General features: G+C 39.3%; 1 protein-coding gene across 2 annotated transcripts; it reads right to left on the bottom strand.

The window, feature by feature from the left end:
- Positions 1 to 14598: 14598 nt before the first annotated feature.
- tent4b (terminal nucleotidyltransferase 4B) lies at positions 14599 to 63313 on the bottom strand. 2 transcript variants are annotated; one of them, XM_039762870.1, is made up of 13 exons: positions 62821 to 63313; positions 39632 to 39755; positions 27247 to 27293; positions 26734 to 26854; positions 26517 to 26624; positions 22771 to 22899; positions 22477 to 22690; positions 18972 to 19098; positions 18494 to 18600; positions 18075 to 18244; positions 17084 to 17140; positions 15709 to 15852; positions 14599 to 15458 (listed from the first exon to the last, which is right to left on the bottom strand). In XM_039762870.1, the coding sequence occupies exons 1-13, from the start codon at positions 63201 to 63203 to the stop codon at positions 15303 to 15305; spliced, it is 1887 nt and encodes a 628-aa protein (XP_039618804.1). In that variant the 5' UTR covers positions 63204 to 63313; the 3' UTR covers positions 14599 to 15302. The 2 variants fall into 2 exon arrangements, with proteins under 2 accessions (XP_039618804.1, XP_039618805.1); XM_039762871.1 differs by lacking the exon at positions 17084 to 17140 and having other exon boundaries at positions 62821 to 63311.
- Between the last annotated feature and the right edge of the window lie 4875 nt (positions 63314 to 68188).

Below are 68188 nucleotides of genomic sequence, written 5' to 3'. Positions count from 1 at the left end.
AGCAAAAACCAAGGCAGAAGAAATCAACTGCAGAGCATAGAGACAGGACTGTATTGAGGCATAGATCTGGGGAAGGCTACAAAAAATGGGCACTAAATGGAAGAGGTTTGCCAGATCTTCTCCTGGAGCTGGCCATCCTGCTAAACTGAGCAATCGTAGGAGAAGGGCCATGGTAACAGAGGCGACCAAGACCCAATGGTCACTCTATCTGAACTGCAGACAACCTCTGTGAAGATGGGAGAAACTTCCAGAAGGACAACCATCACTGCAACACTGCACAGATGTAGGTGTTATTAAAAAGTGGCTAGACAGAAGCCCGTCTTCAGTAAAAGATGCAAGAACCTATTTGGAGTTTGCAAAAAAGGTATGTAAAGTACTCTCAGAATTTGAGAAACAAGATTCCTTCATATTATAAAAATCCAAGATTGAACTGTTTGACCTCAAGAAAATGGCATTGCTCATCACCTGTGCAATACCAGTCCAAAGGTGAACCATGGTGCTGGCGGCATCATACTGTGGTGTTGGGGACTGGGAGACTAGTCAAGGTCAAAGGAAAGGTAAACAGAGCAAAGTACAGAGATATCCTTAATGAAAACATGCTCCAGATTGCTCAGGACTGGGCTGAAGGTTCACCTTTCAACAGGACAATGACCCTACGAACAAAATAAAGATAACACAGGAGGGGCAATTCTAGGAATGTCTTTGAGTTGCTCTGCCAGAGCCCAAACTTGATTCCAATCAAAAATCTCTGGAGAGACCTCCAAATTAAGTGGCCACCAACAAAAGCCCGACAGATCTTGAGAGGATCTGCAGAGAAGAATGGCAGAAAGGTGTGTGAAGCTTGTTGCAATATGCCCAAGAAGACTATGGGCTGGAATTATTGCCATAGTGGCTTCAACTATACTGGGTAAAGGATCTGAAGACTTGTGACAATGTGATAGTTTAAGTTTTTTATTTTTAATAATTTTGCAAAAATGTCCAAAATCCTATTCTCACTTTGTCATTCTGGAATTATGAGAGTTGCTTGAAAAATATCAATTTAAATTATTTTTGTGGAAAAAGTGAATTCAAATTATTTTTGCATAAAGGGATAGGGTTTACTTTCTGAATCCATTATAGAGTACTATATTTGTTCAAAGAACACTTGCCACAGAAGATGAGGTACTATTTCAGAGGCAGGAAGAGTAGAAATTTAAATGTAACTCTTTTTTTTTATAGGAAGGAGTCATGGCATCTTACAAGTAAAATGAAGACCACTTACTGTAGATAAGAAGGGATTCCCCTCACTGAGTATATGAACAACTACTTCTGATACAGCCAAGGTAAGGTAAGCAAGAAAACTTAAGGAACACTCCCCACAAAAAGGAGGTAAGATGCTCTACAGTAAGCTAACACATCATTCATTTTAGACAGGAGGTAATGAAGCACTGCTTCTTACAAACTGAACTTTACACATCTTACTGAGTAGATGAGACACATTGCCTTTTCAGAAAGAGGTTAAATCAACAGAGAGATAAATTAAAGAGTCCTCAATATACTGTAGAAAGAAAGTTATGGTATGTCATCATGGCAATGAGGCGCCAAATGTTTCTATATTTGTGTAATACCTGTGTTATATGTATGTATGCACCCACTGCAAACATACTTTCTCTCTAGATTAATAAAGTATACATACTGTAGAGAGAAAGCAAGTGAAGGCGAGGCACCCAATAAAGATCATTAGGCACTAATGATCATTAACAAGAAGCAGGAAGACAACATACAATGAAATAAGGCCCCTTACAATGAACATGAGGTATATTCCAGTATCTGTGTAGTATCTGTTGTAACAAGAGGCAAAGACAATCGATACTGTACATAAATGGAGTGCCCAATATGGTAACCCTATTTAATCAAGTACTTTATCTTGCAATGAAGAAAAAAATAAAACAAATATGGTAGGACCAATGGTCCAAATACATTGTCTTATTAGGATAAGGTCTATTCTCATTTGGAACAGGGTCCAAACTAAACACTGACTCATGGTGGATGCTTTCTTTAAATAGGGTCTGGAGCAAAAGGGATTGGGCCCAGGGAAGGGACTCAAGTGATGTCATAGATCACCCATGTTTTCTTGCTCTGTTCTAAGAAAAATAAAGGAACAGACGGTTATCAACTGTTTCACCCTTACCAATCTCCATATTTTTATACCTTACTGTGGTCTGTGAAGCAGTCCTGTCATTTGTGTTTGCGACAATGTGTTGTGTAGCAGCACTTGAAGCTATGAAGAGGAGAACAAGCAAGTGCATCTAATTTCGCTGCATTGTTTTGATATGAGGTGTCCAAATGTCATGTGTCCATGGTAGGTGCAATAATAGAAAACACTTTTGTGAATCTGTTTCCCTGCTAGAATTTAAACACACTGTACATTTATGCCATTATTTAGACTTGATCCAACAAAAGAAAATATTCTAGGAACATACAACACTGGACTTAAGGACATGTCCACCTCAGACAGGTTCAGAGAATTGTACTTGTTTAGCTTCAAGCAGAGGAGAATGTGTAGGAACATAATCCAGGTCTTCAAATTTCTAAAAGACATGCATATTAAAATTTAAATATAAAAGTGAATCACATATTCGAAGACACCAATGGAAATTAAGGGGAAATGCATTTAGGAGTGAACCCATGAAGCACGTCTTTACTCAAGAAACCTTGACAACATTTAAGAAGTGTCTGGATGAGACATTGGGCTAGCTTAGTTATTAACAAAACAAACAAGCCTGATGGAATGAATGGCCTTGTCTTGTTTGTCAAATTTCTTATGTATGTACTGTTCATATGCACCTTCTACAAACACATTTTCCTTTAGGATAATAAAGTGCACCTATCATCATTATATTGATTATAGAGTGAAAGCATGGCATAGTACCCAACAAAGAAACCAAGACATTGATGATTGTGAACAAGACGGGAAAAGAAGACACGCAAAGGAACAAGGCACTTTGCAGTGAACATGAGGTATCACTGTTTGTGAGAAGAAGGTATCTTAAAGATAATATCATGTCATTAGGCATATTGAGTAAGAATTAAGAGACAGAGAGAAAATAGAGGCACGCAAGTATGAATTTCATTGTACTATGTACACGTCAGTAACTAACTTAAACAGAGTGAAACGTCACTCGCAGATAAAAGGCCAATCTTATACCTTATAAAAAATGAAGCACAGAATCTCATGCAGAAAAAAATGAGACATATCCTTCTATATAAAAGCAGTCAGGATTGTCCTTCCGTCCCGTGAGTGCTACGCAGGCGCGGAGTTTCACACACGCCCGTCCATTTTGCAATGCACGATGGGATTTGTAGTTTCGTTTTTCCAGGTAAAAGATGATTTTCTACTCCAGACTGTGCGATATCTTCTTCTTCTTTCTTACTATATAAAAGCGGTCGGGATTGTCCTTCCATCACGTGAGTGGAAAGCATAGCGGTATTCCGCTTATCACAGTCTTACTACTTGCAGCTTGCGGTACGAAGCGACATGATGTGAGCAGAGTTCTGGTGCTCCCATCATTCCCTTGGTTTTGTGCACGATGCGCTGGAAAAATAGACAAAATTATGTCTCTGAAAATAATTAATGTTGATGGAGTACAAATGCCTTACTGCGTAGTAAATATCACGGGCGTTCAAAAGGGCGACCTCAATATAGAAAAAAAGTTTACATTTCATCACAAAAATAACAGAAACTACGAGTATTAAAGTAATACCGCTCAAATGCAATATAACCAAATTAATGAGTTTGTATAAAATATCAAATTGATCTACATATTGAATTGCCTTAAGAAGTGGTCAACTTAAAAGGCGGGTCAGCCTAGCTTAAGATAAAATCGGAGATTTCTGCTTTCAGAAAGAGGGTGAAGTAAATAACAAACATAATGTGGAAGCATTTGTTAGAGGGAAGAAGCAAGCAACTATACCATATATACAGTAGAAGAGGTGAGACAAAAGGAAAACTGAAAGGAGGCGAGGCAATGCACCTGACCAATATCTGTCTTATTTTGAGAAATATTATAATGAGTTTCACATATCTTAAACTCATTAGGAGACAGTCCCAAATATTAATGCTGATTGAAATAGTCCATAACCTGTGTTTCATTTTAAAGTAGGCTGTTACTGTAGTTTTTCTTAAATGCACAAGACTCGTATTGTTTTTCTGTTGCTAGTACTGTGCTCTTCATCTTTTATTTTTCTCTTTTGGGGGAAGCCAGTGCTAAACTCGCTTTCTTTCCAACAAATAAATCTATCCGTTTTTTAAATCTTCTTTTTCCAGTACAAGGTCAAGGAGTGCTAGTTGTTATCCCAGTGGCATTTGTCACATCACTTGCAAGTTCACTCCATCCCAAGTCAGGTGTTTATCTCATCTTGAACACTCTTATTTATCTTTCAGTTGGGTATCCAAAAGTGAACACCAAGGACTCCAACGAGCCTGAAGAGATGAAAGCTGTAAGTGGCAAAGTTGAAATGTAGTTTCAATAATATGAGCTTAGACGGCTGGAGGACGTGAAGGCATAATCAGCTATTAAAAGGTCAGTGCACGGGCTGGTTAAAAACAGTAACACGCATAAGCATCAGCAATTCAGGTTTCAGAGCCAAGGTCAATATATGAGAAATCTCAGAGACTAGAAAGTTAAAAAAAAAAAAAAAAGATTAGTAAAGAAAGCCAGTTTATATTCTGCACAAGGACTAAAATGGTCTCCGGTTATTGAGGTATAATTACTGACAGCTCAAAGTGTCACTAAGAGCATGGTTAGGCATGAGTATCACGGAGACACGGCAGGAACTAAATGGGACAAGAACCCAACACAGAATACACTCACACATCAAAACTTTTTCATGCTGGGTCTATATTAGTCTCCTCAATTAGCCAAATAAAATTTTGTGGACCTGCAGGAGGACACTGTGGTCCTTTCGCAAATACAGGAGTTGCATGCAAATTCCACATCTGTGAATTGAAGCATAGCCTCTGAAGCAATATCACTGTGCTCCCTATCAGTAAACCCTGGTATCTGCTGCTTTTTCTACTTCATGACTACACCAATGAAGAATGGGAGAAAAGTGCTACATGTTTTATCAAAAGCCCGCTTAAGTGTACTGAATGGGTTTCTTTTGATGTCTTTTCCTCACTGAAGCAAAGTCTGTCAATGCCATTTAGATTAAGACCTTGACCTAAAAAACATTTACAATCAAACTCAGTTCTTGCGCCTCCCTACATTTGCTCATTTGCATTCCAATCGATGTATTAATCATGCTCCAGCACCTGCCTGTGATTGGACGTTAACGTAGCTGAACATGCTGGCATTGCTATATTTGTACTGTCTGTGGTGCAACCAGAGCAATGCCGCTAAGCAGAATAAAAACGGGTAATGCAGAGTGCAACAAAATCTTACTAGAAAGTTCACACTTTTGTCTTATTCCACCTTGGTGACATATTTTTCCAATTTGGAAGTGGACCTTGACCAAGTCATGAAATTCCTAGTGTGAAGTCTTACCCAAGTCTGCATTCCTGTGTTGTTGATCCCTGTAAAATCGTTATCGTGCTTGATGAATTACGTAATACCATAGGACAGGGGTCGCCAAGTATGGTCCTGGAGGACCACCGTGGCTGCAGGTTTTCATTCTAACCCTTTTTTTTTAATGAGTGCCCTGTTTGTGCTGATAATTAACATCTTGTGAATTCATTTGAATTGAATTGCTTTTTTAAGATTTACTCCTCTGAATTTCTTCATCGTTTCTCTGAATTGCTTCATTTCTTTCCTTAAACGGCACCCAAACAGAAATGAAATGCGAAGTGAGGGAACCAACAGAAGACCAACTAAGTACTGCATCCAATTTCACTCCAAGCAGCTGCTTAATGAGGGGCCAATTCTTGTCGTTAATTAAACCTGTTCTTTAATTTCGTGGCTTTGTTGCTACTCTCATGGTACATTAGTAGACATTTCCAAAATTGTTGAATTTCTCTTTCTAAGAGCACTGTTAAAATGTTTTGGGGTCCTGAGCAGATGAACATTCCTGAGACCTTCATCTTACTTTATTTTCAGATATTGTACTTTGGACACCAGTTGTTTTGGCTCATTTTGTATCTTATTATTGTTTGGCTGCTTATTAAGGAAAAAGAAACAATTAAGGAGTCTGAGTCTTCAAGAACAAGTCAATTAAAATGAATTCAAAAGAAATTAATTAGCAGCAAAAACAGGACACTCATTAAGAAAAGGGTTAGAATGAAAAGCTGCAGCCACGCTGGCGACCCCTGCCACAGGAGACAATCTGTGGCCATGCCTTCCACCTTGTGATACTGATGTGGCCTTTTGTAAAGCAGGCCTTGAGGGTGCCTTTAAAGCACTGGCCCTCCTGGGTTCTTTTACTTTGGCTCAGCTGCACACAGATGTCTTGTAACCCGATGCATTGGCCCATCCAGCAGTAGCCTATAAATATTGTAGTATTCACCCCTTTGAAGTTTTCACATTTTTTTGTTATAAAACATTCAGTCCCAATGATTTGACTTTGGCTTATTTGACAGCACAAAAAGACTCTTTAATGTCAAAAGGACAATCGATCTCTGCAAAGTGGTCTAAATGAATTACAAATATGAAACCCCAAATTATTGAGCACGTAAATATTGATCCCCTTTAATACGACACACCTGGTGCAGCCCATTCATTTTAGAAGTCCCATTATAAATTCAATGGAGGTCACCTGCCGAGGTTTCATGCTCCTGTATGTGGAAGGTCCATCTTGTGGGGAATCAGCATGGTGGCCTAACCTACACAATGAAGACACAAGAACACTCCAAGCAATTCTGTGACAAGCTGAATGAGAACCACGAGTCAGGGGATGGAGACAAGAAAATATCCAAGTCACTGAGTATCTCTTGGAGTCCAGTTAAGTCAGTCATTATTAAATGGAAAGAGTATGGCAGAGCAGTACATCTGCTCACAGCAGGCCGTCCACAAACAGTGAGTGATCATAGAAGAATAAGACTGGTGAGGGAGACCACCAAGAGACCTCTGAGAACTCTGAAGGAGTTACAATCTACAATGGATGCGATTGGAGGAACTGTGCAGACAAATATTGACCAAGTGCTTCAACAGTCATATTTTTGAGTGAGCAGCAAAGAGAAAGCCACTGCTAAAAAAGTAAAAGGCATGAGGAAGACTCTGATGTCAACTAGAAGAAGGTTCTATGGTCTGACAAGATCAAAATTGAACTTCATGTCCTTTAGACTAAATGTCATAGCTTGTGTAACTCAAAATACTACACATTATCCCAAACACACCATCTCTAATATGAACAATGTTGATCACAGCATCATGCAGTGAGGATAATTCTCTGCAACTGCCCCTGGAAGACTTGTGAATGTAAAGTGGAGAATAAATGTAGCAAAATGCAGGCAAATCCTGAAGGAAAACCCAGTGCAGTCTGCAAGAAACCTGCAGCTTAGGAGAAGATCTGCTTCAAGGTAAGACAGCCAGAGGTGCCTTGGGCTGAATACTTATATGATTGATTATTTTGTGCTTTATATTTGTAATTAATTTCAATCAGTTTGCAGAGATCCGCTATCACTTTGACATTAGAGAACCATTTTCTGTGGAACAGTGTCAAAAATCCAGGTAACACTTTAGTTTAGGTATTGTAAACTGCATTTATTTCTCATTTACTCTTATGTAACAAGAGCTAAACAAAGGCTTCTTTTGATCTTTGCAACACATATAAAACATCAGTAAATGAGTTATTCATTGCTGTGCTGTGTGCCATATTGACATGATATTAAAATTACTTGTTAATATGATGGATTCATACATCTTAATATGTAATAGCAAGAGAAATGTGTCTCGGTCAAGTCACCTCAGACCACTCAAAAGTTAAGTAGTAGTAGTTGTGAGCTGAATTAACACTTTACTGAATGCCGTGTGTTATAAAGACCTAAAGAACTGTAAGTTAAAGTCTTCTTGTATATAAACGCCTACACGTGGAAGTGTGTGTGTGTGTGTGTGTCTGTCCAGCCCGGAAGTGAGAGGTGGAGTCGGGCTAAAGTTTCCACCTCCAAGGATACGCAAGCGAGGCCAGCGTGTCGGCAAAGTGAAACATCCGAAGAGAGAGTCACTCACTTATCCGCTATTACAGAAGCAAGGTGAACACATTAGCAAAACGGTATCCCTTTTACTTTTCTTCCCGCCGCTAATACGCAAGTGAGGCGAGCACATCAGCAAAACGAAACCTCCGAAGAAAGAGAGGAGCTTAGCCGCTACTGCACAATTGATGCGAGCACGTCGGCAAAACAAAACCTCGTAGAAGAGAGACGCCCAAAGTAGTTCATTTCAATTACCTGACATCTCTACATTTCAATATTTTTCTGACAATATAGTTTGTAGGACCCCGGGCTTTTTGCAGCACGGGCTAACACAGCTAGTGTAAAATAATAGAAAATTAGAAATAGGTTAATTTTTTTCAAGTGCATAAAGTCAGTCAGTCATTTTCCAACCCACTATATCCTAACACAGTGGGTCACGGGAGTCTACTGGAGCCAATCCCAGCCAACAAAGGGCGCAGGCAGTAACAAATCCACGGGCAGGGCGCACACACACACACAAACTAGGGACAATTTAGGATCGCCAATGCACCCAACCTGTATGTCTTTGGACTGTGGGAGGAAACCCACGCAGAAACGGGGAGAACATGCAAACTCCACGCAGGGAGGACCTGGGAAGCGAACCCGGGTCTCCTTACTGTGCCGCCCAGTACATAAAGTGTCCAAATTAAATCCACTGTGATATGCAAATAAAATGTGAATTCCAGTAGGGTGAATGGTTTTTATAGCCACTAGAGTTGTGGTGGGCAGTGTTTTCAGTGCTGGTCATCTTTGCTTTGGTGAGGGTGCTGGAACTGGTGCAGTAGACAGTTGTGCACAGGAGATGCCCTTGTAACTTAACAGATCTGGTCATTTTTTTTGCAACGAGAATTGGGCAAAAATCACCAAGTCCAGATGTGCCAAACTGATAGACTCTTACCCAAAAAGACTGAGTGATTTAATAAAACCAAAAGGTGCTTCAACTAAGTATTCATTTTGGTGGTGTGCACACTAATGCAACCAGGTTTTTGTATGCTTTTTTTTCCCCTCTTTTTACTGAACCGTTTCAGATTTGTTTACCCCTACTTTGTATGGATTGCAATTTTGCAATAAAGGTGGAATAAGTTAATTTAATTTTTGTATTACACAAAATCTGTGATTTTTCACAGTGTGCAAGACTTTTTATATCCACTGTAAGTATCCTTATTCCACTGGCTCATCTCACTTATGATAATCAATGGTTAGGGTACAAGTTGTGACAGACTGCTGGAGCCAGCCTGGGCCATCATACGCTTTAGCTATAAAGAACAGGATTTTACTCTCATTTTTTTATATATATATATATATATATATATATATATATATATATATATATATATATATATATATATATATATATATATATATACGAATGACAAAGAAAATGCAGTTCTTTGAAAGCTTAGAGGACTGCCATTCAAATCATCTTCTGCTAGTTATACAAATACATAAGGATTGAAGTCTTTAAATTAATACTGCTTACTCTTAAAACTACCAACATCTTGCAAAGTCTCCATCGTTCTGAACGCAGACTTACTATGCGATCTCAACAAATTCTTTTACAACACACAGTCAAAGACTTAATGTCCTTGTACATGTTTACACTTTGCGGCCTAACACACAGTTGAAGATGCATGAACAGTCTTGATTTGATCTTAATGAAATCTTCATAAAATATTCAAAGAGCAATTTCAATCAAATCATTTTGTTCACCAGTCAGATGTTCTAATAAACTAACTATTGTGGTTATTATTAATAAACATACTTCCTGACTTTTGGTTACTTTGTACTGTGTGAATATTTTTTAGTAACAGGCCTAGTATCCCCTCAAACGTGATCAAACAGTCCAACTGAATTTTGAAAAAGTGCCATTTAATTGTGCGGAATAAAAACCTTCAGGCTTCTCTGAATCTAAATCCCTGTTATGTCTCATTTAGGACAATTATAACCTAGTTGTGCCCAGGCTAATGGTGTCAGTTTTGCCCCGTTTTCATGCTGTCATGCAGACTTTGGTTTTAAGGAAGCTTTCAATGCATTTTCTGTTGAATCCTAAGCAGGGTTTTACTCACACCACATCACCTCTGCCTTTGTTCCTCTCCCTATCCAAACCTAATCATCTTCTCCTTCCAGGTCTTCCTATACTTTGCACCATCCATTAAAATCTTTACAAAATTTCCTACTGATACAAATAAACAGCAAACCGTAAAGAGATGTACCACCAAGTTTACTGTGAACAGGGTGTTATTAAAATAACGTGTAGTTTTGGTTATTAATTAGTGTCAGGACCGAAAGGTTCATCAGACTACAAACCAACGTCCCTCTTTTTTGCAAAACGTAAAACCAGCACATCAGTTTTGTTTGTTAAAAAACAAGCATTGCTGTCGTGTTAGCATCATTTGTGACATTTGTGGCATAGTTCTTGAAAACTGTTGATTTGTGTACTTTTTCTACTAAATCGCATTTTGAAGTCTCTCAGATAACCTCCCTCAACATTTCCCATAAGACATAGCTACCGCCATGAGAGGAAAGGCCTAATCAAAGCAGCATCTTGCTGTGCAAAACTGCCTGTTTGACAACGATGGAGCAGATAGCAGCTCAAGGATGTCCAAAAGCGTTCTTACAGTCATCAACCTCTAATCTATTTCAAAACATTTGCTGCTTCATATTCGCTTAAATATATTTAAAAAAAAAAAAAAACAACTGATTGTTCATTTGAAAAATATTTAAATCAGCTAAACCACTGTTAAAAGATGCAACTTCTTTAGATACCAGAAATAAGACAATACTTGAAACCCACGCAAATTTGAATTTGCTATGACAAAAGACATGACAATAGGGATTTGTTACTTCCAGTTGCTAAGTCATTTAAATTGCAGAATGGATATACTGGGAACTAAAGAAAAATGTACCAAGTGGAAACACCTTCACAAAATCCTATATTTAAGGGAATCTGCTGTAAAAACAGAATTAGTACTGTACAGTAAATGTGGCTTTGTGTGATATGATTTGACAGAGTCACCAACACACACAGCGCTGCAGGAGCAGACATCTAAAGATGTTTTGGTAACATTTTTTTTCCTTTTGCTTGCCAAGAGTGAAGAATGTCAGTACCTGACCCCCACAATCACCTGTGTGTTACTGTAGCTTACCACGGCGTTCGGCATAGTGACTTCCGCTTCTTCCCTGACATGAACATTGACAGTTGCTGCATTGTGAATAGTACTTATGAGGCAGACATCTTTCCTATCCTTCCACTTGATCACAATCATTTTGACTTTTTGACACACAACTGCTGTACCAAGCTGCAGCTGGACACATTCACGCAACAAGAGGCATCAGGCATATCACGGCAGTTTGGTCATACAGTGCCATATGCATCAGTTTTCTTTTGAAGCAAAACCTCAGGCAGTTCTGGTTGGGTATGGAAACTGTCCACTGTAACACGTTAACTTTGGTCAAGCAAACAGAATGCCAGTGACAGCACATATGATGCAATGAGGTCGTATTGACTGTACTTACCATCTGACTTGCTCTATTCAGTGTAAAGTATTGAGTCCCAGTGGTACCCAGAGCTTGCTTCACATAGCATGTAAAACTTTACCGAAATGTGCCTGTTTGGATGCAATGTACTCTACCCAAGACAGCCTTCCCTGTGAAAAATGTGATTTCTCAGTTTTTTGTTTTTTTTAATAAATTTGCAAAAACCTCAAGCAAACTTTTTCCACGTTGTCATTATGGGGTGTTGTGTGCAGAATTCTGAGGAAAGAAATTAATTTAATCCATTTTGGAATAAGGCTGTAACATAACCACATGTGGAAAAAGTGATGCGCTGTGAATACTTTCCGGATGAACTGTACATAACAATTACAAAGAGCAGGCTGTTTGCATTTATGTCTACTTTTCACCCTGTCCAGTTTCTAACATGCAATATGAAAGTTGTCATTTAATAGATGTCAACACGGGTCAGTCTTACTAAACTTTCCAAAAATGAAACACCCAAGCAGAGGTATTTTAGAGCACAGAACCAGGTTGGCAGCACGGTGGCGCAGTGCCTTGCAATAAGGAACCTGAGTTCGCTGCCCGGGTCCTCCCTGTGTGGAGTTTGCATGTTCTCCCTGTGTCTGCGTGGGTTTTCTCCCACAATCCAAAGACATGCAGGTTAGGTGCATTGGTGATCCTAAATTGTCCCTAGTATGTGCTTGGCTCCCAAAGGCGATCATCCCCTTTATAATGCAAGCAGCATACCCTATGGGCAGATGTGGCAGAGCTACTCCTGCAGAGAGCAGAAAGGAGTCCTGTCTATCATCTCTGAGGTGTGTGAAGTTTATATATATATATATATATATATATATATATATATACACATAAAATATATATATATATATATATATTTATACACACACACACACACAGTGGCTGAAGTGCCAATCCCGCCACCAACCCCAATGATTTCCCTGCAAGGCTGGAAGACCACATGTAGGGGCAGGATGCAGTTTAACATCATGAGGTCACTGGAAAGTGGTGTGGCACTCACCATATCTATGCAAAAAGGACGAAGGTCCAAGTCTTTAGAGTCCTGGTGCTTCCGGTCTTGCTATGCGATTGTGAGACATAGACGCTATCTAGTGACCCAAGACAAAGACTGGACTCCTTTGGTACTGTGTCTCTCCGGAAAATCCTTGGGCACGGCTGGTTTGACTTTGAGTCCCAAATGAGGTACATGACCTGCATTGTGAGCGAGCGCCAGTTACAGCACTACACCCAAGTAGCAAAATTACCCATGGGTGATCTGGCTCGCAGGAAACTCATTGCTGAGGACCCGAGTGGCTGGACAAGGCCAAGGAGATGTCCACATAACACCTGGCTGTGACAGATAAATGGTCATTTCTGGAGGTTGGGACTGGACCGTATGTATGCCTGTGGGGTTGCCAACCAGGATCCCGAGCTGTTTCAATGTGTGGTGGGTGCGGCAACGTGCTGCAGTAGTGCCTGCTCCCCATCCTGACCTGACATTTAACAGTTATTATCATTAGCCTGATCCGAAGTCTGTTTTTTAAGTTCCTCTGACCACTTTCTTCTATCAAGTTCATATAAAAGAATATATTTCTTGAGACCAGAAACAAAAATCATCCATTATTAAGTACATCATTCACTTCCAACTCCAACCTTCAAAAATGGAGAAAGGCTCTAACTAAATGGAAAATTACTTCATTCCATTTACCGCAAAACCAAATTACATTTTCAATTCTTGTGTTATAGAAAGCCTAAACATTTTTGAAAATAGAAGTAGGTAAACAAATAGTTTTAGTAGAAAGGTTCATTGACTCACTGTAGGTGCAACCTTTTGGGAAAGCCATTTTTTCCGCCAGTGGACTAGATGGCTTGTCAGTAGAACGGGGAATATAACCAGCATGTGCATTTTCCATCATAAAAAAATATATATTTAGAACAAATGAGACCCATATACTCTGCTTTAAGAAAACTGATTAGTATTTAAACATAGCACTGCTTCTAAATAATCAAGACAACAATGTTTAAAGATTTGTTCACAAAAAAAATATATTTTAAGTGTTTTCAAATCCCGACAAAACGTTAAACGTATTATGATGATACACAGAAGTTATGAATGTCTTTAAAAAAAAAAAAAACTGGAACAGTTCAACTGCCCAAGATGCTTAATAAATAGATCTGCGAGAGGTGGTCATAAATGAGGCACATCTACTCCCTCTTTGTTCAAGTTAAGGCTTTTAAGCCTTATGGAAAAATAAAAATATCTTTTTTTTTTAATTTCTAAAATTGTTTTGTACTGCCAAGATGCTACCAAGCTTTCTCAAAAGAATAACATTTTCATGTGCACCCATTTAATTCATTTAAAATACTCATTTTACAATTTTGCAGCGACAAATTTCAGAAATCCTTATAAACTTAATAGCAGCACAAAAGTATTCAGTCAACTCCAGATATCTAAATCAAAACAAAGAATGGGCACAAGGAGACAGTTAGACAGGGGCACTCTAATGCATTCTCTGAAAAAGAGCACAAAGTGAAAAAGCGGACACTTGATTGCCTGATGACTAAACTAAGGACAAAGGCAGTTGGTCTTAGTGCAGTGAAAAAATCATATGGCTGTATTGCCATATTTGATTTTAGTGCACACACTAAAGTGGTATCTTGCATCCAGGTTTGAAGGAGGGAGCTTCAACAGTAAGGGTCAAAAACATATTTCAAAACTGCTGTAGCACTTTGGCAGCATGCTTATCAAAAGGCAATCCCACCTGCTGCCAGTACCCACTGTCATTTCACTGGTTTGGTTGTACATATGGCATAATTGGATATTAAAGGCAAATGGAGCTTTGAGTTTTGGAAGAGAGGAACCATACGAATTACTGTTATTACAAAACCCGAAGGTTACAAGCATCTGTACTGTTAGGCTGCTGTTTGTTTCTAATTTTTTAGTGTTTTTTTTTTTTTTTTTAACGAAACACAGAAATAAATGAGGGATTATGGGCTCATTCTTCTCACCTGAGTAGAAAAATGGTGTTTAAGGTATGACAACATTTTCTGAATGACTGCTGGTCAGCTCAAAGGCTGAACAGTTTTAAGGTGACCTTAGTCAGTAGAGATGAGCTGCACCATTTTATACTGTGCCACAACAGCCAGCTGCTTCTGTGAACTTGGAAACTATCCTGCAGGCATCCCTAAGTGTGAGAAAGTGCACCTTAAATTTTCATTAGAAGTTTATAAACAAATATCATTTGTATAATCTGTATATACATAAAACAGTAAATATGCAAAAAATATTAAAATCTTCATGCACAAATTATATTCCTATTCTTGCGGACTGCAATTTTTTTTTTTAATCTTTTCCTTGTTTTTAAACACCCAGGCAGGCACCGACACATTACATTCAGTCTACAGCCCCTGTTTAGGTCCTTGGTGCATAACAAGTTAACATACAAGCAGCATTTGCAGAAGTCCTTCATTCTTCCTGTGCAAAGCTGCAGTTTTTAAAAAAAAAAAACAAGAACGCATGTGGACAAATATTTCATCCTCCTCTTCTATAAAAGTCTTGGAACTAGGTGTCCAACAGAAGAACTATAAGGAGACCTGTAGCAGTTGTGGGACAGGCAGTCAACAAGTCAGGTATAGTTATAACCCTTCCCTATCTGCAGAGCTCTTCCAAGGCAGCATCAGGTTTGTGTTTCCGTCGCTTGCTGTTGTACTGCTGGTGAGATTTGTTGCTGGCTAGAATGCTGATGTGGCTCAGCGTTTGCTGTTCCTGAATGCTTTTACTTGTTGAACGAAATGGTCTTGGGTGCTAAAGGAAAAGAGAATAAACATTTTTAATGAACACTAAATGGAGTGAAGCAACCATGTTTAGGTCTGCCAAACTGAGTGCTTCATCATGAGCATAAATATTATCTGCAGAGTTAATAGCTATCGTAATAGAAGCTGAACAGTTCAACTTGGAAGCATTTCTCTCATAAATGGGCTCACAATAATGGAATCCTAGAAGTACGCCTGTCCTGATAACCAATGCAGTATAACAAATAATTATCACTACTGACCTGTGATTTATTGTTAGGTGTGCCTTGAGAGCTGCCTTGGGTCTTCCCTGTCAAAGTCTGTGAACTGGATGTGGTATCCCTGCTCAGACTAGAATGTCTGCTACCGAGAGGCTTCTGTGTTTTACAAGGAGTTCCATCAGAGTCCTGGAAATACAAAGAGAAAAAATTAAAGTGTTGAATCAAATAAGGCTCAACTGACAACAAGGTTTTTTTAAACTCTTTTACAGAAATCCTGGCTTGCATTTTTGTTTTAAAATTACATTGAAACACAGCAGTATTGAATATCATTCCTCATGGTGTTAGGCTAGAGTTTGCTTGGGGATATGTCTCGTTGAGACATATGTAAAATTCTGCAGTCCCTTCAAAATTCTAGGTCAGTTTTGAACCGTGATCTATTTTTATGATTATTAATTGTACAGAATCAACTATAAAAAATAATCAAAAATTAATGGGCTACAATTATAGAACACTTAACACAAATTAAAAAAAAAAAAAATCAGTAACTTTAAATTTAAACAAGTGAGCATCTTTTATTCAGTTTCCATAAGGTAATGCTCCATGTGCATTCCAGACATGTTCAAGCTGTCTGCATTGTTTCTTTCTGACACTCCACTGATGATCTGACTGTATTCTGTCAGTTCTAAATTCAATTTCAAATCAGGCAATCCATTTACAGGAGAACGGTAGTAATGGTTCCTATATTATTAAACTTTAATATTAACTTTATGTGATGATCAAAGAAGAACTCTTAAAATATGAGTAACGATAATGCTGTTTGCAAGTTTAGCTTATATAGAGATATATATATACACTCACCTAAAGGATTATTAGGAACACCTGTTCAATTTCTCATTAATGCAATTATCTAATCAACCAATCACATGGCAGTTGCTTCAATGCATTTAGGGGTGTGGTCCTGGTCAAGACAATCTCCTGAACTCCAAACTGAATGTCAGAATGGGAAAGAAAGGTGATTTAAGCAATTTTGAGCGTGGCATGGTTGTTGGTGCCAGACGGGCCGGTCTGAGTATTTCACAATCTGCTCAGTTACTGGGATTTTCATGCACAACCATTTCTAGGGTTTACAAAGAATGGTGTGAAAAGGGAAAAACATCCAGTATGCGGCAGTCCTGTGGGAAAATGCCTTGTTGATGCTAGAGATTAAAGGAGAATGGGCCGACTGATTCAAGCTGATAGAAGAGCAACTTTGACTGAAATAACCACTCGTTACAACCGAGGTATGCAGCAAAGCACTTGTGAAGCCACAACACACACAACCTTGAGGCGGATGGGCTACAACAGCAGAAGACCCCACCGGGTACCACTCATCTCCACTACAAATAGAAAAAAGAGGCTACAATTTGCACGAGCTCACCAAAATTGGACAGTTGAAGACTGGAAAAATGTTGCCTGGTCTGATGAATCTCGATTTCTGTTGAGACATTCAAATGGTAGAGTCAGAATTTGGCGTAAACAGAATGAGAACATGGATCCATCATGCCTTGTTACCACTGTGCAGGCTGGTGGTGGTGGTGTAATGGTGTTGGGGATGTTTTCTTGGCACACTTTAGGCCCCTTAGTGCCAACTGGGCATCGTTTAAATGCCACGGGCTACCTGAGCATGGTTTATGACCATGTCCATCCCTTCATGACCACCATGTACCCATCCTCTGATGGCTACTTCCAGCAGGATAATGCACCATGTCACAAAGCTCGAATCATTTCAAATTGGTTTCTTGAACATGACAATGAGTTCACTGTACTAAAATGGCCCCCACAGTCACCAGATCTCAATCCAATAGAGCATCTTTGGGATGTGGTGGAACGGGAGCTTCGTGACCTGGATGTGCATCCCACAAATCTCCATCAACTGCAAGATGCTATCCTATCAATATGGGCCAACATTTCTAAAGAATGCTTTCAGCACCTTGTTGAATCAATGCCACATAGAATTAAGGCAGTTCTGAAGGCGAAAGGGGGTCAAACACCGTATTAGTATGGTGGTCCTAATAATCCTTTAGGTGAGTGTATATATAACACACATACACACACAGAGTTTGTAAGTAAATTTAATCAGAACCCCCTGCCATATAGGTATGCCAGAAAGGAACACACAGCATTAAGCTAATGGAATGGCTCTGTTTACAAAGTTACAAATCTCTCATTATTATAGTCTTGCTGTTTTATTTAATGTATAAACAGGAAAAGGAAATTAACACATTTAATGTGTTAAAACTCAACACATCTATATATTACAGTCTAAGATGCAAAGAACATGTTGCTCAAGAATCACAAGATAAAAATACTGCCCTATCTACATTTGGAGACAACACTAATAGTTGTTATAAAGGCAGCAAAACACTTACAGCATCACTGGAGCTTGACATTGTGGAGGAAGATGAGGAAGAAGGCAAACCAGAGGAAGAATTGGAGGAGTGCTTGCTTTTTGATTGCCCTGCTAGAACTAGCTCTTCTGAGACATTGTTGTTGCATTTGTCAAGCTGCTGTGGTTCAACTAACAATGTTACATCATTACCTGCACATAAAAAAATAAAAGTATATTCAAGTCTACTGATGTAAAAGCACAACCTCATATGAGTTTTTGCTTGCAATTCTGTTAATTGCATACTGACAAGTATATATTACCATAATCAGTGACTTTATGTCCTTGAATATTTTAGTCATTAAAATTAGCTATGACCCATCTATTAAAAAAAAAAACTCCTGTATCTCTCTCTTTTTTTTTTTTCATAAAACAGGCTGAAACAGGAAGAAAAGAACTTACCATTAAGTGCTGCACCACTCGGCACTGGTGTACCACCCCATGTTTTAGTAATCCAGTCCCGGTACTCTACTACTTCTTGGGTTACTCTTATAATGCGTCCTAAAATGCTTTTCAGACAACAAAATATCAAATTAGTGCTAAACTGACATCAACACACAGCCACAGATGCAAACAACAGGAAAAACGACTGCAGGGCAATTCACTATTTTCAATCAACCAACAAACCTGGATAAAACCACTTTACCCAGTTGGGCCTGAGGAGTACTATGGTATAAGCCTTGGTTTTGGTGGAGTTTTTAACTCTAATCAGAATATTCCCAAATGAGTTCTGAATTAGTAATAATAGGAAAAGTAAACTAGGATTTTATAGGTCAACAATTTATATGAAAGAGACCTACCACAGAAAGCATTTTGAATGCTCTTGTGCGGTTCCAAAAACAGGAAAATAAACATTTGGTGTCTAATCCAAGACTAATACCTTTCAGATTCAGTGTTTGGGTAACATCTGGCAATTGGAGAAACGGCATGACTAAGGACAATGAACGCATAGTCAAAGGCCTGCTTCACCTGCATGGCTCCATAGGAACTTCTTCCAACGTCATTACCTGCAAAAACAAATAACTCAATTTTTTGCTGTAAGCAATAATTACAACAGTAATTACAGTATCTTACATTCAGAATAAACCTTAGAAATTTCACACTCTAAATTGAGTGGGATGTGAAAAACATTTAGAATATCCATCCTCCAACATTTTCTCCTGACACGTGGAAAAGAAGATAAAACATATTTCATAGCAAATGCACCATATTAAGTGGGAATGTCATTTTTATTTCCTTTTCAGTTTATTTTTAATAAATTTAACTTAAAGAAAATGCAAAAGTATAAGGTATTATTATGTAGATGGAAACAGGCTATTGACTAATTATTTTAAATTTTCTTCAGCAAGGCTGTCAGTAGTTGATATCAGTGTGTAGGTAAATAAAATTCTAATTAAAATTACCCTTATGATACAAATCTAATTAAAGGCTAATGTAATATAGTATTTTAATTGCTTTATTCAGATTTACTTACCGTAACAATTTCAATTTTGAAACAGTAAAGCTTATGAATACTTACTATGAAAATCTAAACAGTACATAACAACATCATGTGTCACTTTCATCAGTGTCACTGACATGCCCACATGAGTTATTGGTCATTAAATGCAATTAGCCAAACTCCTATGCCAGTTCATTTCACTCATAGACGCAGGTTTCCACATTAAAAATTCATATGAATGTCTCTTATGGATATATATATATGTTAACCTCAGGTTTTTCCCCACAAAGTTCTTGTGAACCTAATTTCATTTGCTGAATTCTATATAAAGAATACATGTTTTCATCTATTTTAAGTAGTCAGGGGAGGTTGGGGAGCATGCACTGGTACAGTGTGTTGCTGCATTCAACACATGACGAAACAGCTCAGGGATCCTGGTTGCCTCCCCCAACTCCCAACCCGAGGCAGGCAAGTGGTCCAGTCCCTTCTGTGAAATTATTATCTATCTGCCAGAGCCAGGTGTTTCGTGGATGTCCCCTTCGCCTGGTCCTGCCACTCGAGTCCTCAACAATGAGGATCCTGTGAGCCGGATCACCCTCAGGGAATCTCACCAAATGGCCCATCCAGGTAAGCGCTAGGAATGTCTATAAGCCCGAGAAACTTCAAGGTTAGAAAAGATTTCTAAGAATTATCCAGGCTTAAGGATTTGTTAACAAAACATCTGAAATCTTCAGACTAAAGTCCACAAAATGTCTTGGTGTCATTTCAGTGAACCAATCATAAGAGACTTTAGCAAATGACAAGTGAAAATAAGTCTAGTCAGTAGCAGTGGGAGGTATACCGGTTCATACCGAAATTTTTTTTTTATTTTTGTTATGATAGGGATTTTTCTTATACCGCAACACCGGTTTAAATAGCCTAAACAATGTTCGGAAAGTGGTGCAGAGGGAAGCTGTTTAAGGGGGGACCTTTTTCACTTCTACACCGCTAAACAAGCATGCAACGGAGTACATGCGTTAGTGGAGGTACTGAGCGGTGAAAAAGGACACTGAACATTCCAAAACTGAAGCTGTAACAGACAAAGTTGAACGCGATGACACAGAAGAACCTTTGCCGAAAAAAGGAGCCATGTCTGATGTCTTGAGATACTTTGGTTTTAAAAGGTCGGATGAGGACCAAACAACTATTTACTGCAAATGCTGTCAAGCTAAAGTTGTCCAATTCTCGTGACAGTGGGATAGGTTATTCTTAGCCAGTCTACAGCAGTAATTGCAGTGGAAAATGTGGTTAACATCCACTCATGCATGAGAAAAAAATACTGTCGATTACCGTGAAACCGGTATCACGGTATTTTTGAAAAATACCGTGATATAGAATTTTGGTCATACCACCCAGCACTACTAGTAAGATAAGTTCAGATAAGGATTATGTGTCCTTCGTACAAATAGTAAACAGATTTTGAAATAAGGAAGCTACTGGATCCCTGCTGTTTTGCATTTGATTCTACTTTTTATTCCTCTTTGATAAAAAAGTCTGTCTGAAATGCGTGGTTGTGATTCAAATACATTGTACATAATTAAACATACAACTGCATTTATGACTTTTAGATAGGGTGAGATTTTCTTTTGTAAATCCTATTGAACTCATAATTTCCCCCCAAACAAAGCAGGGGTGTGGTATGGTCTTGATGAGGAGCTGTGGCGTTAAACTAAACTGGAAGCATTTTTGGTGAGAAATCAGCTATACTGTACAGCAAGTGTCAGCCACTATAGCAAAAATGTATGAATAAACACACAATATTTCAAAACTGCAACAACGTATCGGTAACTTTTGCTAATCACTAATATGCCCTCACTAATTCATGCAACAAAATTTAATCAAACTGGTTACAAAATAATGCTGTAATTGTTATTTTGCTTAAAACAACCGTTATGATGCAATTCTACCGTGTTTCCCTGAAAATAGGACCTACTCCTAAAATAAGCCCTAAGCGTGACTTTCAGGCTACTCTGTAATATAAGACAGGCCAGGTTTATACTTCACACGATGCGACTCGTGTGCCCAAAACATCCATTAAATTACGAGGACACCTTGCCACAATATCTCTGAAAAGGATGTTTAATGATTACATCCATCAATTCGGGGATGCATCCATTCCAGCAGCATCGGCGCAAGACAGAAACAAAATCCCTGGACAGGGCATCAGCTCATCGCAAGGTGAATACAAGCACACACATATACTGGCATCATTGTAGCTCCACCAAATACCCAAACCTTCATGTCTTTGGATAGAAAACTGAGCCCACTATGGAAACCTCCAGGAAAAACATGCAAACACCAGGCAGGGATCACAAGGGACATGACTTCCTGCGAGACAGCAGCGCTACCCCTCTGCCACCCCATATGTGTAACTATTAACAGTATTCATTATTTAAACAAATTTAACGATTTATCTGTAAAATGTAACATACATATTGTAATGCATTTCATCATGAAACTGATATCAAGTACAAATCTAAGAACTCTAAATGTGCAGAGAGCTGGAATATTATAAATTTAATGCATTCTATGTGGCGATGCTGCTGTCAGGTCAGGAGGAAGCCCCAGAAGCGCGGCTGGAGTAGCAAGAAATTCAGGCTGAAATTCAGGGTTTGAATGTGGAGAGTTATGACGATATTCCAGAAGAAGATGACATGACTGTATTTGGATAAATGTATATTGTTGTACATGAATAAATATAATATATCCCCTAAACATAAGCCCTAGTACATCTTTTGGAGCAAAAATTAATATAAGACCCTGTCTTATTTTTGGGGAAACACGGTATGCCTGATAGACTGCTTTTAATATATTTGAAAAAATATGTTTATACTCCTATACATCATCTTTAGGAAACTAATCATCATACTGGTGAGAAAAGCAAATAAAGAATTCATACACCTACCGGGCTGTAAGGGGTCTTCAATATACAACATTGACGGCCTATACCCGTCTACCATGCTCTTCTGCACCTCATCCTTGGACACATAAGAACCACCATCTTTTATTCGAATGCCAGTTTTCAAGTAATTGAATTGTCTACCATAGAGTTCAAAGAACTCTATTAAAAGAACACCAATGTTGGCTTTGGGGCAGGTGGCATCTTTCCTATAATGCATCTGGAACAAAGAACCCTTTAGATTAGGATGATGTTGAATTGCCAGGTTCTTTAAATTACTAACACAGGCCAAAAACTTACCTGCAAGAAACTGACAGCCATAAGGAAGAGACTATAAGAGCCAATTCCACCAGTGAAGACTTCATTCAGATCTCTTTGTAACAAAAACTGCTTCAGCACCAACACAAGGTATGGAAGAACTGGGTACTTCTATAAATGAAAACATTACAAAGAAAACAGATGTAATCAGACTGCGGTAGAAGGGTGGATCAACCATTAATGCCTTTCTTCACAATCTCTCCCAAACTAACCTACCGACTAAGCAGAAAATACACAAAAACACAGAATAATTAGTCAAATCCCATCAGAGTACACGATAATTAAAGCAACAAAGTCTGTTTTTTATGCAGACCAGGGAGTTGTTAATATATCCTGCACACTTACAGAAACCAATCAATAACATTTTGTTCAACTGTTCGGCATACATGTTACATACAAATGTGTCCCTAACACCTGATCATCTCTGGATAAAACATGAACTATCCTGTAAAGCTTCTCTTGATGAGAATGCACAGATCTGTTCTGCCAAAACTCAATTTAATGCAATAAAGTAATCTCAACTTCCTTGGCAGATGTGGAAATGTCATTACTGCCAGAATGCTTCTTAGAAACCATTTCTCATGCTGAAACTAGGTTCATCTGCTAGGACAGCATGGAATTCACAAATGAATTCCTGTCTCACGAAACAGCCAATTAAGTACAACTAAGCAGTACATGCTTAACTTCCATGAAGTCTGCCATAAAACACTTGTATTTTTCTCTCCCATCTAAAAGTCATCAGGAGTTCATGAGGATAAACAGACACAAGAGTGAATCACATACTTAGCAGTAAGTAAAGTGCCCTAGATATTTGACCCTTTTATAAAAGAAACTGCTCTTTTCAGCTGCATCCTAACAAATGTTTTATTTAAATTGTAACACCACATTTATACAGAATTTAAAAAGGCCTTTTACGTGGCATACTGGTGGGACATACAATAACAGTTTCATTGTATTCTGTACACAACAATGCCACTACTATGACAAATACATGACATAAGAAGTCATAAAAGATGAGAACAGGGCATTTAACATTTTCTGGTTTGAAACCTCAAAATTATCAAAAACACAACTGAACTAACACATACCAAAAATGCACTTATTTCTAGTAGCCAGGAATAACCAAATGATTCAACAGTTTTAAAGAATTAAATAGTTCTTTATGGGAATAGTTTTAGCTACATAAACAGTATGATTTCAATGAAAACTAATACAGTGAGTGTAATGCTAAATTTGTCTCTGAAGAGGTCTCCACAGATTCCTCATCTGTACAGCAGAAGACCAAAGACTACCTTTCGTTCAGAAATTTTTCCCCTTGGGAAACTTTATTTACTTTATTACTGCATCTGCTGGGGTTTTGGTACCCCAAGGAGGCATTTTTGGGACTTGGCACAGGTAGGCGTTGTAGTGCACCATGACGTGTTTACCAAGTGAAATTTGAGTTTGAGGCCAAAATTTCTTCCCCTGGAAAATGTATCTAGTGCATTCTGGAATCTAGTATACTTATTAACTAGTACCCAGTGTTTTTGTGTATAAAAATTACATGCATGGGAATTATATCAGTATGCTGCTGGAGTACGTGAATTTCCCCTTGGGATTAATAAAGTATCTATCTATCTACAATGCATCCGGAAAGTATTCACAGCGCATCCCTTTTTCCACATTTTGTTATGTTACAGCCTTATTCCAAAATTGATTAAATTCATTTTTTTCCCTCAGAATTCTACACACAACACCCCATAATGACAACGTGAAAAAAGTTTACTTGAGGTTTTTGCAAATTTATTAAAAATAAAAAAAAAACTGAGAAATCACATGTACATAAGTATTCACAGCCTTTGCTCAATACTTTGTCGATGTACCTTTGGCAGCAATTACAGCCTCAAGTCTTTTTAAATATGATGCCACAAGCTGGGCACACCTATCCTTGGCCAGTTTTGCCCATTCCTCTTTGCAGCACCTCTCAAGCTCCATCAGGTTGGATGGGAAGATTCGGTGCACAGCCATTTTAAGATCTCTCCAGAGATGTTCAATCGGATTCAAGTCTGGACTCTGGCTGGACCACTCAAGGACATTCACAGAGTTGTCCTGAAGCCACTCCTTTGATATTTTGGCTGTGTGCTTAGGGTTGTTGTCCTGCTGAAAGATGAACCGTCGCCCCAGTCTGACGTCAAGAGCGCTCTGGAGCAGGTTTTCATCCAGGATGTCTCTGTACATTGCTGCAGTCATCTTTCCCTTTCTCCTGAATAGTCTCCCAGTTCCTGCCGCTGAAAAACATCCCCACAGCATGACGCTGCCACCACCATGCTTCACAGTAGGGATGGTATTGGCCTAGTGATGAGCGGTGCCTGGTTTCCTCCAAACGTGACGCCTGGCATTCACACCAAAGAGTTCAATCTTTGTCTCATGGTCTCGTGGTCTGAGAGTCCTTCAGGTGCCTTTTGGCAAACTCCAGGCAGGCTGCCATGTGCCTTTTACTAAGGAGTGGCTTCCGTCTCGCCACTCTACAATACAGGCCTGATTGGTGGATTGCTGCAGAGATGGTTGTCCTTCTGGAAGGTTCTCCCCTCTCCACAGACGACCTCTGGAGCTCTGACAGAGTGACCATCGGGTTCTTGGTCACCTCCCTGACTAAGGCTCTTCTCCCCAGATCGCTCAGTTTAGATGGCCAGCCAGCTCTAGGAAGAGTCCTGATGGTTTCGAACTTCTTCCACTTACGAATGATGGAGACCAATGTGCTCACTGGGACCTTCAAAGCAGCAGAAATTTTTCTGTAACCTTCCCCAGATTTGTGCCTCGAGACAATCCTGTCTCGGAGGTCTACAGACAATTCCTTTGACTTCATGCTTGGTTTGTGCTCTGACATGAACTGTCAACTGTAGGACCTTATATAGACAGGTGTGTGCCTTTCCAAATCATGTCCAGTCAACTGAATTTACCACAGGTGGACTCCAATTAAGCTGCAGAAACATCTCAAGGATGATCAGGAGAAACAGGATGCACCTGAGCTCAATTTGGAGCTTCATGGCAAAGGCTGTGAATACTTATGTGCATGTGATTTCTCAATTTTTTATTTTTAATAAATTTGCAAAAACCTCCAGTAAACTTTTTTCACATTGTCATTATGGGGTGTTGTGTGTAGAATTCTGAAGAAAAAAATATAAATTTAATCCATTTTGGAATAAGGCTGTAACATAACAAAATGTGGAAAAAGTGATGTGCTGTGAATACTTTCCGGATGCACTGTATCTATCTATAGGCAAGCACAGAGCTGCATGCATCATGTGAATTCAATATAATCAAACTATAACGAAATTGTAGCACCCAATAAGTCATTTAATCAGAAAATCAATTGCATCAAGAAAATTGAGGAGTTGACAGATTAACAACTTTTAAGTATAGAAAATCAGCAATAATATATGAATGAGTAAATTAAACCAATTTCAAACTTTAGAGAAATTCTGAAGAATTAAAGAGAGACTGACAGAAAATAAAAGGATAAAAATAAAGTACTACACACTACATTGATCAAAAGGTGTCTCACAAAAATATGGAAATCTAAAAGAATTAGAATTTTCAGGTTAGAACAGCCCAATTTGTCATACAGGAGTTAAAACATCTACAGTGGCCATTTAAATTCTAAAATTCCTCACAAGGTTAACAGTACGCAAATGTCAAATCAAGAAAGACTGTTTTTGTTTTTAAACTATGCACATCTCTGATCTCACCTGTATAAAATCTTTAATAAGTTGTGCAGCTTTTACCCCATTTTGGACATTAAAGCTGATGTCAACCTTGACATCTGTGTAAGAATCTGTAAGCTTGATAATAGGAACCTGTAAAGACACAGATACATTTCTAAATGAAAACCACAGAAAATGAAGAGTAAAAAGATTTAAAAGGGTCTTCACCTTGACTAAAAACACCCACTATCCCTATACACACCGTAGCTTTATCCAGGACTTTAACTGAATTCTCATCAGCTACATTGTGCTTTCGCAGAGCCTCCTCCAATGTCCACAGGGGCAATTTCTCCCATTTTCCAAAAACAACAAGATCAATATCACTAAAATAAAGATAAATGCATTTAAAATAAAAAGCATTTGTCTATACCATCATAAGGTTAGCTGTCAGAGATCAGGACTACAGATAAGATGAATTCAGAAAGAGATACAATCAGCCTTATTTTTGCATTTATGCACCTGAAGAAAAAGCTTATTCAGCTGCCACTTAAATTTATAAAAGAATTAATAAGAGAATTATGTTAACAGTAAAACTGACTGAAAACAGAAGTGTGTGATTCTACAGGAAAATACATGTAAGTCAATAAATAATATCTTGAAAGATGATGTTACTTAAACAAAATCTATTCAGTATTAACAATTGCAAACTTTTGTCATTTATATCTCAAAAAATTTTGATTGAATTATGCCACCTGAATAAAATGCAGCCACCTACCTTGTTGGCAAATAAAGGCCAGTGCTGAAACTTCCAAATATCTGAACCTGAATCACAAGAGAAAAAAAAACATAAATAAATAGCTCATAAATAGCTCCTAAGCAATGACTAAATTAACCCAGAGACAATGTTTTAACTACATGAGCCTTCATACCATAATTGTAACACAAATCGATTACTATTTTTAACATTCTTTTGCATCCAAGTGCTAGTCTTCAATACCAAGTGTTAGTGAAGTGAGCCCTCTACTGGTTGAAACAGAAACCAACTGCAAAGGCCCCATTAAAAAGGAAAAAAAAAACTTCCAAGAGTAGTACTGCATTACAAGTTGTGTTTCATGCTCCTAAAGGATTATATTCATGTTCCTGTCTTTCTCATATGGATATTAATTGCAGCCAACACTATATATAACAGTCACACCATATGTTGTGGATGTTCTTATTACATAAAGATATGTAACATTGGATCATTAGGATACTCCAATAGAGAAACATAAAAGACAAACAGCATCTTGAGGAGGCCCAAACAATAAAATTTCAACAAAATTCTCATCTATTCTACAGAAATCAGTATAATTAGAAAGGACAATCCCGCAAACAGATCTCATTCAGATTCCTAAACTTGGCATACTGTAGTTTAATATGAGGTGCCCATCTGACCATCACCATAGCAGGGGAGTCACATTTAATAAGTTACGAGATCTGGTTGAAAAAAAAAAAATGTTTGTCATCGATAAATTGTACTAAGGTTTTGGAAAATCTGAAATATCTTCCAGATTAATGCTGAAATATCACATTTACTAATTTGCCATTTCCACCAACACCAGAAACCAGAGCCAAATTGATGACCAGCCTCCAAGTATTCTTTTGTTACAAGAATGAATGCAAAAAGACGACTTCGCTAAAACATCGACATCATCAAAATTAAGTAATATTTATGTGCTTGTCGGTATGAAAGACAAGAGGGTAATACTGTTATCCCAAATACTTACACTTTGAATACTTGTCAACCTCAACTACCCCAACATCTAACCCACAACCCGTCCATCTTAATACTACAGTATTTCACACTATACATGGTGCCGTGACAATTTCCTCAAGCTTCTTTGATTGTTACCTACATATTTTCTTATAAATGAGTGACACTTCTTATCCTGTAATGGACTGGTGCTTATTTTATGCACAACTGCTTTTAAGACAGGCACTGTCTCCCTGTGCAAGACCCTGAATGGTATTAAACAGGGTCATAGACAGGACTTTGTATTACTGATTGTTTAACAAGACTTGGAAACATTAATGTTTCCTGCCTATATTGTAATACATGTTTCTACTACACCTATAGTTCAGTGCAATTATGACTAAAATTAGCATTAAAGAGCAAGCGCTGCGCAAAAAAACAGCCTATGATTAATGTTACCGTGAGTCAGAGGTACAGAGCTAAAAGTATATTTACAATGCTGTGGACAATGATATCTGAAATAAATTCTCTTGCCTGCCTAACTTAACTGCAGTTTATTTCACCTGATTCAACTGAATACTTCTAAAATGTTTTTTTTTGGAAGTCCAAACACAACTTAAGACAATGCTTTAGCTCTGGAGCCAGTCAAGTGCATTTTAAGCGGCATACAGTTAGCAAATAGTAACTGAACAAAGTAGAATATAATTTTTGGGGTACTGACAAGCACCAAACCACACAATAGTTAACCTGGAGCTGGTTTCCAAACAATCAGAATATTTAATATAAAGATTATTTAAAGCTAATAAAAACTTAGAAAAAACTGCAAATTATATGTTACATCATGGGAAGATATTGTAGATTGTACATGGACAGATTATTTCACGTGGTGCTCACTTTAAGTTTAATTTTTCTGGTTCACAAGCTCAACAAAAAAAAGAAAGGAAAACATGCATACATAAAATGTTCAACACAGAAAATGAAATGAATCAAACATTTTCATTAAATATAGAAAAAAACTCTTTATAATCTATTCTTGAATACAGTTTATATTGGAATTAAATATTATCCAAACCAGAAGTGTTTACTAGACCTGCTTATCTAATCCCGTGTTTACAGGGATACAGAACCCATCATGGCAGCATCTGGCATAAGGCAGGAACCAAACCAAGTCAAGTCAAGGTACCAGCCTATGTGACAGCACACCCAAACATACACTCTTGTGCTAACCTATACAGTTCTTTAGGGAATCAGAACCAATTCTTTTTGCTGCTTTTTAGGTGAATTTGGATATAATGAGATAATACATACGGCCATTATCATGTCTGTCTATTCTCATGAAACATTTTTTGTCTTTAGTGTTTTGCACTGCAAAACTTTGTACAACACATTTTTTTACTGATAATAGGGCTGGGCAATACATCGAATTTTCAATTCAATATTTAAGAAAATGAACAATCAACAGGTAACATCAAGGTGTTTACCACTTTGATTTTCCGCAACTTCTTCTGAACAGGAAATAAATTCCGCAAAATCTCCAGCTCTTTTTTCAAGTGTGATAATGTCAGCTCTGCCCATGTTGCCTGGCAATGATGAGCATGACAAATAAATTGAGAAAGGATCAAAAAAAGGAAGAATTTAGAACAGGCAGCCTTAACTCTACTGTTTGCAAATGGTTTAGTTTTACCCACAATGTCAGCTCAAGCAGCTCAACATCTATACATGCAGCACCTACAATGTGCCCTCCCATCTTCCCAGTGAAATTGGTGTCGGCTAAGGAAAGTTCACAAAATGTTCACTGTTCCATTATATATCGTATAAGTGGACACACAGCAGAAAACACTTCTGCCTACTTAATTTGTACCATCAAAATATTTGTTCTTAATCAGTGTTCAGATAACTACACTAACCAGTCCACGCAGTATAAGCCTTCATCCGTTCTTTGCTCTATATTGAAATGTTACAAGCAGGAACAAAAACAGCAACCTTCTTAGTGTTTTCATATAAATTATTTAATGTTCATATATTGGATGTGGGGTAAACAGTATTCCCATTTTAGTTTGCATATTTGTATCTAGAAATCCTCAAAGGGAGAAAATAAGTCCTGTGTCTTAAAATAGTTTTTTTTATTCCTAAACTTTCGATAGCCTACCAGATTAGACATACAGAAATCAAAGGCAATATTGAGCAAATGAGGGGTGGGTGTGGGTGTAAGAGGGGTGGACTAATAACTCAGCACATCTATACATTTACAGACTCTGATATTTTCCTATATATACACACACATAACATATATGCATATATATATACATACATATACATATATACACATACGTACATATACACATATATATATATACATACATATATATATATATATATATATATATATATATATATATACACACACACACACACATATATATGTATATACACATATACACACACACACACACACAGTGGGTACGGAAAGTATTCACACCCCCTTCAATTTTTCACTCTTTGTTATATTGCAGCCATTTGCTAAAAATCATTTAAATTTATTTTTTCCTCATTAATTTACACACAGCACCCCATATTGACAGACAAAAAAAGAATTTTTGAAATTGTTGCAGATTTATTAAAAAAGAACAACTGAAATATCACATGGTCCTAAGTATTCAGACCCTTTGCTCAGTATTTAGTAGAAACACCCTTTGTATATAAACATACTACCTGAAATACCCAGCGTTGCCTGGGAGGAAAAGAAAGTTTTTTTTAATTGTTTGAGAAAAACATAATTAAAAAAACACAACTTTAAAAATAAAAATAAATTAACAAACAATAAACCTGTGTTTGCTTCCCGGGTCCTCCCTGCGTGGAGTTTGCATGTTCTCCCCATGTCTGCATGGGTTTTCTGCGGTGGGCTGGTGCCCTGTCCAGGGTTTGTTTCCTGCCTTGTGCCCTGTGTTGGCTGGGATTGGCTCCAGCAGACCCCCGTGACCCTGTAGTTAGGATATAGCGGGTTGGATAACGGATGGATGGATAGACTCACTAATGTGCTTGTCTTGCGGTGTTGTATGTATATTAACATCCAGCTGATGCTCGGAACCAGCAAACTCTATTTAATTTGAAAAGCAACAGGGGCATAGTGGTGCTCAAACATAAAGAATGCTGGCAGTCACCTCCAGTTCGCCCTCGTGCTTTTTTTAATTGTTTGAAAAAAACATAATTAAAAAAACACATTAAAAATAATTAAGAAACAAAGACTCACTAATGTCCTTGTCTTGCGGTTATCATCTAGTTGATGCTCGGAACCGGCCAACTCTATTTAATTTGGAAAAGCAACAGGGGCGCGGTGCTGCTCAAAAATAAAGAATACTGGCAGTCGCCAAGTATATACTAACTGTGTAAGCCCGTGCTGTTAAAAGCAAGGAATCCTAGAAAGTATTTAAATCGTCACAACTACTCTGGGCATCTCTCTGCTAGAAGGATTCATGTTGCTGATGTGCTTGCATTGTTTGTGTATTAGCAGCTAAGCGACTGTCTTTCTTAGGAGGTTTCCTTTTGCCAGCGTACTGGCCTTGCTTGCGTATCCTCAGAGTTGGAGCCCTCACCCCGACTTTACGTCTCACTTCCGGGCCGGACAGACACACACACTTCCACGCGTAGAACTCTATTTAATTTGAAAAGCAACAGGGGTGTGGTGGCACTCAAACATAAAGAATGCTGGCAGTCACCTCAAGTTCGCCCTCTGGTGGTCGTTCCGAGTGTCAACTGGATGATCATGCATACAAGACTGCAAGATCACCCCCCACCCTACCCAGAAGGGGGTGGGTTAGGTCGAGAGGTTCCAGCTAGATACAGTCGGGCTCACCTCAATGCACAGCTTGGACTCTGGAACCAATCTCCTTGAGATGGACTGGACTCTCTACCACTCTGGAGTTTCCACTGGTGAGAGGCGCCGAGCCAGTGTGGGCATACTTATTGCCCCCCAACTTGGAGCCTGTACATTGGGGTTTACCCCGGTGAACGAGAGGGTAGCCTCCCTCCACCTTCGGATGGGGGGACGGGTCCTAACTGTTTGTGCGTATGCGCCGAACAGCAGTTTGGAGTACCCACACTTTTTGGAGTCCCTGGAGGAGGTGCTAGAGGGCATACCTTCTGGGAATTCCCTCGTACTGCTGGGAGACTTCACGTGGGAAATGACAGCAAGAAGGGCGTGATTGGGAGGAATGGCCCCCCTGATTTAAACCCGAGCGGTGTTTTGTTATTGGACTTCTATGCTCGTAACGGATTGTCCATAACGAACACTGTGTTCATATGTGCACTTGGTACCAGGACACCCTAGCCCTCAGTTCGATGATCGACTTTGTGGTCGTGTCGTCGGACTTGCGGCCACATGTCTTGGACATTCAGGTGAAGTGGGGGCAGAGCTGTCAACTGATCACCACCTGGTGGTGAGTTGGCTTCGATGGGGGGAGGATGCCGGTCAGGCTGAGTAGGCCCAAATGTGTTTTGAGGGTCTGCTGGGAACGTCTGGCAGAGTCTCCTATCAGAAGTAGCTTCAACTCCCACATTCGGCAGAACTTTGACCATGTCCCGAGGGAGGTGGGGGACATCGAGTCCGAATGGGCCATGTTCCGTGACTCTATTGTTGAGGCGGCTGACCGGAGTTATGGCCGCTAGGTGGTCAGTGCCTGTCGTGGCGGCAATCCCCGAACCCGTTGGTGGACACCGGCGGTGAGGGATGGCGTCAAGCTGAAGAAGGAGTACTACCAGACCTTTTTGTCCTGTGGGACTCTGGAGGCAGCTAATAGGTACCGGCAGGCCAAGAGGAATGCGGCTTTGGTGGTTGCCGAGGCAAAAACTCGGGCATGGTAGGAGTTTGGGGAGGCTATGGAGAATAACTTTCAGACGGCTTCGAGGAGATTCTGGTCCACCGTCCAACGTCTCAGGAGGGGGAAGCAGTGCAGTGTCAACACCGTATATGGTGGGGATGGTGTGCTGCTGACCTCGACTCTGGGACGTTGTGGGTCGGTGGGGGTGTACTTTGAAGACCTCCTCAATCCCACTAACATGCCTTACAATGAGGAAGCAGAGCCTGGGGACTCAGAAGTGGGCCCCCCCATCTCTGGGACTGAGGTCACCGAGGTGGTGAATAAACTCCTTGGTGGCAGGGCCCTGGGGGATGAGATACACCCGGAGTTCCTCAAGGCTCTGAATGTTGTAAGACTGTCTTGGTTGACACGTCTCTGCAACATCACATGGACATCAGGGACAGTGCCTCTGGATTGGCAGACCGGGGTGGTGGTCCCACTCTTTAAAAAGGGGAACCGCAGGGTGTGTTCCAACTACATTGGGATCACACTCCTGGAAAAGTGTATTCGGGGGTTTGGAGAGGAGGGTCTGTTGGATAGTCAAACCTCGGATTCAGGAGGAACAGTGTGGTTTTCGTCCTAGTCGCGGACCAGGTTCTCTACACCCTTGCCCAACCAGTCTACATGTGTTTTGTGGACTTGGAAAAGGCGTTCGACTGTGTCCCTCGAAGAATCCTGTGGGGGGTGCTCCGGGAGTATGGGTTACCGGACCCCCTGATAAAAGCTGTTCGGTCCTTGTACAACCAGTGTCAGAGGTTGGTCCGCATTTCCAGCAGTAAGTCAAGCCCATTTCCAGTGAGAGTTGGATTCCTCCAGGGCTGCTCTTTGTCAGCGATTATGTTCATAACTTTTATGGACAGAATTTCTAGGTGCAGCCAGGGTGTTGAGGGGGTCCAGTTTGGTGGACTCAGGATTGGGTCACTGCTTTTTGCAGATGATGTTGTCCTGTTTGCTTCATCAGGCCGTGATCTTCAGCTCTCTCTGAATCGGTTCGCAGCCGAGTGTGAAACGGCTGGGAATCAGCACCTCCAAATCCGAGACCATGGTCCTCAGCCGGAAAAGGGTGGAGTGCCCTCTAAAGGTTGGGAGAGAGATCCTGCCCCAAGTAGAGGAGTTCAAGTATCTTGGGGTCCCGTTCACGAGTGAAGGAAGAATGGAGCGTGAGATCAACAGGCGGATCGGTGCAGCGTCGGCAGTGATGCGGGCTCTGCATCGGTCTGTCGTGGTGAAAAAGGAGCTGAACCACAAGGCAAAGCTCTCAATTTACCAGTCGATCTACGTTCCTACCCTCAACTATGGTCATGAGCTATGGGTAGTGACCGAAAGAAAGAGATAGCGAATACAAGCGGCTGAAATGAGTTTCCTCCGCAGGGTGTCTGGGCTTTCCCTTAACACTAGAATTACCAGAGGCTACGAAAAAACTCGTAGATCCAGCCCACCTTAAATCCGTTCACATCTCTCCGCCTGCGTCCTGTGTCCTCTAAATGTGCCAATAAAGACAAGCTGCAAGCAGCTGGCTATTCCATCCCCCCACCGACTTAGAACGTGCACGAACTTCTCCCAGCTCATGCCTTGATTGATTATTTGAGAGTGAAGTGGAGGTTTAGAGTGGGAATAATAGATCGTTATTTGGAACATACGCATTTCATGTGTGTTCCATTTCTACAGTAATCTGTGTAAACACATTTGTAAAACAGAAACGTTTTTCATATCTTAGTAGTAAATGACAAAATGTAGGCATAAACTATATAATGCACTGAATAAGCTCCTGATCTGACTCTAAATAACAGTGTCAGCATACATTCACACCCGATCTGACGCTGTTCGTTTTCAAATAATATTGCATGTACTGTGCCATTGATCTTGCTGCACTGAATAAGCTCACTCATTCTGTAACAGCGCCAGCGTGTATTCAAACCCAATTTGACGCTGTTCGTTTTAATAAAATATTGCATTAGTGCGAAAACAGAGGCCCTCCCGCAAGAAACGTCCACTCACATATAAGAACAATGCAGCTGCACCTGGTGGGGAGGGCTTCTGTTTTCTCCGATCTGAGTTCATCTCTGTTATAGCACGTCTTTATTTGAAAATGGCGTCAGATCGGAAACGGGGTGGTGGTGTCTGGAAGCTTCAACAGCTGCACCAGGCATAAAGGCGAAAGATAGCACCGTTTGAATACAGGACAAAGTCCAGCGTCATCCTGCCAATCACCTGTCCTTCAAAGAAACAGCACGGATTACAGAGCTCACCAATGCTACACCGTCCAGATCTAAACACTAGCGTGGTGTGTGCCCAAAAAAAGTCTAACTGCATTCTCATACCACTGTTCGCGTTCTAAAGTGTCAGCAGGTATTTTTTATGGCATTACACGTGTAATTTGTGAGCATGCCCTTGACGATCAAACAGAGGAAGGAAGCACTGCAGTTCACTTGTGACTTTATGCTGTAGGAAGATCAGTAAATAAATCAGCTTGAATGTTATTTATTTGGATCACATAAAGACACGCTATAGCGCGAATGTTATTTATTTGGATCACATAAAGACGCGCTATAGCTCAAATGTTATTTATTTGGATCACATAAAGACGCGCTATAGCTCACATGTTAATTATTTGGATCACAATATTTACCTATCCCCTTAGCTGTTGTTTTATATCTATTATACAGTGCCTTCCCTGTTTATTTATATAGCTAGTGACTTCTGTATCTGTCTGTCTATGTCTTATGGATCTTAAAAATAACAGTTATAAAGACACTTGTTCATGTTAATTGCAGTCTCAATTGTTAAAAATAATATTTTAAAAGGAGCATCCCACATGAAAATACAACAATCTGACTGATGACAGTGCATACCACTTTATATGGTTAAAAAGAAAAAAAAATAACACCTCCTTCCCAGCGGGGAATCGAACTCGGGTCTCTAAGGCACAACAGGCCTGCTGCGCACTGATTGGCTGAGCAGTCTGTGTCAACTATCCGCGACTTAGTATGTATCGTGATCTAGAGAGAATAAAAGTTAAAAAAAAAGGTAACTTTTACAAGTCCTATAAATGTACACCGTGTGTTACAGACGCAAACCAAGTGTATGTGTGTACTGTATAATATTAACAATAAGAGCAGCTCACTACTGAAAACGGCAAATATAGGAGTGAGTCGGGATTGAACCAGGGACTCTTGATTACACTGGAGACTCTTGATTACAAGTCAGCAAACCTTACCGCTACGCCACGGAGGCTGTTGTCTTTTCCTTGAACCTTTTGTGAAAGTTTACTTGATCTTTGGAATTCCGGCTTCACAGATTATACTCTTCACGTCTACATTTTGTCAATTGTATTCCAAATAACGATATAGTATTTATAAAAGGTGTCATTTTGCTTGACTTCTCACTCTATACAACTCTAAGCAACAGACATGCAAGTAAACAGACTTGAGCTGAGAAAACTGTGCGGGGTGGGGGATGTGATAGCAGACTGCTTGCTGTTTTCTGAATATCAAAACATTTAAAGGACAAAAGACGCTGATGGAGAGGTGAGAAGCGTTTTAAGGCGGGACGGATCTACAAATTTTTTCGTAAGCTCTGGTAATTCTAGTGTTAAAGATATGGTGAAAAGCTCAGTCACCTGGGAAGGGCTCAGAATAGAGCCGCTGCTCCTCCGCATCGAGAGGAGTCAGATGAGGTGGCTCGGGCATCTGATCAGGATGCCTCTTGGACGCCTCCCTGGTGAGGTGTTCCGGGCACGACCAAGGACACGCTGGAGGGACTATGTCTCCCGGCTGGCCTGGAAACACCTTGGGATTCTCCCGGAAGAGCTAGAAGTGGCCGGGGAGAGGGAAGTCTGGGCCTCTCTTCTCAAGCTGCTGCCCCCGCGACCCGACCTCGGATAAGCGGAAAAAGATGGATGGATGGATGACAACAGTATATAAGCTACACATCAGATTGTTTTACATCTGGAAGCAAAATAGTAACCTTTAGAGAAAATTAAGTATGCTAAAGTTAACTTGATCAACTCACCGCAAACTGTTTAATACAGTACTAAAGCATCACCCACAGCCACACTGCAATGTTAAAAGTAATGGAATCTCATTTAGTTAGTCATTCTTGTTAAAGGTATTTTCCTTCTTGCAGTGCTCTGTTAGCAGTTTGTTGCAACATTCATTCAAGTTAGCTTTGCATGTGTACACCTCCTGAATCAGATTTCAACTGTTGTTCCTACAAAAGATCACAGCTACTGCCACTGATACTAGCAAATGAGTTTTGATTTTTATGTTTTTTCATTTGGATTTTGTTGTTCATTTAAAGCTATTTCACCAACTGATTATCGATTGCTGGTATAGGATTTTGTTTTTCTCACCCACAGAAGAGTTTGTTAGTTTATCAGTTCTTATTATTGTGTTTTTGTGTCATAGCAGCTAAACAGTTTACTGAAATAAATGTCTCACTTACTTTTACATGAGTTAATTCTCATTTACTATTTTTCTTTTGTATCCAGTACTTGATCTAAACACCATGCAATCTGTAAGTGTAAAACTTTTCTTTCACAAATTTTAGCTAAAATACTACACTTAAAGTACAGTAACAGTTAAACTTTAAAGGAGCACTACGGTTACATTTAATATGAACTTGTTAAACTCTTAAATCGTACAAAGGAGGACTACAGTACACTCAAACAAATATGTGGCTTCTATAGACAATATTATAGGACTGTAGGTGCATCAACTGAAAAGACCTACACATACAAAAATCTATTTCAGTTGGTGTTGGATTTGGGTAACTTAATTACTGTTTTTTATTATATACAGTCAAGATTCAAGATTCTTTACTTGTCACATACATGGTTGTACAGGTACAACAAGTAATTAAATGTGCCATTACAGCTGCTGATTATATCTAGGGGATGATAGATAAATGCCAGCTGGGTTCAACTTCATCATGAAAGTGGAGAATGCACATAGAGAAATATGGTTTAAAAACAAACATACAAATATAAGATTTTTTTTTTATTATAAAACTTTGATTAAACTTTGTTTGTTAACTGTGGGAATGCAGACATTTTTAAACTCATACTAAAGAGATTAACTGGACTAATGTTTTACATTAAAACTCAAACTAAGGTTGAATTAAGTTTTGAGCACAGTATGCAAAATACTGGCAGTTTATTTAGGATGGTCACATACATGAATATATGAATTTTAATTAGGCATAAAGCTAACTTGTACCTCGGTTCTCATTTGTAGAATTTGCTTTGCCAATTTAATGTAAAATAAAAACAATTCATTTAAATAAAAAAATAAAAAAAATCACAACCTCTGTGTATTCATAAAGTTTGACATAATTTTTAAATTAGGAAGACAGCTCTATTCCAAACCTTTATAATTATTTTGTATACTCAACTTTGCCATACTACATCTGCCATAGTATGATAGGGTCGGTCTTCAATGACAGAACTATGAAATCCATGTCAGATATAATTTATATATTTAAGCTGCCAAACAGACTACAAGCTAGACAATATATACATGGCCTAACATTCAGGTGGGTGTGGGAATGAGGTTCACTGTTTTGAAGGTGAAAGCATTTTTATATTTTAATCACATTTGTGTTTATTATATTTTTAAGTCATAACAACATAAGAGTTGTAATAGAATGTAATTCCATATGTTAGTAGAGTACTTAAAAGACATTTTCATAACAATTCACAATATCACTTAATTAAAAACGAGCCCAGATAAGCTTGAGGTCATTGAATTACATTTTCAGACAAATTTAAAGTAATGTAAAAACTGCATGTTTCATACTGTTGTTGCTTGTTAGTTGTCGAGAGCCTTTGGTTAATTGCAGTTGACATTTTCTAAACACACAAAAGTATCTGTCAGAGAAATTAAACCTATGTTGAAGTCTCAAGCTAAAATTGTTGGCTGCAATGGAACATGGATAGCAGGTTTCTGTGGCACTTTGCAGGTAAATTATAGTGTCTGAGAAATACTCTATTATTACAATCTTCACATAATGCAGCCATGAGGTTGTTTTTGGTGTAATATAAATACTAAGTGTATGTTTATTGACTGTATCCATAAAGGCTTACAGTGTTCCTTTTCTTTTCCAATCATTTCTAGATAAGTAACTGTTTACATTCCTTGCTTGTACTTTTCACTTTTACAGCTACGAAGATCACTTAACACTTAATTTCAAGCAGCAGAATGAGTGAGCTGCTGTTACAGAGCTTAACTCAAGCAAGTGCTGTATGGGGAGCATCAGGCTGCCATGTCCTCAACTTTGCCAGTGTTGCAGCTACATATATTGGGGATCCATTTTTGCTGTCAGTAGTGGCTATGAGATGTGTAAAAGAGGAAACTATACAAGGTAAACAAGTTGAAGTAATCTCCTTCAAAGTACATTTGAAACAGTAAAGTAATCTTTAATTAAAGAAGAGCAAACAGTTTGTTTTAAATACCTGATTTTTGAAAAAGAAAAAAAAAAGTCAACTACGAGCCAAGGTGAGGCCTGCAGGTAAATGGACATGATGATAACAGTTCCCTTTATATCTGAACACATTTAAAAACAGCTGTACTTACATCAGCATTTGGCCAAAGCTCACGAATGACCCCTTCTATTCTCTTCACAACTTCTAACCGCATTTTCTCTTCTTCAGGACGTGGGGACATGTACTTGTAGAAGTCAATTATTTCTTCATGCAACCTGTAGTAGAAAATTTTTTTTTTTTAAAATAGGCAAATGCATAAAGTCGTCAATATTCCTATTAACCAAAAAAAGAAATGTATTGTATACTGTAGTTACTGAATCTAAGATGAAAACTAACTGATGGCATGGTGCAATCATACTAAAATGCATCTACTTGGTCATCACTCAGCACATTTCATAACAACATTCTACATCTTCCTGACAAACTTATAACATTATGCCACCTTAAAATTAAAATGACTGCAAACTGATTATCCTCCTATGCTTAGCAACCTAGTTGAGACTGAAGACATTATTTTATGAAAATATATTCCTGTCTGAACTGCTGGTGCACAAGGACATACTGCTGCTTTAGCTTGGGTGTCTGCACTACCTTAAGAGTTAAACCAAGGGAAATATAGACATCACTAAATCCAAACCTCTATTTTATTATACAGAAAGATTATGAACATTAGCATACTGTATGTGCAGTATTTCTATAGTGCATTTCTGAACACGTTGAGGAGAAGAGAATATGCTGATATAGGTAAATGAGAACAAGTCCCAAAAGATGGTCAAACACCGATATGACAATTTGAATTTGCACAGTGTGTTCTCCAAAAATAAAAAATAACTACAAAGCAGTGGTTTAATCTCTGTAAGAGATGAAAGGAAAATAAGCTTTCAATTTAGTCAAATCCTCAAAACAGTTTCACAATAAAATCTTGATCTCAAAAATAATGCAGATCATATTTCCTAGTTACATTTTTCCATTTAGACTTCCTCCAATTCCTTAAAGAAATTTAAATATGAACACAAAGAATTTAACTTCATTAGGTAGAATTTGCCAAGACCAAGTTGAGCAATTTCATCCCAAATTGCATTACTCTACACACACAAAAAAAAATCTGCTAATCTAAGGTTCGCAGTTATACATTCAGACTTTCTGTTATGTAACGGGTACAAAGTCCCTAAGCTCAAAGGACAACATACCCCAAACATTAGAGAACACTACAAATTGTGGAGAAAGATAAAACATATCTTTCTTCATTCAGTTTCTCTACAAAGGCATGCTGATGCTGCAGTGTGATTACAGAGAAAATGTCAGGAGGGCATAGATACCCTACAAAGTGAGCTTGAAATACTTGGGAGATTTACAAATGGACAAGAATGGCTTAATACCAGCCACCATGAAAACAGTCAACACCATCCCCCTTCGCAGGCTTAACTGTACATTTATAGAAAAGCTGTTTGGAAACGGTAAAATAAAACAGACGGTCTTGTTCTGCTTCTCTTCAGTAGGATTTTTGTAGGCTCAGGGAGCAGTGCATCAAAAAGCCTGACACAGCTAACTTGACCATTCACTGTGGAAATGTTTTGCTATGATAGAACTGTATGAAGTTAATGGGCATTATATGCAGAGCATTATGCACAGTCCTATACATGTGAGACAAATATTGACAAATAAGCTAGGCAGTATGCTTTTGAGATACTGTGAAATGTGAATTAAGTAATTAAAATACGGACAAGAACAAACTCTTCAACATCAATTCATGAATTCATCTTCAAAATCAAATCAATCAGTTTTAGTACCACTTTTTCCTGTTGAATGTTGGGATGTTTAAAATCAAAACTCTGGCAAAATTAGTATCATAGAAAAAAAGTATGTCATATTTGTACCATGCTTGACAGAACACACAAATTGATCATTATGCTCCATTTGCCACCCATCGATAATTCGCCTCACATCCACCCCAATAACCATGTGGTGTTATGGGTCCACAGCTCGTTTAGAAAAGGCCATTCATTTTAAATAATCACCGCACCCGAGGCGGCTTCGTGAGGGGGGCGTTGTTGTAGCGAGCCGCGGGGCAGTCGTCGATGTGGGCGTTTCTCACCGTGTGCACAGGTGAGGAACTGCCCACATTCGTGATTGCTCCCGTGGCTAATGCTACAGCTGTGATGGCCCCTCACGTTTTAAAAAGAAGCGCGAGTCGGTGTGGAGGAGGAAAAAAAATGGAGAGAGAAAAAAGGAAAGGAGAGGACGGAGGTTACCGGGAGCAGGAGAGGAAGCAGGCGGTGCGTGAGTGTGGTGAGCGTGCGATCGAGCGCTCGTGGACAGCTGCGTGGAAGCTGGGTGTTAGGCCGACACCCAGGTGTTTGTGTTGATGTCGCTCCCGCTGAGCAATCATGTAGCGGGAGTGACCAGGGAAGGCGACTGGCCGCAGAGAGGCCATTGAAAGGCAGCGGAAGTCGGGAGACTTGGTGGTGGGAATCCCCAACGTGAGCGACCTGGCCGTTGGTGGAAACCAAGTTCTCTGGGACTGGGATGAGTGCCATACCGGAGCCAGGGATCGGGAGGTCTCCAGTCTCGTGTGTGTGTCTAGAAGAGGGCAGCTGCAAAGAGCGTCTTGCCTGCTGCTTGGCCCAAGCGGGATTAGCAGGCGAGAAGCTACCAAATAAGCACCGGATTTTTTAGTGTTTTAAGACTGCTTCCATAAGAAGATTTAACCTCTCGTTTTAAAGGATTGTCTTTTCTTATTGTTGTTTTAACCTCCACGTTTTTTTCATTTTATGGATTTATTTATTGAGAAACTGCACTATTTATGGAACACTGTTTTTGTTGCTTTTTAAATAAAAGCACTGTTGCACTTTCTACCTTCCCCTTGCTCAGTAATTTGCCTCCATTGACTAGCTCACTCGGTAACATTATCGACGGTGTTGGGTTCAAGTGCTTCCAACAGCAATGGGAGTGTGGAGCCAGAACCCACATCGTCACAAACCAATCCCTTTAAGCAAACACCAAGAGAAACACAAAAGTTTAGAGACTACCCAAGCTATCCAGACAGAAGGAACCCACAGGTATATCAGCTTAAAAATGTAAAGAAAGTGTTGAATACCAGTAGCAAGATCTATTCAGTCAATATCTGCTATTTTTCCATGGACTAGCTTCACTACTGAATTCCTTCTTTCAATACTGAGGCCAAATGACCCATTGATCCTATACTACAAAAACTTCAAGTTGAAGCAGATTATAAAACGATTTCCTTAAAATAAGAAAGGTGGCATGGCTCTACCTATCTTTCAGTTTTATTACTGGGCAGCAAACGCACAAGTTATAAAAACCTGGACACAAATAGATGAACATACGCAGACTTGGTCTGCAATAGAAATAAAATCCTGCAGTACTTCTTTATACTCCCTGCTTTGTGCCCCAATAAATGCAAGTTATCTCCAATATACTAATAATCCAATTGTGCTTCACTCACTGGAACCAATGTAGGAAGCATTTTAAGATGGAGAATCTTATCTGTGGCACTTCTGCATGAGAACCACCTTTTTCAACCCTCGCAAACATATGCAGTTCTTAATATCTGGAAATGATTTGGGATTAAATTATTTACAGATCTTTATATAGACCACATCTTTGCATCCTATGAAAAATTACATTCCTAATTTAACTTTCCAGCAACATATTTATTTCACTATCTTCAAATTAGAAACTTTGTTAAACAGAACCTTCCTCCATGCTAGAAAAAATATTTCTCAGTTTCGAAGACTCAGACAGCATTTATGCAATATATAACATTATTTTACAGTCCCTCCCTTTCAAAGATCCAAGAGTACAATGGGAAAAAGATCTCTCACTCAACATATAAGAAAAGTGGAAGGTAGCAATGCAGAGAATTCACTCAAGCTCCATATGCGCAAAGCATACAATTATTCAACTCAAAATTATATACTGCTCAAAAGAATTAAAGGAACACTTTTTAATCAGAGTATAGCATAAAGTCAATGAAACTTATGGGATATTAATCTTGTCAGTTAAGTAGCAGAGGTTGTTAATCAGTTTCAGCTGCTGTGATGTTAATGAAATTAACAACAGATGCACTAGAGGGGTAACAATGAGATGACCCCCAAAACAGGAATGGTTTAACAGGTGGAGGCCACTGACATTTTTCCCTCCTCATCTTTTCTGACTGTTTCTTCACTAGTTTTGCATTTGGCTACAGTCAGTGTCACTACTGGTAGCATGAGGCGATACCTGGACCCTACAGAGGTTGCACAGGTAGTCCAACTTCTCCAGGATGGCACATCAATACGTGTCATTGCCAGAAGGTTTGCTATGTCTCCCTGCAAAGTCTCAAGGGCATGGAGGAGATTCTAGGAGACAAGCAGTTACTCTAGGAGAGCTGGAGAGGGCCATAGAAGGTCCATAACCCATCAGCAGGACCAGTATCTGCTCCTTTGGACAAGGAGGAACACGATGAGCACTGCCAGAGCCCTACAAAATGACCTCCAGCAGGCCACTGGTGTGAATGTCTCTGATCAAACAACCAGAAAGACTTCATGAGGGTGACCCAAGGGCCCCATGTCCTCTAATGGGCCCTGGGCTCACTGCCCAGCAGCATGCAGCTCGATTGGCATTCGCCATAGAATACCAGAATTGGCAGATGCACCACTAGTGCCCTGTGCTTTTTACAGATGAGAGCAGGTTCACCCTAAACATGTGACAGAAGTGAAAGGGTCTGGATAAGCCATGGAGAAAATTATGCTGCCTGTAACATTATTCAGCATGAGCAGTTTGGTGGTGGGTTAATGATTGTCTGGGGAGGCATATCCATGGAGGGTCACACAGACCGCTACAGGCTTGACAAAGGCACCTTGGCTGCCATTAGGTATCAGGATGAAATCCCGGGACCCATTGTCAGACCCTATGCTGGTACAGTGGCTCCTGGTGCACGATAATTCCTGGCCTCATGTGGTGAGAGTATGCAGGCAGTTCCTGGAGGATGAAGGAATTGATACCATTGATTGGCCACCACACTTTCCTGACCTAAATCAGGAAACACATTACCCAGTCTATATCAGTATAGATATCCAGGAGGATTTCTTTTTCCCATTGAGATCTGATGTGTTTTCAAAGAGTTCCTTTAATTTTTTGAGCAGTTTATATCGAACACATCTGTCTCGTTTAAAACTGTCCAAAATGTTTCTAGGGCAAGAACGCTGCAATCAAGTCCCAGCCTCACTGGGTCATATGATTTGGACCTACACCAAATTAACATCATTCTGGACAAAAAATTTTAAGGGCCTTTCAGACAGCCTTGGTGTCACAATCCCTTCTGATCCACTAACAGCTTTGTTTGGTGTTCTTCCAGATGGGCTTAAAGTGGAGAAGGACAAACAAACTGTGATTGCCTTTACTACACTATTAGCATGCATACTTATTTTTCTAAACTGGAAGAATCCTAACTCTCCTCTTTTAAGTCAGTGGGTAACTGATGTTTTATATTATTTGAAATTGGAAAAAATCAAATTCTCAGTTAGAGGATCTGTGCAGAACATTTTCAAAACCTGGCAGGATCTAATCAATAATATTTTAGAATAAGCTCTTAAAGCACTGAGGAAGTAATTCTCTTCGCATTTTTTTTACTTCTCCATTCATCTTTATCCGCCTATTAAACTCATCAATTTATGTATGTTTACAAGCTTTAAGTTCTACTCAGTTGGCCATGCTCTCTTTCTCAGGGGTGGGGGTTGATTTGCTTTCAATCCTATTTTTTGTAAAAATTGATCTATTTGTACAGAATGATTACAATAAAATCAATAAAATTTGAAAAAAAAAATAAGAAAAGGAGTCTGTAGATTTCCAGCAATTGGCTAATACAGTTTTTGCAGCAATTCCACCTAAACAGACAGAATAACCTCAGCTGCACAATAGTATGAGGAAGAGAAAAGAGGTCTGGGCAAAGAAATATTAGAGTTATTATAGTAGTAGAAATAATGAAAGACAGAAAATTAGAAATAGCAGACCAGAAAGCTTGAACAAATAGGAATTTCTAGAAGATATAAAAATGTCCCTGGAGCATCCACTATACATTGATGGTAGTTAGTATCCACAGCCAGGCCCATGGAATAACATTTATAGAGAGTAACATATTGTATAGGCAATGCACAAATTAGTTCTAGAAAAGCTAATAGTTTGGTTTCTTTGAGGAAAAAGTATTTTTAAAAATCCATTTCCATGCACTGTCAGTTTGAGAAAGGTGGTGTTGTCCTGTATGATGGCTTACACAAATATGTATACAGGGCTGCTATCATCTATAAAGTAGGGGGAAAATGGGAAAAACAAGGTACAGAAGACAGAAGTGGAGAAGATAGTGATACACTGTTTAAATTACGAACAGACCTAGGTCATAAGTAAAGGAAAAAAAGGGGAAGGGGGACATTATAGTTGGAACTCAATGACTATAAAGACGGGAGCAAAGAGTCATCATAAATGTCCCAGTGAATCAGAATACCCTGATGAACTCAAGGTGGGAAAGATGATTGGTTGCCACAAATGTGCAAAGCCAAGTTATGGGAGTACCAAAATAGACAATCACTCAAACTGACTAAAACCTACTTGACAGACTCATTAAGATGCATATATCCATAGAATGCATTTATATCATTAAGTACAAAAATACAAAAAAATTTAAAAAGAATAGTGGCCAGACATTATCATTTCATCCTGAAAAGTACTTTAAACTTCATGCTATCAGTAATAATTGTTAGATAAACTATAAGGAGAACTAATAGAAACTCACTGCCAAAGTTTGGTTGTATGCACATTTAAATATTTGCTGGGTATACTACATGATCTAGTCCACACACATCCACAAGGAAGGAAGTAAATAAATAAAAGTAAATAGGTAAATAACATTCGATCTGGCTCTTACATACAAAGGACGGTGTATGTAAAGATGGTGCATGTGCCCAAAACATTAACATTTATATGTTACTTACATAAAAGCCAGATCGAATGTTATTTACCTTTATTTATTTACTTACTTTCTACAGCGTAAAGTCACTAGTAGAGTGCAGGGCTTCCCATGTACATATACAAATTACAGCAATAGCAAAAGTGTGGCGTGAATTCTTGCTCCGATGTAGAACCGTCGTCATGATCTGAGTTGACCTCTGTTATAGTGCGTCTATGTGAAAACAGCAGTGTCAAATGTGGGGGAGTTTGGTTGGGATCGTGAACGCGGCTGAGAGAATAAAACTGAATAAAAAGAAAAACAAAAACAAAGCTAACCTTTACAAGTATCATAAATTACACCGCCTGTTACAGACTGGAATCAAATGTATGTTTTTATTCTAAAATAGTAAAAATACGAGCAGCTCACTTCTCAAAACGGCCTCGTCTGGGATCGAACCTGTGAAGTTTTGATTACCAGTCAACAGTTGATACCATTGCGCCACCGAAGCAGTCGTGGCAAATGCGTGTCAATGTTGCACCCTAATGTGGGTTCTTTTTCTGCAGTTATACCTTTGAATAAAAGCACATTTGTTCTGTTATATTTGTACATTTTGTGAAAGCGTTTCTTTGATATTTGGAATTCAGGCTTCATACATTATACACTTCATGTCTACATTTTGTCAATTATTACTAAAACATGAAAAACATTTCTGTTTTAACGATGTGTTTACATACATCGTTGTAGACACGGAACACACACGAAATGCAAGTGTTCCAAATAAAGATATAGTATTTATAAAAGGTGTCATTTTGCTTGACTTTTCACTCTATACAACTCTAAGCAACTGACACGCAGGTAAACAGACTAGAACTGAGAAAACTGTGCGGGGTGGGGGATGTGATAGCAGGCTGTTTGCGGTTTGCTGCTTATCCACACATTTACAGAACAAAAGACGCAGATTGAGAAGCGATTAAGGTGGGACGGATCTACAAGTTTTTTCGTAGGCTCTGGTAATTCTAGTGTTAACTGATACAAGCTGTTTTTATGTTTTGCATTATTTCAATCCACTTTAAAAATAGCAAAGTAACAGCATAAAAGGAAAACAACACCCAAGGATTGATTGTGGTGTATTTATATTAAAGGATAAGTTTGGTATTTTTCAAGCCAAAGATATTTCTTCACAAATATAGTAAATATGCATTTGCTATGTGAAACTGTGATCTAAAGTTAAGCATTTTCTATAAATTATTAAAAATATCTCAACATCACTGGAGCTTTACAATAGAGCGTAATAGAGCATGGGGCATCACTGGAAAATAAAACCTTAAAAATGTAGCAAATATGATCAAGACAGTTGTCAAGTATTGAGCTTTGTCTTGCGGTTACACACACACACACACACTGTAAAATAGTTCATAAATGTCATTTTTGGGGAAAAAAACAACATAATGAAATTCAGTTAGGAGTGTGCAATATGTAATAACTACAATAATATCTTAATTGATGTTTTACGAATGTGCAATTCCAAAGCATAATTTTATTTTTTTTCTTTATTTAAAACACTCTCTCAGATCCTTGCCTCTTCGCACCAATGTGATGACACAAGGGAGGGAGCAAAAAAGAAAAAAATTCCGACACGATCATCAGTAGGCTTCGCACCCTACGAACCAAGATACCTGAGGTATTCTAACACCCCTGACTTAAGCTGCCCTTCTGAGAGGACTTGCAGCACCGTAGAAAATGTAACATGCAACTGTGCTGCTCTAAAGCCTGTGGACTGTCACACAACAAAGTTTCCTCAACAGAATTTTACAATTGTTTTATTTGTTTCTGATATCTTTGTGCAATACAGGTAGTCCCCAGGTTAAGGACATCCGACCTAGGACTTACGAACAAAGATGCAGTCGTGACGCATGCGCCTCAGTAACTGCCGTTCAGTCATCTTCGGCTTGGGGACACTGCAAGCGGTGGCTGGAGGGGGGCGATTTCTCTGCTTGTGCAGTGTAGTGTCCCTCGGGCGGCTCCCAAAGGCAAGCAGTTTCACTGCTCGCCCACCATACACAGCTGCCCTGTTTGTTCTCGGTGGGCGGCTGGTAATGCTGCAAGCAGCGACCCAGTTGTGGGTGAACGGGCGGCGGGGGGTAGTATTATAGTTTGCCTGTTGAATGGGGGCAGTGGCCGCACCATGTTCATTCTTGGTGGGCGGACGCTGCAGGCAGTATACTGTAGTGGAGGTGACTGTGAGGTGGGCTGATGATGAACCGCCCCTCACCACCCCTATTCATTCTCAATAGCAAGCCTGCTTGAACTGTTAGGTACATAGCAGGAAGTTGTCTCTTGTCAGTACATTAGACGGGCTGATGCCTTCCTGCTGTGATAGCGTGTCCAGTGCTGTGCAGAAGAGCTCATCTTAACCTTTTGTCTTCACCCTTCAACAATGTCTCTGAAACACAAATCTGATGCAAGTGCTGGTGATAGAGTAAAGAAGAGAAAAACCATCACCATGGTTAATAAAGTAGAAATAATAAAGCAAGCAATGGGTGAGCCGGGGAGACAGAAGGTGATGTGCTGTGATCGGGTGAGAAGGGGGACTGCATTTTAACCTCTATTTTAACGGATTTATTTATTATGGATTTTATCCCCACGTTTCACTGGTTTTATAGATTTGCTATTTATTTGGGCACTGTATTTTTCTGAACACTGTACAGTGGACATTTTTGGTTTTACTTTTGACTGTTTTTAACAAAAGCACTTGAGCACTTTCCACCATCCCCTGGCTTCAATAAGATTTGTCAGCTCATCTCGGTCATAACTATCGATGGTGTTGGTTCAACAGACTCCCATGTGGGAAGAGGGAGTTTGCAGGGGACTGGCATCGTGACTCTATTACACAGTACCCAGGTACATTACACAGTAATGAAAAAATAATAATAAAACAAGTACAACTTGGTTTGCAGTATTATCCAGTACTATAGAAACAGTATCGGTGAAGTATTGGTGCAGCAGTGAAAAGGTCCCCCCTTAAACAGCTTCCCGCTGCACCATATTCCAAACGTTGTTTAGGCTATTTAAACCGGTGTTCCGGTATAAGAAAAATCCATATAACAAAAATAAACGGTTTTTGGTATAAAGCGGTATACCACCCAACACTAGCTGGAAGCACATTTTCAGATGGCAGCCTGTGATTGATGTGACATGTGAACCGGCGTATTGTCTTGAAGAAGCTTACTTGATTCGCATGAAGACTCTCCTGACATCCTGTCTCTTGGAATGTTAGACTCGCACTGAGCCACAACTGTGCACGAGTAACTAACTTTGAGACATGTCACAACATGTCCTGACGTGTTTCAACATGCATGCTACTATCTTTCATACACAGGTAGATAAAGTATTGAACACCCGTTGTATCACGTTTGTGAAGAAACAACTTCAACCTGAAAAAACACTAGACTGAACCTTTAAATTTGAATGTATTGACTGTGCTACATGGAAGAACATGAACAAATCACGTACAAACAAGCTCAAATAAACTTACCTCAATTTTTATAAGACAACTATTATTTAATATAGTTAGCTCAGTAGAGACACACAGTAAAAACAAAATATTATGATATAAATCATGGGCAAATACATACACAGTCATGGCCGAAATTATCGGCACCCCTGGAATTTTCCCAGAAAATGCACCATTTCTCCCAGAAAATTGTTGCAATTACAAATGTTTTAGTATACAGTAATCCCTCCTCGATCGCGGGGGTTGCGTTCCAGAACCCCCCGCGATAGATGAAAATCCGCGAAGTAGAAACCATATGTTTGTATGGTTATTTTTATATATTTGAAGCCCTTATAAACTCTCCCACACTGTTAACATTATTAGAGCCCTCTAGACATGAAATAACACCCTTTAGTCAAAAGTTTAAACTGTGCTCCATGACAAGACAGAGATGACAGTTCTTTCTCACAATTAAAAGAATGCAAATATATCTTTTCTTCAAAGGAGTGTCTGCATCAGGAGAAGAGAATTTAAGAGAGAGCGAGCGCTCGCAAAGAAAAGCAAACAATCGAAAAATCAATACGTGTCCTTTTAAGTTTGCCGAAGCACCGCAATAAAGCGGCATTTTTTAGAGGAGCGTCAGTATCTTCTAAGCAAACAGCCTCTGTGCAAACAGCCCCTCTGCTCACATCTCCTCCGTCAGGCGCAGAGAACATCAGAGAGAGAGAGCGAGATTAAAGTAACAATCAAAAAATCAATATGTGTGCTTTTGTGCTTTTAAATATGCCGAGCACCGCAATAAAGCGGCATTTTTTAGAGGAGCGTCAGTATCTTTTAAGCAAACAGCCTCTGTGCAAACAGCACCTCTGCTCACACCCCCTCCGTTAGGCGCAGAAAATGTCAGAGAGGGTGAGAGAGAGGCAGAGACAAGCAAACAATCAAGCAGTCAAAAGAATAATCAAGCATATCTTGTAGCATTGAGGAGTTTTAGTTAATATGTAATACATGCTCTGATTGGGGAGCTTCTAAGTCATCTGCCAATAGTGTCCCTTGTATGAAATCAACTGGGCAAACAAACTGAGGAAGCGTGTAGCATAAATTAAAAGACACAGTGTCCGCAGAAATCCGCGAACCAGCGAAAAATCCGTGATATATATTTAGATATGCTTACATTTAAAATCCGCAATAAGAGTGAAGCCGCGAAAGTCGAAGCGCGATATAGCAAGGGATTACTGTACGCATATTTATTACCTTTATGTGCATTGCAACAACACAAAAAAAACAGAGAAAAAAGCCAAATCTGACATAATTTCACACAAAACTCAAAAACCAGGCTGGACAAAATTGTTGGCACCCTCAACTTAATATTTGTTGCACGCCTTTTGGAAAAAATAACTGAAATCAAGTGCTTCCTATAACCATCAACAAGCTTGTTACGCCTCTCAACTGGAATTTCCGACCACTCTTCTTTTGCAAACTGCTCAAGGTCTCTCAGATTTGAATAGCACCTTCTCCCAACAGCAATTTTGAGATCTCTCCATAAGTGTTCAATCGGATTTAGATCCGGACTCATTGCTGGCTACTTCAGAACTCTCCAGCGCTTTGTCTGCAACCATTTCTGGGTGCTTTTAGAGGTATGTTTGGGGTCATTGTCCTGCTGGAACACCCATGACCTCTGACGCAGACCCAGCTTTCTGACACTGGGCCCTACATTGCACCCCAATATCTTTTGGTAGTCTTCACATTTCATGATGCCTTGCAGACAGTCAAGGCATCCAGTGCCAGAGGCAGAAAAACATCTTAGAACCTCCACCATGTTTGACTGTAGGTAGTGTGTTCTTTTCTTCATAGGCTTCATTCTGTTTTCTGTAAACAGTAGAATGATGAGCTTTACCAAAAATCTCTACCTTGATCTCATCTGTCCACAAGACGTTCACCCAGAAGGATTTTGGATTCCTCAAGTACATTTTGGCAAACTACAGTCTGGCTTTTTTATGTTTCTGTGTCAGCAGTGGCATCCTCCTGGCTCTCCTGCCATAGCGTTTCATTTCTTTCAGATGTTGACGGATAGTTCGAGCTGACACTGTTGCACCCTGAGTCTGCAGAACAGCTTGAATATGTTTTGAAGTTGATTGGGGCTGTTTAACCACCATTCGGACTATCCTTCATTGCAGCCTTTTATCAATTTTTCTCTTCCATCCACGTCCAGGGAGATTAGCTACAGTGCCATGTGTTGTGAACTTCTTGATTATGTTGCGCACAGTGGACAAAAAAAACATGAAGATCTCTGGAGATGGACTGGTAGCCTTGTGATTGTTGATATTTTTCCACAATTTTTGTTCTCAAGTCCTCAGACCATTTTTTGATCTTCTTTCTCTTCTCCATGCTTAGTGTGACACACTCAGACACACAACAGAAAGGTTGAGTCAACTTTTCTCCATTTTAACTGGCTTCAGGTGTGATTGTTATATTGCTAGCACCTGTTTCTTGCAACAGGTGAGTTCAAACGAGCATCATATGCTTGAAATAAAATGATTTACACACAATTTTGAAAAGGTACCAATAATTTTGTCCGGACCATTTTTGGAGTTCTGTGTGACATGATGTCAGATTTGGCTTTTCTTCCTCTGTTTTTTTGTGTTGTTCAAATGCACATAAAGTAAATAAACATGTGTATACAAGAACATTTATAATTGCAACAATTTTCTGGGAAAATTCCAGGGGTGCCGATAATTTTGGCCATGACTGTATCCGTTCAATTTAGTGGCAGGTTATTCTTTAGCAAATATGGAAGTAAACGACTCCCATAAATAATAACCAGCCTCCGATATTTGACTTGAGGAATCTAAAGGAAAAATTAAGATCAAAAAGTGTTCAGGTAACAACAAATGAAACAACAAAATCGTCAGATAAAAGACGGCAGTTTGTGTCCATGTGGATCTGACATGCTGCTCGAAAAAAATGACGAAAATGCGTCCTTTTCTTTACTAATCATTGTAAACAAGAAGGAGCCCTGCCAAAAAATTATAGCAGTCCTCGTCAAACTCATTTGCCCCGTGTTTTTGAACAACATATGGATGCTGTTCTTCAAAAGATTTGAGGCAAGAAAATATATGTTGTAGTTGATGAAATCACTGATAGCTGAGCCAACAGAGTACACATCATAGCAATAGATGAATAAACATTTGGCTGTATGGTAATTCTTTTATGTAGGCAGTTCTAATTGTATGCAATGTATTTACTGTGAATCATTTAACCGATTAAATTATTCCCATAGAAAATATTTCCCTTAGAAAAATGTTATTAGTGAACGGCACTGGTTGTTAATAAGTTCCCTTTTAAAAATTAACAACGATGTTTCGGGATTTAATAGATGTTTGCCTCACAGTGACGAGGTACGCAAGGTCCACATTTGACTCTTCAGTTATAAACTCAGAACCTACAAACCCGGGGAGAAGCGCAGGCTTCTTCTCAGATGCAGCAAGCCCTTAAAAGCAGGTCACTCTTTCTTTTTTGTAAAAGTGAAGTTAACCTTCATCTCAGAAGAATGCATCAAACTAGTAAAAGCTCTTACAATTCTGGAGGGCACTCACTGTCCTACTGCAGTCTCAGCATACAGCATCATGGAGGATCTGAGGCCCTACCTAAAGAATGGAACTGCAAAATAAGGGTCAGTTGTACTAGTGTGCCGTTTCATTAAAAGGAATGTAAAGTACCATTTCATTATTGTTTGTTTTGTTGTAGCTGTTACTACTTTCTTACAGTGTAAAAAAAAAAAATCTGAATCAAGGAAAAATAAAATGGTGAAAATTGAAAGTAAAAAAAAAAACTGAATTTGTGTAAAAATAAAACTGGGCCATAGGGCCCTACATACACAATATTTTAGAGAAACAGGGAGATGATGATACCCTTAAAGTACGTAAATGCAGCCAAACCAGCTAAATGACAACTCGTATGCACTATTATAATTATAAAGGCTTATCGATAAAGTTATACTAAAGAGTCATTATTGTAAAGTGTGCTAATGTAACAAACATATTAAATCAAAAAAGTGTTGAATATGATGTGCACACTGTATTTCAGTTCCATTTTAAGACAGCCAATGCTACAAATATTTTGTTTTTTTATCACTTTGTATCGGCTAAAATTTGATTTAGAGAACTTGTCGACATAGTGCCCACTGTCTTGAAAGTCATTAGCTGACTGAGGAGGAACTACATCCAGTCTTCATGTGGTGTGGGTGTAAATATATTAAACATTTTTTCCCCAATTTGAAAAATTTTTAAAATTTGAAGCATTGTTCATTTCTCCTAACATAATCAGATCGCTTTACTGCACTCTTATTGCAATAAGGGCATCTTGTGAAAATGATGCTGCTTTAGTTTACTTCAAGCTGTTAAATTATATTAAGGCACAAGTCATATGAAAAGTCAAGATGAATCTGACAGACTTCACATCTCTGTGGTCTCAGATAGCCCATACTTCATTTATTTTAAGGTAAACAAGCTTTTGCAGACCCGGGTTTTTCATATGTTCTACACTATTCATTGTATCATTAACCATTATCCATGAATGCCATTTTTATAACATTTCCATGAATGGGGGTCTTCATCTTGCAGACCATTTTAAACTGGTTAAATCTGCCTAAGAAGCAATACAATAACTACAGAAATTTTTATTACCTCTGAAATTAAGTAAATGTGATGTAAATTTTCAATGGTTTACATGTTACCTTTGTAATAGTAATGCGTGTTTTGTGTTCACCAAATCATATAAAATACTGTCATAGTAGCACTAAAACAAGTTGTCAGTTACACGTCTGATTCGCATACAGAACAGTCACTCAGAATCTGCCTCAACTTCAACTTGTTTGCAGGCCAGACACACAAGGGAATGAATGCTCTGAATGTTCCTGGCAAACTGGAATTTTGCACTGGGAGCAAGTGGCCTTTATCTTTCTCTCCTTTGCCTTTGGGCACATGTGACAGCGTCGCTTCTTAGCTACATTTGCTGCATCTCCACGGGGCTGTTTCATCATCAATTTTTGTTTCCTCATCACTTGATACAGTGTCACTTCCATCATCATTGTCCTCTTCATTTGAGTTGTCTGATGTATCGAAATCCAACAATTACTTCATTATTTCAGCCAGGGCTTCACTTGCATTGAATTTCTTTGTTGGTCGTTGACTCATTGTTCATAAACACATCAACTGGACTTGCTCCTCAACAAACTATACACCAGCAATGTCTCAGGCAGGACTAAGAAAATCTAAACCAAAGAAAATACATATTTAAAAAGAAAATTCAAATATAAAATATAAAACGAAGCAAAAACACTCGTAACAAAAATGGTAACGTTTCCATGAATGGGGTGTCTCGGAGACCCCCAACTATTTTGTGCTACTGTAGCACTTACATTGCACTAAGCTATTGAGAAGCGGATTTCGGCACATTTTTCAAGACAACACAAAATGAAAAGTCAGAAAATTTCATGGCCGTTGCATTACCTTGAAAGGGAAAGAATTTGAAAATCTGCGACTGGGGGTCTTGGAAACCCCCTCATTCATGGATTAGGGTTAATCATATCATTACATGTGGCAGGTAATGACATCTGCTAGCTCAGCTGCTAGCAAAATACACTTTTCCTGGAGCAATAATGATGACAGAAATTATGTTAAAGATAAATGCAACTTTTGCAGTTTTAACTTATTTTGTAATATCTTCTCTATACTGGCAGAGTTAATATTTTTTATTAAAAACAAAGACCATGGAGAGTGTAGGCACAGATACTTGCACATTTTACTGAATTGTGCAACTACACAGTCACATCATACACCAGGTATGTATGTTAAATTTGAAAGATGCCATTTCTAGGCATTGGGTCAAATAGATTGTCAATAAATTCACAAATACAGTAGAGTCTCGCTTATCCGACATAAACGGGCCGGCACAACATTGGATAAGTGAAAATGTTGGGTAATGGGAGGTGTTAAGAAAAAGCCTATTAAACTGTCAAACTATGTTATAATTTTACACATTACAAACCTAATAATCATGTTTTACAACAAAACAGAATAAAAAAAGAAAAAAATAAATTTCAGCTACAGAATTGTCTGAAGTTAAATACAGTATGTACTGTACTTAAAAGGTTCAGTCCTGTGATGATTTAAAGACATTTTTGATCGTAGTCTGCTTTCCTGACAAGTGCCATTTCTTCGCTGCCAAGTCTCGCCATCTTTGCAGCATCATTATGTTGATTCCTGTAGCTTCTTCTTGTTGCTCAATATACTTAATTGCAGTTTCTAGAGCCTTAACTTCGTCACTCATATAGTCACCATCTGTACGAGCATATACGGTTTACTACAGCATTGTGACTGTGTGTGTGTTTGTGCTGTGATGTGCGAGTCCCCGTCTTGCACCCGAAAACACGAAGGTAAGTCTCAGTACTTTAGCAACACCAGCTTTACTCAGCTTGAAACAGCAACAGCGCGGTAATTTATTGTAGCGGGATCTCCCACTCTCCTATACACAGACACAGCAGTCAGGCAGGGTCAGGGGAAAGTAATACTGTGCCCTGCGCATTTATAATGTTCCTTGCATCACCCATCGACGGCAGGTACTTATAGCATGTCCACGATCTTTTTGGATTCGCTTTTATGGCAAACTGCTACAGCGCTGGTAGACTGCGATTGCTTTGGGACTCTCTTCCGCATTTCGTCCTGTTGGGTGGAATCCCACAAGAGTTTAGAAACTCATTCACACCAGCCATGATTCTTTTCAAAGGTAAAGTGCAGGTTAATTTGCTTTATATATTTTTACTTTATATTTTGTATTAATAATTTTATATGAATAGTTTTGGGTTGTGGAACAAATTATCTAAGTTTCCATCATTTCTTATGGGGAAATTCGCACTGATATACTGTACAAGTGCTTTGGACTGCGAGCATGTTTCTGGAATGAATTATGATCGCAAACCAAGGTTCCATTGTAATTAGCCTAGGTAGAGTTGGGAGCAACAAAAAATAGACTTCGCTCACGCTTGCAGTTCTTGTTGCTGATTGATGCGTTTTTTTGTTTTGTTTTTTTTTTGAGGTGGGCCATCGGATAATACGGAATGTCGGATAAGCAAAGGTAGGATAAGCGAGACTCTACTGTACAAGCAATTTGCGAACGCACTTCGCACAAGGTCACTGTTGCCTTCACTCAGTAGTTCCTCTCCATTTCTTTAACTCATCTTCAACATTTGGGCATATTTAGGATTCATTTTATAACCTATTATTTACAGTCTGCTGCTTGCTGTGATATGTTTAAAAATAAATTTGTATTTTGGAATAAAAACCTATACTTGGTTTAAATTAAAAATATCACCTTATTAATAGGTTTTACTCCAATATGAATGCTTACATCTTTCTAATTAAACACATCTAACTTTTAAAAACTGGTCATTTGCGTAGAAGGGATGAGTTATTGACAATCAACTGATTGTGTCCGATGTTGAATATGTTCACAAAACACTAGAAGGATCCCAAATATTCCCACATAGCTTACTTTGAAATATATAGCACGTCCACATGCCACCAAATATCTAGTGTCTATCACACATTTTGTACTGCAAAATCAGCTACAGTAGTCCATACTAAAATAACTAATATTCTATTCACTGATTCACTATTGCAAATGTATTGAACTCTTACTGAAAATAAGTTTTGAAAACATCCATAAAGTACAAGGATTTATTAAGTAGACTCCCAAGAGTTATGTTTATCCCCAGAAAACCAATTAATTTTGTTCACCAAGAAAAAAAATGACTATGTGTAACAGAAACATGTAAATACAAAAACACTAACATAAATACAGTAAGGAAAGATATGTCTAGTGTCCACTGTTGTACTGATGCAAATTTAGTATGTCTCTTGTCACTCTTCTAGCCGACTGAAAGTAACAAGTGAATTGGTACAATGGTGTCATTTTCTGACAGAGTTTGAAGACAATGGAAATTATCTTACCTAAGTGACCTAAAGACACATCCTATTAGCCCTAACAGTCATTAATGTTTATCAATTTTATTCAGAGGAAAGAGATAGCATCCTTACATCCTTCTCCTCTATTTATCATCATACAAAAACATATTGTACCATGCAGTACCATGGCAGACTTCAATCCAGGCAGTGCTACATCTCTAGCGGATGGCTCAAAAGTAGCTTCACCAACTAATTAAAGGAAAAGTAACTTTGCCCAAGTACTAAAGCACCTTATATTTGTTCATAGCACTCTTCACTGAGTGCAGGTGCAGAGCATTGTGTACAACTCTCAATTAAAATACAAGTATAGATAATACTAATTACTAAAATTTTTGCGCTACTACATGTGGTATGAAAAAGACATGTTTGAAATTGACGAGTGCATAAAAGAACGCCAGCTCTGCTGAGGGCATGTGCTTCCGTTTTACAACAGGTAAGTTTCACTTACTGTTAATGTATGAAGTTTCATATTTACTTTCCTGTAGCCACAATATGAACATAACCTCAATTTAGTTTATCTCAAATTACATTTCTAACGTCTTAATTCTTGTATGTATGTTAATAATGTTCATTTTGGAGTTTTGTTATTAATATTTGCTATATATGTCAAAGTTAGTGTGCATATTAAAAGACACCCCACCTCACTTGTACACATCACTTTCATAGTGTAAGATTAGGGTGATTGCTCGGTCTCATAGGGGGCTGCTGTTGGTTTCTCACCACCTCTGTATGTCTTTTGATTTCAAGTGAAATCACAACTGCTGTCTCATTATGTGCACTAGAAAAATGGTTAGCCTAATCATGAGCTTGGCTTGCTCTTGATTGACTGGTAATTGTGCGAGTTATTTTATACAAAGTGTGTTACATTTGTACATATGTGCAATTTTATTTGTACATTTGTATTGTTGTTAATACTTAATGTTAACCCTTGACTCATTATGCTGTAAATGAGATTCCCCATTACTGACGGCAAACATTTATCACAACTACCACAGCATGCACAATTTCACCCATAATGCATAGTATTCCACGTAGTTAGGTCGATCCCATGTAGAGTTATATTCGTAATCTATGAAAACCACTTCAGGGTTCACATGGTATTGTACCAAGACCTCCCTTTCAGTACAGTTGCTTAGGTCCGTAGCATCAATACTTCACAATCCTCTGTCCAACACCCTCCCTTCACACTTGCTACTGCAGTTGTGTAAAAATGTTAGTTTTGTAGACACAAAACAAAAGCAAATGCATTGAAGTAATTGGAACTTTACCAGGGGCCAATCATTATTTAGACAGGATCGACACTTTATGGTTATCAAGAGGGAGGCAAGCAATCACGCGGTGCACCATGGAGGCTGAAATAAAACCGGGGGTTTTGGAGTTACTAGAGTTACATTTTAGCTGCTTCAGAACTGTTTTGGTACCGAGGCCCAAAGCTGATATCAGTACCCAAGTCAAAATTTTAGTAGCGATCCAACACTATTGTAGATTAAAAAAAAAAAATTCTTTGGACAAGATTTTGTGCAGGAAATTACACCGTTATGGTTAAAAGAAAACCAATAGATGTCTTCAGAAAAAATGGTCAGAAGGATTAGAACAGTCACATCAACCAACCCCATGGGTTCCCCCACTAATGGGATATGAACTTTGTAATACCAGCATATGGAGTGTCAGTAGACAGATTGGGGGGGGTCATGAGGTCTCTAGAAAAAGATGTGTGGTGCTCCCGATATCTATGCAAGAGGACGAAGGTCCAAGTCTTTAGAGTACTAGTGCTTCCTGTCTTGCTATATGGTTGTGAAACATGGACATAATGCAGTGACCTGAGATGAAGAGTGGACTCCTTTAATACTGTGTCTCTTCACAGAATCCTTGAGTACCACTGATTAACTTTCCGTTGAACAAGCGATTGCTCACCAAGTCCCGAATGAGGCACATCACCTGCATTTGTGAGGAAGCGTTACTTATGGCACTATGGCCATGTGGCGAAATTTCCTGTAGGTGATCCAGCTCAACGGATCCTCATTGTGGGACACCCACCTAACACCTGGCTGCAGCAGACAGAGGGTCATTTCCGAAGGGTGGGACTGGACCGCATGTCTGCCTGAGGGGTTGCCAACCAGGATCCCAAGCTGTTTCGTCGTGTGGTGGGTGCGGCAATCTGCTATACCAGTGCATGCTTCCAAACCTAACTTGACCTGGAGGGTCATTTCATGCCATTTGAAGGTTGCTGGTTACGAATGATGTTTCATATTTGACTCTTTAACAGTGGTTATAGCCCTCTAGAAGACAATCCCAGAAGGTTAAATATGATAAATTTCAAACATAAGCATGTGGGGTGTTTTAGATAGTGATAAAGGTCAATGATAATGAATATGATGTTACTTTTTCTATGGATCTCTATCAGTGGGTGAAAAAAGAAAATCAACAATATTCAGACTTTAAACATTTTAATTCAAGCACCATGTTTAAGTATTTCAAATATATGATGCAACTATTCTTGTTAATTAGTTATTTCTACCTCAGATTATTATGAACATCCCAAATTAGGGAAACCAACTGTAATACACACTTTATTGTATCTTATAAGGGTATTAATGTGAAATTTGTAAAAAAATAAAAAATAATAAAAAATACATAACACTATCAAACAACTTTTTATTTGTACAGTCAGCAGTCACTTGTGTGGTTTATACTTCTTAGTAACCTTGTAAGAGTGAATTTTCCCAAGCAATAGATTTAACAGATTTGAATTTTAACGATCTGTAGAGAAGCCATGAGAGGATGTGCAGTTTTCATTTATTTTTTTGTTTGTTTTCTTGATAATGGAATGTTTCCCTAAGCATATATCTTAATGCTTAGCTTATTTGATACCGTATGATGACTAATTGCACTAATGATCTTATGTATAATATGCCTCAACAATCATGTTTAGACCAAGAGTGCATTCTTCAAAGACACATAAGACTCTTAAGGAAGAGACCAAATTACATTTACAAAATGAACAGCTAGGCAACATGGTGGTGCAATGGTAGCACTGGTGTCTTGCAGTAAGGAGATCAAGGTTGGCATTCCATATCCTCCATGCGTGGAGTTTGCTCGTTCTCCCATTGTTTGTGTGAGGATTCCTCCGGTTTCCTGCCACCTTCCAAAGTCATGTGATGACAGGTGACCCATTTACCAGGGTTTGTTCATTGCCTTGCACCCTATGCTAGCTGTGATAGGCTCCAGCCTCCCCCCTCAACCCCAGTCTGGATTAAGCAGGATAGAAAAAGACATGATAAGGACAGCTATGATAAACTCACAACTGGAGAGCAGGTTTGGGTTTGCAAAAAAATAATCAGAACTGATCTTGGTACTGTAATCATGTCTACATTAGTCATTGCAGCTCGATGCAATGCAGACAAGCAACAAGGCATCCACCATGATTACGCCGTCAGCTTCAAGCAAACAGTGCTTATGTTTACGTACATATCACATAAGTTTGTATTACTTGCTATTGTTGTTATGCAAGCTCAGTAGGAGTGAAGGTTAAGTTTTGTTTTCTCGAGGCAGTGAGAAAACTATTATGCTATCTTAAGAAAACAAAAACTAATGACATTACACTTTCTCAAGAAAATGACTCCATTATTTTGAGAAAATAAGGGTAGTGCACATCCTCTCTCGGCTTCCATAGATCTGTATTTTTATAATTGTAAAGAACTTTAACATGGTGGGGGGGCAATGGTGCAGTGGTAGTGCTGTTGCCTTGAAACAAAGAAGATGGTGATTGCATTGCATGTCCTCTGTGCATGGAGTTTGCCAGTTAGGTGGATCAGTGATGCTAAAGTAGCCTTAGTTTAAGAGTGTGTGTGTGCGTGTGATCACCCTGTGATTGACTGGAACCCTGTTCATGCCTTGGTGGTATAGGTTCTAGCATCCCCATGAATGTACTCCAAACAAAATAGTGTGGAATATGAATAGAAGGATTGTCATATGGACAATTTTTAGAGCCAACCCTGCAATTGAGCAAACTGACAAAAAGCAACCAATTAAGCATTTGGCAAAATGTGAAGGTGTACAACAAGCTATTATTACCAACACATCTACCTTGATGTGTGTTAAAATCATTAAACCAAACCACTGTTGTGCATTCCTGACAACATACAGAATGAGAACAGAAAGGCAGCGGCTACTTAGTAAATCGTTCGCGTTAAGGTCTGGAACGAGTCCGAGATTGGTTGGAAGCTAAAGCTTGTAGCCACATGTGTCGAGGTTGAGAATCGCAATCGAAAGGGAATTTGCAGAGGAAAAGCCGTAACCAGCTGAGCCAGCAAAGGAAAACCAGGTGACCCGTACTTAGAGGGAGGCGGTGCAGCTGACTGGCTTTCAACCATACACTGAAAGGACGTTTAACGAGTTATTTGTATGTGAACAGCGAGTAGATTAGAAGACTTTTGTTACATATTAAATATGCATTAACACATCGACCTCAAGAAGCTTTCTCACTGACCGCTCTTTTGCGATTAATAAAAAACTACTACAGGCGACCACCTGGTACACTTCCACGTTTATGAAAACGAAACCGTAAAATGCCTTATAAATCAGACAAACTACTAATGAGGAATTAGTGGTATTTGATCTTGGCACAGTGCAGCGGAGTAACCGCCGACACACATGACCTGTGTAGCCTTATATCAGATTCCAGACTAAGAGTTAATACTGCAGCTTCCGGACCTCTACGATGGAAGACACCTCATGTGCCTGCTAAAACGTGGGCACCTTCATCAAAGGTTTGAGGTTCTTTATAAAAAGTATGACTTCTGAAACCATAGGGCACTCACCCTAGCACTCCTTCCGAATAGTTTCTGCTCTTCCAGGGAGTCCCGGTGAAGTCTTGCTGCTCGCCACCCGTGTCAGTTCCGTACAACAGCTGGCTGCTTGAGTTGAATCCGAAGGTGCTGGCCTTGTTCTCTCTTTTCCTCTTGTTCGGAGCGCCAATGCCGTCTCTCACCGACAGCCTTTGGTTGCGATTGTTGTTGGTCTCGAGCGGTAGGAAGTCTCGCTGCTCGACGAGCTCGGCCTGGGCCCTGGCCGACATGCCCTCCGGGTGGTTGTTGTTCAAACACAGACTCCGCAGTCCTTGCGTCGTCTCCCAGATGTGCACCCACAAATTGTGGGCAGGTCCGAGCTGCTCTGGCTGAAACCAGGCGATCCTCGGATCCATTAAACGGCGCGGCTCTTGCCTCGCCAGGTATACCGAACGCTGGGTTAGCGAGCTGGAGTTCTCTCGCTCGCGCAATGGCCGACCACGCCGCCGCCGTACTGCGCAGGCGCAGGCCGCCCTAGAGGCGGGGGCGGTGCCCGGTTACGCAACACTCAAGAGCTTTTTTTTTAAATGACTTTTTAAATACCTTCGTGTCTTTACCCCTCCCGATAGGCTTCTGTTCTGTCGGATGTTGTTCGCTTGAACGATGAAAAAGCGATCGGCGATTCTAAGGATATTTTCAGCGAATGAGTCTCATCTACTTTATTCAGAGGACGAGGTTAATATTAAACCCCGTTCACGAAACCAAACAGGAGCTGGAAATTGAAACTGAAACAAGTGAACTTAAGTTTAAATGGGCGAATTCGTTTTTATATCTTTTTTATTTGATAATGCTTGACATTGCAATGAAAGAGCGACTAATGTATTTGACTTGATGTTTCTGGCATTCCACCGGTGTAAGTTTTCACATGAGACTGAAAATCATGGGGTGTACAGGTGGTTCGGGGAAGAATTACCGAAGCCTCGTGGATGTCTTAGTTGAATGATGTCGGTTAAAGCACCTGCAAATCAACAGCAAACCAATGAGATGGCAATGGGCTTCACAAAAAGAGAAATGTTTCATTGAATGCCCTCATCATCTAGCGAGTAGAAATCAGACATCCCAGTTGTGTACAGTGGGTACCCGGGGCACATCTAAACTGAAACCGGAGTGGGATGTACAGATGGACGTACTAAAAGCACCACCATCAGCAGTTACTTTTGGGCAAAGCATTTCTGCAGCTGTCTTAGTAGTCAGTGGTTGCAGGTTTGCTGCACTTTTGTATTATTTTGTGTGTCGAGACAGTAACATGGAAACTGAGAAGTCATTTGACTCAACTGGTTATAACCGGTAATGCTAACTAGTTCGGACTCCTTGGAGGCAGTAGCAGAGAATGATGTGGAGATACGCTACGATCTGAATAAGGCATCCCTGATCAATCTGTGAGCACTTTCACCACGCTTCCTCAGTGAGTGAATATTGTAACGCGTCGCGGGCTACAGGAGCACCGTAATTAATTAAGATATTTACAAAATAAAATATAGCTTTGTTTTCTTTAGCTCCTTTATCGTTGCCCCTGTGACAGGTTCGGGCTAATAGCCACACGGGCCCCAGAGTGTCGAAATGTGAAAGCAAGAACCCATAAGCCATTCACACACGGACATATACACGCACATACTTGTAAGCGAGGTACAGAACTTGAAGTAATGAAAAAAAAAAAAAACTTTGAATCAGGCCACTTCAAGGTCAGCTTTCCCCATCTGTGGATTACAACGAATGTAACTAACTAATGAGTGCAACATCAAATCTACAGGAGATCCACTTTATTGTGATAGCCTTCTACTGAGCTGCATGTGACGAACTAACATTGTTAAAAGGCGAATTCCACTTTGTCGCCAAGGAGTGAAATATCATTGAGCATTTTCACATCGCAAATACACCATTCATATAAATATTCAGACCCTTAATTCTATACTTTGGCAGCCTCTTTGCCAGCAATTCCAGTTTCTTCTTTGGTAATTCTCAATAAACATTGTACACCTGATTTGGGCAGTTTATCTCATTCTTTCTGGTAGATCCTCTGAATTTATGTGATATTGGATGGGAAGCATCTGTAAACTGATATCTTCAGATCTCTCCACATATGGTTTATGGGGTTAAAGTCTGGTCTTTGGTTGGGCTATTCTAGGACACTCAAATTTGTCCTAAGTCCACACAGCATTGACTTGGTTGTATTCTTCTGGTCATTGTGGAGCTGAAAGGTGAACTGTCACTCAAGTATGAAGTTGCATGCACTCTGGAGCAGGTTTTTTTCAAGGACTTCCCTGTATTTGATTACATTCATCCACCCCTCCACACATAGCACAATGCTGCCACCATTCTTCACAGTAGGGATTGTATTACATAGCTGATGAGCATTTTCTGGTCTTCACTAGAACATAGTGCTTGGAGTTCTGCTCAAACTCCAATCTTTATTCTTAGAGTCTTTTAAATGCCTTTTGGCAAACTGCAGGCAGGAGTTAACCACTCTACCATATATACCTGATTGATGGAGTTATGATGAGATGGTTATGAATTACAACAGGTTCTCCTATCTCAGCAGAGGACTTCTGAAGCTCTGTTAAAGTGATCATTGGGTTGTTGGTTGCCTCTCTGACCAGGGGTCCTTCTTGCCCAGTTACTTCTTCCATTCCACTGTTCTCCTGGGAACAATCAAAGCTTTAGAAATGGTTTTACTCCACCCAGATCTGCCATACCATAATTTGATCACAGAGGTCTACAGAAAGTTTCTTGGACTTCATGGTTTGGTTTTTGCCCTCACATGCAGTGTGAATTGTGAAACTTCTATACGCAGTCTCATGGTGGCTGGGCAAGGTTGCCTCCATGCCGGAAGGAGCAGGAAAGGAGATGTGGCCAGAACATTACCTCCCCCGGAACACCAGGGGCCTCATGTATAAAAGGTGCGTAGGCACAAAAATTTTATGTGCGAACGTTTCCACGTTCAAATCGCGATGCATAAAACTTAAACTTGGCGTAAAGCCATGTACATTTCCACTGTACCTCATACCCTATCATACACAAGTTCACCGCTCGGTTTTGCAGACTGGCGGCACCCAGCGTCAAAGCAGTACTACTGTTCCTGTGTGGTTATCCTTTCTTTCTTAGATCCACATCCCTGACACGACTTTATAAATACACTGAAATTAACCACATATTGTTTATTAGTTTAATGCATCTGATTGTAATTAACCTGTAACAATATAATGGTCCACAGAATGGTCAAACTATTCTATATACAATAGCTGCTTTAGCGTTGTTACTCTCACTGCATCTTCTTCTTCTTCTTTCAGCTGCTCCCGTTGTCACATTGGATCATCTTTTTCCGTATTACTCTCACTGCACCACTCGGAGTATTTATATCACTATATCTGAGTGTGAATCACAGATCTACAGCAGTTGATCAGAAAGAGAATTATCGGTATACAGCATCAAGCATACGCTGCCTCAGCCATGCTGTCTACTGAACTGCCCTCATACGACAAACACTTCAGAGCCTTTCCTCGCAGTTCACAAACAGTTTCATCCTAAGAATTCTAAATGCACTCAATCAGTCCATCAAGTGCTTCTTGTAGAACTGTCTGTACTTATAAGTAAAATTACCTCACTGTAAACTTACGATACAGTTATAATATTGAACAACCTGAGCCACTTTATAAAGTGCGTATTTATATATTATGACAATATCATTTTTAAGATGAAATGCAGCAAAATATGTTTATTATATTATACAGATAAAACTTTAACTTCCTTTAAAAAATCTATATTGTTAATAATTAAACATGTGAGGACACGGTGCTGCAGCGCAAGCGAGCCGCTGGCTCTCCGTTCACAGATTGTTCCTGCCTCGTGCTGTATTCTTGCTGGTGGTGGCACGACACTGGAAGGATAGATGAATAGGATAATTAAACACGTACGACAAAGATATTTCAATGTTCCTTAAAAATTTTGAAGAATTGCCATTCAAAGCTTAGAGATGGCTTAATGTCTATTACAGAGCTGATTGTGTGGCGATTGGGTATTTGGAGAAAGAAAAGTAAGGACAGGAATTGGAGGTTAGTACATTTGAAAGAGACAGTACTGCTACCATAAATTATTTCATCGAAGGTCGCGCATGGCGCAGCAAGCCTCTTGTGTGAGACATGAACTGCGCCTCCGTGTTCACATGTTTAATAACATGCTTTAACTCCTATCATCATGAAAATGATATCACGTATACATCTCAGTATTTTAATTATTCAGAGAGCTGTAATATCATGAATGTAATGAATTCTGTGTCTTGTTGGAGGAAGAGAAAGCCCATTTAAGAAGCACGTTGTGATTCACACACATACAGCACATAGAAGATAAAATACAAAACGAAGCATTTAACGTGCTACTTTAGTTACAATGGGATTTAAGAAACTAGTAAATTAAACAATTTTAAGATGAAGTTTATGATGTTCTACTTTAATGACAAAATAAACTACATGATTAAAGTGGAAATTTTGAGATTAAAGTTGACATTTTATGCTTTTTTGCCCACTGTGTGCCTTTTTTTTTTCTCTGTACCCTAATAAGCTTTCATATGACACTCAGACGGTGGGCTACGACTCGCCTTTTCATGACGACTTTGATATCTGACAACTTCTTTTTTATTTCGGGCACTGTGCGACTTTGTGAACTTGAGCTTTCGAGTTTCTCCGACACTCTATGTCACTCGATCAACTTCCTTTTGTTATTTATACCACTGTTTAAACCAACAAATAGTACATTTTTCTTTGCCTCCACTTGGTATTCACTGAAATTCTATTTTCTCTCGTGCTTTTGCCATTGCCTTTTCACAGAACTCTGAGCTTAAGGGCTATTTATATTGATTTGCATATTCAAAGAGGTGTAATTCTGGGAGGAGACGAGGCGGGACAGCAGGCGCATGCGTTAATTTTCATGCTGACCAGGATATATGTAGTGGAAGAACGTGGAAGCTGGTGTTCGCACAGATTGATGCATCTGGATTTTTTTGTGCGTAAGCACATTTCCGCTTTTGTGCTTACGCCACAGACCCCCGTGACCCTGTAGTTAGGATATAGCGGGTTGGATAATGGATGGATGCTTACGCCATGTTGTAGCGTGAATTCTACACACGGCGTTATGCCTAAGGCCCCAGGTGGCAGCCACCCTAGATGACAGCAGTTCCTTAGACTTCCGCAGAGCTTCATAGGAGTTGGAGTTTAAAACAGCCCAGTTGGGGACCGTGGGCACCGCTAGGGGGTGCTACAGCAGATGCTGAGCCCTGGAGCACAGCACTTCTGCCACACCCAGAAGTGCTGCCAGAAGCATAGACATAGAATTACTAGATGCAGCATTC

This window comes from Polypterus senegalus, chromosome 9 (genome assembly GCF_016835505.1).
Source record: "Polypterus senegalus isolate Bchr_013 chromosome 9, ASM1683550v1, whole genome shotgun sequence".
Lineage (NCBI taxonomy): Eukaryota > Metazoa > Chordata > Cladistia > Polypteriformes > Polypteridae > Polypterus > Polypterus senegalus.
Note: the sequence above shows the minus strand (reverse complement) of the source record. Positions and strands in the feature narration are given on the sequence as shown.

Bases quoted from the DNA above. Each gene is read 5' to 3' on its own strand.
- tent4b (XM_039762870.1), bottom strand. From the start codon at position 63,203: ATGGATCCGAGGATCGCCTGGTTTCAGCCAGAGCAGCTCGGACCTGCC. The intron at 18,245-18,493 runs GTAAGTTCTTTT...TTTTATGTGCAG, and splicing joins GAGTGGTGCAGCACTTAATG to GTAATGATGTAACATTGTTA. The intron at 15,459-15,708 runs GTCAGTAGTGAT...CTTTTCCTTTAG, and splicing joins CACCTAACAATAAATCACAG to CACCCAAGACCATTTCGTTC.